This window comes from Coptis chinensis, chromosome 9 (assembly GCF_015680905.1).
Source record: "Coptis chinensis isolate HL-2020 chromosome 9, ASM1568090v1, whole genome shotgun sequence".
In the NCBI taxonomy this organism is placed as follows: domain Eukaryota; kingdom Viridiplantae; phylum Streptophyta; class Magnoliopsida; order Ranunculales; family Ranunculaceae; genus Coptis; species Coptis chinensis.
In genome coordinates this window covers 6,196,356-6,268,444 of record NC_141464.1, presented here as the reverse complement: position 1 = coordinate 6,268,444, position 72,089 = coordinate 6,196,356, and the positions used below count along the sequence as shown (strand labels likewise).

General features: G+C 38.1%; 1 protein-coding gene across 1 annotated transcript; it reads right to left on the bottom strand.

Annotated features, from left to right (window-relative positions):
• Window positions 1-46,536: 46,536 nt before the first annotated feature.
• LOC147474574 (factor of DNA methylation 4-like) lies at window positions 46,537-46,959 on the bottom strand. The gene has a single exon (XM_086585119.1). It carries the CDS (start codon window positions 46,957-46,959, stop codon window positions 46,537-46,539), a length of 423 nt encoding a protein of 140 aa, XP_086441245.1.
• Window positions 46,960-72,089: the final 25,130 nt, after the last annotated feature.

The window sequence follows — 72,089 nt, the reverse complement described above, 5'->3', positions numbered from 1 at the left end:
TAAATTTTCGGTGGTTTTTGGCTTTTTTCTACTTGGTGGAGGTGGTGGTGGAAGGATTTATAGAAGATTTGAAGTTGATTTGAATGTGGGCGTGGGTTTAATTAGGTTTCTTTTAATTTTTTTTTTGGTTTGGAGCTTTGGTGGTCGTTAATGGCGATTTGGAAGGATGAACGCGACTATTGGGGCAAAGGTAAGGGCGCGGGTGCACTGCCGGTGCGCGTGGGTTGGGCCCAAGCCCAATTCCAAATTTTTGAATTTTTCGATTTATCGCGAAACTTCAAACTAAAATTGCCGCTTCGTTACCGGTCCGATTTTTGCGAATGAGATATGGAAATGATCAGGAGAGAATTTCCAATCCAATGATCCATAAAACACTCTATTCCGACCGTGGATGACATATAAGATAGTGGAAAACGCCTCAAAGTGCGTGCATGACGTACGTTATGCGAATGACTGAACTCTAAATTCATAGATTATGTCAACCCGGATCGAAATACAATTAAACGGCCTAAGCAACTCTAATGGGACATAAAACATTCTAGGACGGAAACACGAACACCCCACCCGAACAAATTTTTACAACAAAGCTTAGAAAATTTGTTTTTAGCGATGGGTCTTTTAAAGTCGATTCGAGACTTCCTAGATTACTATGTTTATCCTTTAATATATATATATATATATATATATATATATATATATATATATATTTTTTTTTTTTTTTTTTACTTTTATAATGAAAAATAATAAACAAAAAGACATAATTCACCCCATAGAGAAACATGACTAAAAATCGAGAAAACATACAAGAGTGGAAAACATGAATTATGTTAAACGTGGACTTAGGATCCGGTACTTACAGACCACACACTCCATAGGGGGGCCGGTTACCTTAATGGTGCACTCACCAATATTTGGAAATGAAAGGAATCGCCAAACATAACAAATTGAGGCATTTATATTCGGATACTTTCGAGACTTTATCTAACATATGTATGAACATGCAGTTTATCATATATCAACAACCGAAATAGTTGTGGATCATTCCATAAATAAATATCACAGAAAACATATCCAAACACAATCAAGCACCAAGATTTCCTATGGACGCAACCTAGTGAACTGAAAAGCCAAGTCGGATAACCCTATAACGTAACCTAGCATGCACCTTCTTTTTCATTTTTGAGCGAGAGGGTGTTCTAGTGAATAAGTGTGGAAAAGTGAATGGTTGTGGAGAATATGGTGGATATGGATAAGTTGTAGAAGGAAAGCATGTAAACAATGAGGATGTGGGTTTAGCACAAAACTCATTCATGGTGTAGGTAGGATTTGTTTCAAGTCTGAAAATGAAGGTGTCAAATGCTTGGTTCTTCAAGTATTTGTTTACTAGGTGGATTTAAAAATTATGAATCACGGAAGAAACAAAAGGATCGAGTGGAAACTTCGAGATTCCTTTGAAAGGGTGGAAGGAAGGGGAGTCGAGGTGGTGTTGTGCAAAGTAGTTCTTGATAGGGTGAATCATCATCTGCTCTAAGAAACTCATCGAATTCCTCATCTAGATTGGTCATATCCACGTTACTATGATAGTCCTCTATATCTTTGAGAAAGTCATCTATGTCATCCTCATCCATAATATGTGTATCGACTAGTGTAGGGATGAAAATGTTGGAGTCTGAACTTCCAAAGGAAAGAAATTTGGGCATATGATTATCAAGGAAAGTGTTGTTGAAATAATCTCGAGCAAAGCTCTCGATCATGCTAACCTCTCCATCCATAGACGAATTTGGTAAATGTGTCTTTGTTTTAAAAATATTTACTTCAACAGCAAGATGGCCAAAAGACATGGACATCGAACCATCGCGGCAATTAATGAGCGCATTGGCGGTTGCCGGAAAAAAGGCCTCTAAGATGATGGGGACAGAGTCGTTAGCAACTTTATCGAGGATGACAAAATCAGCCGGATAGTAAAAATCCTGAACTTTTACCAGCACATTTTCGACCACACCCTTAGGATAATTAATAGACCGATTAGCTAATTGCAACATCATTTTAGTGGGTTGCATCTCATCTAGACCTATTTTTTTATACAAATAAAATGGGAGTAAGTTAACACTAGCCCCCAGGTCTAATAACGCGGTCGTCGTATAGGAATCTCCTAAAGTGCATTTCTGATGGGGCCGGCGTGGTCCTTGTACTTAACAATTCCATTATGTTCAGATAGAGTTGGGAATTGTTATGTTAAAAAGGCATCTTTTGGTATATTTATCTTACGCCTAGTAGTACACAACTCCTTAAGAAACTTAGCATGGTGTGGTAGCTTTTTAATAGCTTTGAGGAATGGAAGGTTTATGGTTAGATTCTTGAAAACGTCCCTAATCTCCTCATAATTTGTATCCCTATTTAACATGGCTAATTTTTGTGGAAACGGTGGTTTCTGTCTATATTTAGCAATGGTATCACCTGGATGTTTAACCATGGCTTTCTGTTTCTTAGGTTGTGTTGTAACTGGGGTACCTCTATAGTGGTAGGCTCTTGAGTTTCTATTTGGGTATCTAGTAAAATAGGGTGTAGGGACTCTTGGTGGGTAACTATAGGCATAGTTACTTTGTTATCAACCACTCTGCCGAAGCGGAGAGTGGTGATAGCATTTAGCTCACCTACATTTTCATATTCATTACTAGTATTATCGATTACCTCAAAGGCTATGTTTGTTGTTTTAGGATTAGGTATTGCGTGACCTGGCAACACACCTTTGGGTTGGGCTTTATCTTGGGCCAACTGTTGGCTTAAATTATTAACGGATTGTAGAAGTTGTTGGTTAGATTGAGCCATGGTTTGGAAAAGTTTTTGGCTCACTTGTATGAAGGTGTCAAGGCGATCCGGTTGTGTGGGTGTAGTAGTCACGGTGGTGATTTGGAACTATTTCCGTGAATTATTTATGGGTGGATTTTAATAATTATTATTTACGGAACGATACCTCTATTAGCATTATAATTATTATAACTACCTTGACCTTGTGCTTGACCTTATCGAGGTTGCACTTGGTTGTTATAATTATTAAAAATTACCCGACCCTGTCCTTGTCGTGGTGGAGCTTGGTTTAAAATTGTCGTTGGCCTAACATATTGATTATTGTACCACGGAGGTGTGGCGTGTTGGTTATTTCTCCAACCGAAGTTGGGATTTTGTCTCCAAGAGGCGTTAGGTTCACTATTAATGGAACAAGCATGTTCATAGGCTATAGGGCCCGATGGGAGTCGGGATGCTTTCGGGGCTCAAATGAAACTACATGGATTTGAATTTACATTCATGATGGGGATAGGCTTTTGTTGAACAGAAATGGCCTCTACCTTTTTGTGAGTGATTCGATTAGAGTTTAAGCTTCGGGATCGTGTTTAATTTCTAACATACCGTGCCTTAACTGTATTTGATGAACTAGCGAGCGGTGGATATAAATCACTACCCCCGGTTGTTATTTTGCTTAGTTTGATCCTCTCTAAAAATTTATAAGCCTCCGAGGCTCCTTTACTTAGAAAACTACCCCATTCATTATGTCTAGGACTTCTTTATGGTGGTGTAGAAGTCCTTTGAAAAGGCACGAACTAACGTGTCTTTTCGCTAAGTTATGATGTGGACACTCTATAAGGAGATCGGTGAAACGATTCCAAGCCTCTGAAAATGATTCATGAGGATTTTGTCGAAAGAAATGAATCTTGGAAAGCATCTCATCCGTCTTTAGGGGTGGGTAAAAATGTTCCATAAACAGCTGAACAAGTTTAGCCCACGAGTCCATAGAATTAGGCGTTTGGGCAGTTAACCAAGACGCCGCCTTATCGGCTAAGGTGAAAGGGAATACCCTCAGTTTAATTTGTTCCGCACCAACCGTAGGATGGTGGAATGTTGTTAGGACTTGTTCAATCCTACGCATATGTTGATAAGGTTTTTCATAGTCTAACCCATGAAAAACGGGTAACAAATTAAAAATATTTGGGGGGATTCGGAAATCCCCCACTGGGTCTGCTAGAACGATGCAAGATTTGGGGCTATCGCTCAAAGCTTTATAAAAGTCCGAGAGAGGAGTCTCTCCTTCGTCGGGCATTGTGTCAGTTGGTGTGTGTGAAATAGTAGCTAAAGGTGTAGTGGGTGGTATACTAGATAGAATTGTTTGTTGACGTTGTTGTGTGATTACGTTTGGTGTTTTTGTTTGACCAGACCTTAATCTCATACAAGGCTAAGACCAAATTTAGCTAAACACATCAACACTCCAAACAATTCTGATATACTAATATAAACCTCTAACAGGAGATGTGAGGTGCGGAAGAAAGGAATACTTGATTGCGTCCTTGCTTCGCTTATGAATAGCGTCTTGTTTACGCGTGTTTAGTGTATATAACTAGTTAGAACACTGAAAAACGTGAAAAATCGAAGTTCGAATCAAACCTGTGGAAATTTGGCAAAAGCCCATTTCGGTGGTGCGATGCGCTCGCTTAGAAGCGCTTGATGCGCTCCGTGTAACTGCAAGTTACAGTGTTTTAGGGCGGGTCGCGCTCGAGATGGGGGCGGGTCGCGCTCAAGGTTCCAGGCGTATAGGTGCAGGTGCGCTCACTTAGGGCGCGGTCGCGCTCCGTGTATTTTTTCGCGGAACTTTTCAATGCTGAAACGGACAACCACAGTATGAATCAAACAAGGGTGGGTGGGTGAAATGGGACTTTAAGAAGAGTTGTTATACTACGAAAACAATGCGAAAGTGAAACTAAGATGGCAGCGGCGCCATTTGATAAAACATAAAATTGATAGTTTACCTACGAAATGAACGATGAAACTCAAAACGTAAGTAAACTAAAACTATCTTATGTGTCTATATTTTATCAAAGATTCTACTCTCAATCCTATGAGATATAGTGGAGTAGATGATTCGTTCCATTCCTAGTCCTTCCGCATGCTGTGTTCTCTATGTATACACTACAAAAAGAATGACTTTACCCGACAGACAATAACTGTTGCCAAAGGTATTACCCGACGGCCAAAAACCGCCGCACGACCGTCGAAAAATGCTCGGTCGACATAGGCTTCAAACCGAGTTATTAACGGTCGGAAACATTTGTCGGGGTTGATGATCTATGACGACGGTTATTCCCACTGTTTTGGACCGTCGGGTATTCCTGCTGCTTTGGACCGTCGGGTATTCCCACTGTTTTGGACTGTCGAGTATTCCCACTGCTTTGGACCATCGGATAGGACAAGTGTTATAGGCCGTCGGGTATTCCAACGGTTCGCCATACCGCTATTGTCCGTCGGGTAGTTTATTACTAGGCGGTTGGTATCCGTCGGGTATTAGTTTTTGATTAAAAAAAATTGGTTATAATAATTCTTTTCGGGTATCCCAATCCCAACATTACATTCTTTCCCCCTCCAATTACATTCTTGTAGGTTCCCACTCAAAACTCATAAGAAGTTTCACACACTTGTACTTATCTCCCTTGCGATTGTATAGTGGGACAACACAATTCCTGCCCTTAACTCGACGGCGGCAAACATGTTTGGCCTCCAAAATCATCCTTTTCGGACATGTCATACTCATGAACCTCAATCTGAAGCAAAGCAAGCTCGAACCATCAACGGAAATTCAAACTCCTCATTCCAAATCGGTGTCCGGTTATCCTCAACCTGTCTTTGTCTTCTTCATAACAGAATCAGCAGGAACTCCAAAAATTCCAACCTGCAGGGAGATCAATTCAATATATATATAAGAAAAATTATCTCTACCATCATATCTCTACCATCATCAATTTTTTTTCCTTAAAATACTTGCATGGAATAAAATAAAAAAGTAATCCAAAGACTCAACTATACTCAAGCAAGAAAGTGGTAAGACGCTTGCTGGGTTCCCCAACAACATAGAGCTTGGGAAGCTCGGACTGGTCATCACATCATCCAGGGGCAAACCTACATCATGGCTAACAGGGGGCTATACCCCCAAACTTTCTCTAAAAAAAAAAAAAAATACTCTTGTATATTGCTATATGTACTATATAGTCGTAAGTTTAACTTATTTGTCCCCTTAACTTGAAATCCTCGTTCGCCCTTGACATCATCACATGGGAATGGGATTATTTATGAGAACAAACTAATTTACACATCAATGAAGTCGACAAAAGAGGTAAAAGTATAAGAAGACCGTATATTGTCAAAACCACACAATGATGTTAGGAAATGTGGAAACTACTTGAAGCTTTTCAACAATAACTTTTAGCATCATACCCTTGTATAGAAGTCTGGGGGGAATATCGTCAACGTATGTGTGATGAAAATCCATATGCCAGCCTTCTCTATATATATACTGCACCTAATAAGTGATAAAACCCCAATCGGAATAAGGAATAGAGAAGTTACTCAAACTGAATGCAAGTCTAACCGTGCATTATAAGATGAAATTACCTTCAATATTTGCTTCAGGTAAACTTTCTCTAGGATCAAAGATCTCATTGTGTGGACCAACTTTGTGTAGAAATTCAGGCTTTTTGACATATCCACACCTCCATTGGCCCTAAACATTCCTGCATAGTGATCTCACGCATCCCTGCCATAGTAAATTCACATGTTATCGGTGCAAGAAAATTATGAGTACATTTGTCCAAAGCTGATTGTAAAGTAAGATGCTAAAGAAGAATCAAGAAACCCACTCACTCCAAAACCACGAAATACAAAGAGACAACAACAATTATTCTGAGAACTTTGGGGTTTCCCAAGGGTACCTAAGGTTTTTAGTGAAACAAGTAATCCTATTATTCAATGTATAAACTTTTTTCTTGCTTCCCTACAAGTTTACATCACCGAGATAGCTGCCACTTCCTTCCAAAAGCCCAAGGTGATGGAGATATAGGTACCAAGTAGCGTATCGGGGCCCATGTATGACCAAGGTCTAACCAACACAATCTTAACAATAGAAAATCTTTGGACCCTAAGAATACAGGATATAAGAAAGAGGGCACCAAAAGATAGAGAACCCAAAGCACAAGTTCTCATCTATAGCCATCTTCACCACTTAGTATTGATGAGAATAGAAGGAAATAACTCAAGATTCTTCTCCGAGGGTATATCATGTATGGCAATTTGACTAAGCTTCTAACAAGAAAAGGAACTTGATCCAATTGATTTTAAATGATAACCGAGCTGCAAACAATTAAGCACAAAATTAGAACAACATTCTTTATCTAGAGGCCCACCACAATAACTATTTAACATCACCTCATTGAAAGACAAAATGCATTAGTATCACTTTTAAACAATATAAAATGGAAAGTGAAAGGCAAAAACTAAAACTAGCTAATTTGAAAGACACCGCACCTAGTCACCTACAAGTGTACAAATCTTTGCTATCCGAAAATAGCATGTCAACTATCAACATCATAGATAAAATCAAGGCAAGAGATGAGCGGATGCATACTTCCAAGTCCCCATACTACATCAACACTACTGGGACTCAGCTTAGATACTGCGTGTCCAATTTAAATATGAGGTATCCGAAATAGATGGGTTGTCAATGCAATACAAAAGGTTCGCAAGGTTTGGAAAAAGATTTGCAAGCAGCCTAGTAATATATTATCAAGAAAATCAAATCATTTAGATTTCAAACCTTCGAAGCCTCAATCTCGTAATCAGCATCATCATATAGAGGCCCACCAATAAAGAAACCATCTGGTTCAGTTGTCATTTCCAGCACTAATTCACCTTTCTGCAGAGGAGCATCGCCACTATTATCTGCAGTTACAACTCTTATATCAACACCAGAAATCGGTGGAGAAACTGAACCCTCGATATACAATCCCGATCGACCAAAAGGGCGAGAATCTTTTCTTGACAACCATCAATTGTAACTGAAACCTAGAAAAGAAAAGGTAGTAAATACCATGTTATAGCAACAGCCACGATAAGAACGAGTTCATATTGCTCAAGGAATCATTTTGTACCTGTGGCTTACGTAAAAGATGGCCCTTTCTTCCGGTCTTGTCACCTTTCAACTTCATGCGCAATATGGTTGGCATATTGCCAAGTTAATCAAATAATTTTGCTAAAAATGCTTAATCATATAACTTGTGAAGGCGTCCTTATCAATATACCATATTAAGATGCAGCGTTTTACCTTGTAATTATTCTTGTGCACATTAAAACCAAGAGGTTTGGCGCTTCCTCGATCTATTTTAGACATTATTTCATTTCACGGCGGTACTGAAGTAAAATGTGTTTTCGGCTGTGAGAGACCTATAGTTGGAAGGTGCAAACAAACAATTACAAAGGAGCATTCATTAGTCGAGTCGAAAAATGAAATTTTTAGGAGATAAGTCCTTTCCCACTCACCCTAATTTGCAAGTTTCATAATAAAATAAGAGACCTTCTGATTGCAGGTCACAAAGATACAAATCAAAGGGAAAATATTTGTTTCTCTATTACATTTAGAATAAAGGGGAGGTAGTAAAAGCGGTGACGGACACTGCTACATCAAGTTCCTAGAAGCAAATAATGCTGAATTGAACAACAATTTCAAATCACATGAAGTAATTTAGGGTATCAATGGCTTCTTAGATTAACCACAAGTACTGACAAGTTTGGTCAGCAAAAGGCAAGGTATACTAACTAGAAATCAGGTTCAACACTCCAACGTTGCAACTAGAAATGAATAAATTCACATAACATGGAATCTTTTGTAACCTAATGATAAATACCTCTTGTTTCTCAAATAAGCTTCCAAGATTGAAGCATTGTGATCTAGATATAAACTCAAATGCATTCATTGATACGGGTTTTCTTTCTTTTTACATTTACAAGATATTCACGCAAAATGGAGTGCCACATTAAAATTAAAGATCCCAATAACAAGTTCACTCTTCAATCATTTTTAAAGGTTCCGTCTTGAAAAAGAAAGGGACGAGATACATTATAAGTCTTTCTTTTTCACCAGCTAAAACTCAATAAATTGCAAAGGGAAACTTGTCATCTTTCTTTGGTTGTTTTGACCCGATTGGTGGTGATAAACTTAAAATGAATAGTTTACCTCTGCAATGAATGATGAATTCACAACATAAGTAAACTAAACTTTTTTTCTTTTACGTGCCTATTTTATCAAAGAATTCTACTCTCAATCCTATGAGATATAGTGGAGTAGATAAGTTCGTTCCACTCCTAGTGCTCTAGCATGGATGTTTTCTAATCTAACTAGTGGGTTTTAAGTCTATGAGAGTTTTTCTGAAGGGAATTATACTACGATGCAACTACCCACAAGATGCAACTAGTCGATTATCTAAATAATTATGGGAATGCTACGTTGATTCTATGATAAGGAGTTAGAGGGGATTGATTCCACCTTAACTCAACTTAATCCACTAACGGACGAATCGTCAGTAATCGAATTGAAGCTGCGCCGCTGAGAACAATTGGTTATTCCTAATCCCTAATTATACATGGCATTTCTACCAATTCATAACTAGCATGTGAACAATTAAACCCATTCTCATGGTGAACTAATCATTTCTAGAGTGGAATAGAAAAAATACGGCGACTCTACGATAATCGAATCAAGCTTTCATCAAGGCTTCACAACCCCCTCTAATGGAGGTTTTAGCCTTGAATCATTCATAATCATTTCCATTTAGATTAAGACTAAACATAATATAAAGCATTGAAATTTACTTAATTAAACAATAATGAAATCTAATTTAATGACTAAATTAAAATAAGGACATGAATTGAAATTAGATCTAGAATTGGAATTGACAAAATCGAAATGGATAGAAATACTACTTTATTGATCTAGTCAAAATGAAGAACAAGATTTAAAGGTTTTATCTAATACAATGAATTGAAACTAATTAAACTAAGTTCTAAAACTCATTAATGGATACTAACTAATCTAGGTCTAATTCTCTACCAATTAATCTACCATTCATCAAGAGCTAAGCTTTTGTTTTTATACATCCAGATCCAAAAATCGTGCATGGGCTTGGAGCCATGGTTTGGGCGAGAATCGGGCCCAAAACCCAGTCTTCGATCCAAAAGGCCTCTTCAGCTGCAGTTGGCTTCCACAGACTTTTCGTCCAGTTCTGCTCCTCTGATTGGGTCAAGGGTTGGACCATTGCAAAGCTCTTTCCGAGCCGGTCGTTTTGGCATAAGGTAGGCCCAATTCCGAGGTCTGAGTCCAAAGATATGGCATTCTGAAGTTCTGCTGACTTTTGCTCCTTTATCTCGCTAAAATGGCACATTTCTGCACATAATGGACTTTGAAGCCTGAAATGCATAAAAACACGTAATCGGTATTAACTCTTACTTATTATTCACATAATTGGTCTAACAGTATGATTATTAAGGGGTTAAAACTACAGTTTTGGGCTCTTATCAAACCACCCCCAAACACCGTTTTGCTTGTCCTCAAGCAAATATGAGAAATTAGAATAAGTGACCAAAAATGGAGTTCTAACTATTCTCGTTTCGCTGAGTGCGATTGCATTGACCATATACAACAAGGCCTTAAACCACTAGGAATTCCCTAGTGGACGAGTTATAGCCCTCGTGAGAGTTTTCGATGAAGGTACTCACAAACTTCATCTATACTACAACGACTAAGAAAATAAAACTATTGTTTCCTTATTCATGCTCAACTATCTATACATCTCTCTAGCAATTACATAAGAATAACCGGTCAAAACCCTAAGTTAATATATGCATAATAATCAATCATCTACAATAAACATATATACAATGAGTAGTACTATCAAATGTTTAGCGGGTTTGTTTTAGAGACTTCGGAATAAGCGTCCTTAAGTAGGTTCTCACAATAATAGTCAAGAAACAACACTCTGATTTTTTCCACTCAAGTTTAAGCTACTCGATTAATGCGGTGGGCACACTTTACCTTACAATCTCAATGACAACAAGGAAGCGGGGGTCGATCAAACACATCTCGCCACTTACTATCACACTAACCTATTCCTAATTGAGCTAGAGGTCTTTATTAGGTGTTCACGGGGATTAGGAGATGGTTTAAGAAGGAAGGAAATGGATATTCAAAGGACAAGTCTGAGATAATAGAGTCTTCATTATTATGTAACTTAGAGAAAACCTTGTTATTTTCTTTTTTACTTTTTTTTTTTTTTTTTTTTTTTTTTTTTTTTTTGAATAGAACTTCTTTTCTTTTTCGGAAGCAACTACTAATTTTTGTTTTACGGGTTTTCTCTTCTTCTTTCTTCACTCATTCTATTCTCGGACTTATTCTAAATTGGGTAGGTTGATTTATTCTCTTTTTTTTTTTTTTTAATTTTGTTTTGTTTTTTGTACGAGGGGTAAAGGAATTGTGGTGTATGGAAGGCTAAAGAAAAGGCTCGAGTGGCGACTAGCGGAAAATAATTCATAGGTTTGAATTTACGGCTATATCGATCCAAAGAGCGGCCTAAATTCTCACTTAGGATATGGTTTAGTGATCAAGCAAGTGGGCGTGTGATTTCTCTATCCGGATTTTACTTCTCCCCTTGTGTCATTTCTCAAATGTTTCGGCTCATATAAGGCTTTAGGCTATATTCTCACAGGATTTGTAGAATAAGTACTCTAGCCTAGATTTCAGAAACTTCTTTGCTAACAATCATAGATACTCATGTAATATATTTATAGATAGATGCAAAGATTATTACCTCACATTATTAACCTAAGTTTCTAACAATTATTCGATGCAACGACTATGTGAGACTTCTAGATTGTTAAAAGCATGGAGAAAGAAACAATACCAATATTCCTAAGTGTATAGCATAACTTATTTATTTATATTTTTAAATTTTTGAAATTTTTAACTAGAAAACAAATGCATATTATATATTTATATCCTAGCAGATGTCTTAATTACACGTGTTTCTATGCCCCCAAACAAAAAGCATGCTTTGTCCTCAAAGCATTGTAAATAAAGAGGGTAGGAAAAATACCATTGAAGCGCGTGAAATTCAGAAACATCTGCAAAACAAGGTTAGAACGTACTAATATAGGAAATAAAAAACCGGCCTTAACTCTATAAGAGTTCCACCCATTATGGGGTTAACATAATTAAATTGCTTGGGGACATAGCGGACACTAACGAGAACTAAAACTCCCATTGTTATTCGTCATCTGCCGTCATCCTCTACTTCTATAAAGAAGTGAGGTTCTTCAGCGATCTGCCATGCTATGATAATTTGCGGGCTTCACGCCATTTATCATCTATGGTTGCTAACCTATTAAGTGCCACTTGGTGCGATGGGGTGTAGGGTGCAACTGGTGAGGTTGTATCCGCCACCCATGCCAAGTCATTGCACGGAAAGATCGAATAATACTATTGGTGGGTCGCGACCGTGTCTACCTTAATCCAATCCGTGAAGCGTGTACAAAAAGCAGGAAAAGAAACATAGCATAATCATTGAAATTAGAACAGGCATAAGAAGGTACTTATGCCTCATGGTATGGGCTCGTGCTAAACTAGACATCAAAGTCTGGGAAGGTCATAGAACCGGCGTCCATTGGCTAAAGCAAGGAAAACGCTGCAAAAGTGGCGTCATTCACGTAAGAAAAACGCCATTCCCTAAAATGTTTAGCATAATCCAAAACATAACAGTTCCTATGTTCATGGACGGGCTACCAAGGGCAAGCGTTATAGTCCCCTTGGTCCTCAATACTGGAAAATGCCTGCCTATAAGCCTCGTGCAAAGACTCATAAGTATAGACATGCATATTATCGACCCAATAGCACCATGGGTCTTGTATCTCGGCCGGGCATAGCAAGTCAAGAACAAATGCTAGCAAGAACACGGTAATTTCCATTGGTTCATCGTCAATGGTGATGGAGAACACTTGTTCTCCATCCGGTCTCTCAAAGAAAATGCAGTTATTATAAAAATAAGATGCAAGTCTTTGGAGAATAAAGTTCAGCCGGTCTTACCATAAGAGGTTCCCAGCCAACGTATGTGATCACCTCGCAAAACCAAGCACCGTAGTAGTGCTTTGGAACAAATCTTCGAAAAGACTGTTCGGTATTATTATGGGAGATGTCATCTCAAAACTACGTTCGGAATAGTTGCAAAACCGACCGGGCACCACGCGAAAAACTGGGATTTTTCTGGTCCAGAGCGCTGGCGGTATCAACTAGTAGCGCGCGCTCTCTTTGTATTTTGAATTCCGGTAACTTAGCGGTGGTCGCTTGACTTGAATGCGCCTTCGAGCAAATTTTCCGATGAAGTGTATTTGTAGCGCGCTCAGCCAACTCTGGCGGCGGCCGCTCGAAGTTGCGAGTTTTGTGAAAATGGAGGCTAAACGCGTGGGAATCGCGGGTGTTAAGGGTGAGTGATGGAGTTTAGGTGTAGTGTGAGTTGTGAGGATAGATTGTATCAAGTTTATATAGGTTTAAAGTTGCTAGAATGGATCGGAAAGTTGCCAAAAACTAATTACGGGTTTAGGAAATCCTAAAATTTCCAAACTTCAAAGCGGAAACAACTCATATCCGGATTCGATTCAAACCCGGTATCTCTTATTTGGATTTTATGATTGAATGTACCTATTTAATCTAGATTTCATCCTACAATGATTCTCAATCATAGATATGCCTAAACTCCATATTTTCACCTTACTCCATGATAAATTCTAACACTAGGGTTTTATAAAAATACAACTTGAAATGATAAAACCACCCCAAACAAGTTGGGAAGGTGGGATCAATATGAAACAAGCACACATCTTGAAAATAACCCCTTATATTATAATTTTCATTCGGAGGTCCTTTCACTTACAAAATTCAAATTACGAGAATAAAAATTACATTACAATAAAACAACAAAAATAAATAAAACAACAATTTATAAAACAAAAATAACTACGACTATCACTCCTCATCCTCTCTAAACACCTCGCCCGATTGGTGGTGAGAACACTGATCTCTAGTGGTGGCTCTGGGCTCCGAGAAGGTCCAGCAGCAGTCGTCGTCTTCGGCCGACGACTCATGTCGTAGTGGTGTGTCGAGGCGAGAGATCCGTATGAGGTGGGAAGCGTGCTAGCATATCCACTCTAAACTGGCATTTGGGCTTCCATCTCAGCCCGCTTTGCTCCCATCTCTCATCCTCCCCCACGGGTGCGGGTCGAAGTTGTGATGAATGGTCGCCTGTCGAGTCGGAGGTCTGCTGCCGAGAGTGTTGAGTGAACGCGATGCCCCTATGAAGCATAGCCAGCCACATTTCGGCATCGGACCAACACCTCTGGAAGGCATCCGTATCAAAGCAAGTCCCATCCTCCTCATCCTCCTCCGAATCATCCTCACCGGCCTCCTCTACCTCCTCCTGTTCCCTATCCTCGGGCAATTCCCAGACTTGTTGGACACACTCCCTATAGATACGCGGGTTACGGTGCAGGGTAATGTAAATCCTCTCAGATGCCGGAGTTGCTTTCATCTTCAGCATGATCTTAGTAATAAGCACAGGGAGAGGTGCCAAAGACCTTCCGAACCCCCTAATCATGTTCAGCAAAAACTCCAGGATACAGAAATCATACTTCTGCTCCTGGAGTACCCATAGGACGTGGAGGCAGGTCAGACCGATGTCACTGACCTTGTCCTTGCCCTGGGACATTCGACCAATCCGTAGCCGGTTGGTTGGTCTGAGGATGCTGGCGAAACACAATGGGAGTTTGGATTGTAACTCCCATTGATGGCCGATGCGCCCATCAACGGCTCTACCCGTCAAACCGAGGATCCTGTAAAGTGGCATCGGATGGATTCTAGGCGGAATGCCTAGAATCTCGATAACGATCCGTAGTCAACTCCCTCCTCTTCTTCTTCACCAACACAAAAATCCTACTCCCTTCCAACTCCCTGGTGTTGTAGAACCGTCGGACTAAGTCTTCATGGTAGAAGTCTTCGGTTGAGTACCACAGACTATTCCAGTCTCTACTAGCCATTTCGTCACCGTAAAAGCGGCCGCGAGAAATGGTCGGCAGTGAAAACTTGCTCCGGTATAATTCGGCGTTGTTGAGCCATCTTGTTTTTGGAATGGAGTGGGGGCTTAAATAAGATGTGGTGGTGGTGGTTTAACTGGACCGACTGAAAGAACAGTGGTGGTGGTGGAGTGGTGGTAAAGCACCATTTTTTGATTTTTTCGGTGGTTTTCTTGGGTTAAATTGGTGGAGTTTGTTTTGATTGGTGTTTGAAGTCGATTGGGGTTGGGATTTGATTTTTTGGCGTGGGTTGTTTTAGTTTTCTTTTATTTTGATTTTTGTTTTAGGTTTAAGCTTTAAGCTTGGTGTTAATGGCGGTGGAAGATGAAAAAAAAACGATGAACTGTTCGTGAGAATGTAAGAGCGCGAGCGCGCTCTCCATGGGCGCGGGTTGGGCCCAAGCCCAAAATCGAAATTTTTGATTTTTTTCGATTTTTTAATTTCAAATCAAAATTCCGCCGTTACATGTCCTATTTTTGCGAATGATATATGGAAATGATCAGGAGAGAATTTCCTATCCAATGATCCATAAAACACTCTATTCCGACTTCGGATGACATACGAGATAGTGGAAAACGCCTCTAAGTGCGTGCATGACGTAAGTTATGCGAACGAATGAAATCTAAATTAATAGATTATGTCAATCCGAATCTTAATACAATCAAACGGCCTAAGCAACTCTAATGGGACATAAAACATTTTAGTACAGAAACACGAACACCCCAAACAATTTTTTTTTTTTTTTTTTTTTTTTTTTTTTTTTTTTACCACGAAGCTTAGAAAATTTGTGTTTAGCAGTGGGTCTTTTAAAGTCAGATTCCCGAGACTTCCTAGATTACTATGTTTATTTTTATTTTTATTTTTTTCTATTTTATTTTTAGAAGGAAAAACAATAAGCAATAAAGACATAATTCACACCATAGAGAAACATGACTCAAAAATCCGAGAAAACATGCAAGAGTGGAAAACGTGAACTATGTGAACCGTGGACTTAGGATCCGGTACTTACAGCCACACACTCCATAGGGAGGGCCCGGTTACCTTAATGGTGCACTCACCAATATATTGGAATGAAAGGAAATGCACCAACACAGAAATTTGAGTCGTTTATAGTCAGATACTCAAGACTTTATCTAAAACATATGTATGAACATGCAGTTGATCATATATCAACAACCGAAATAGTTGTGGATCATTCCATAAATAAATATCACAGAAAACATATCCAAACACATTCAAGCACCAAGATTTCCTATGACGCAACCTAGTGAAATGAGAGCGAAGTCGGATAACCCTATTGTGTAACCTATCATGCACCTTCTTTTTAATTTTTGAATGAGTGGGTGTTTTAGTAGATAAGTGTGGAAAAATGAATGGTTGTGGAGAATATGGTGGATATGGATAAGTTGTAGAAAGGGCGACTGTACTCAATGAGGATGTGGTTTTAGCACCGAACTCATTCATTTGTGTGTGTAGGGACCTGTCTCAATTCTGAAAATGAAGGTGTCAAATAGTTTGTCCTTACAAGTATCTATTTTCTAGGAGGATTTAAAAATTATGAAGCACTGGGGAGAAACAAAAGGATTGAGTGCAAACTCGAGATTCCTTTGAAAGGGTGGAAGGAGGGGAATCGAGGTGGATGTTGTGCAAGTTAGTTCTTGATAGGGTGAATTGTCACCTACTCGAAGAAACTCATCAAATTCCTCATCAAGATTGGTCATATCCACATTACTATGGTAGTCCTCTACATCTTTGGGAAAGTCATCTATCCCGTCCTCATCACTAATATGTGTATTGACTAGTGTAGGAATGGAAATGTTGGAGTCTGACTTTCCAAAGGAAAGAATGTTTGGCATATGATTATCAGGGAACGTGTTGTTGAAATAATCTCGAGCGAAGCTCTCGATCATGCTAACCTCTCCATCCATAGGCGAATCGGGTAATGCGTGTCCTTGTTTTAAAAACATTGACTTCAATGACAAGATGGCCAAAAGACATGGACATTGAACCATCACGGCAATTAATGAGCGCATTGGCGGTTTGCCGGGGAAGGGCGCCCTAAAATGATCGGGGACAGAGTCGTTAGCTTACTTACGTGTCGAGGACTACAAAATCAGCCGGATAGTAGAAATCCTGAACTTTTACCAAAGACATTTTCGACTACACCCCTTAGGGTACTTAATAGACCGATCGCTAATTGCAACGCGTCATTTTAGTGGGTTGCATTCTCGTCTAGACCTATTTGTCTATACAAATAAAATGGGAGTAAGTTAACACTAGCCCCGTGTCTAATAACGCCGTCGTCAGTATAGGAATCTCCTAAGGTGCATTATGCGATGGGGCGACCGGGGTCCTTGTACTTAACAATTCCATTATGTTGAGATAAGGTTGGGAATTGTTACGTTAAAAAGGAGTCTTTTGGTATATTTGTCTTACGCCTAGTAGTACACAATTCCTTAAGAAACTTAGCATGGTGTGGTAGCTTTTTATAGCTTCGAGGAAAGGAAGGTTTATAGTTAGATTCTTGAAAACGCGTCCCTAATCTCCTCGTAATTTGTATCTCTAGTTAACATGGCTAATTTTTGTGGAAACGGTGGTTTTGTCGATATTTAGCAATGGTATCACCTGGATGTTTAACCGTGGCTTTTGTTTCTTAAGTTGTGTTGTGGCTGGACCTCTACGGTGGTAGGCTCTTGGTTTCTATTTGGTATCTAGTAATATAGCGGTGTAGGGACTCTTGGTGGGGTAACTATAGGCATAGTTACTTTGTTATCAACCACTCTGCGAGAGTGGTGATGGCATTTATCTCACCTACATTTTCATATTCATTACTAGTATTATCGGTGACCTCAAAGGCTGTGTTTGTTGTTTTAGGATTAGGTATTTGCGTTACTCGAAACACACCTTTGGGTTGGGCTTTATCTTGAGCCAACCTGTTGGGTTAAATTATTTACCGGATTGTAGAAGCCGTTGTTGGTTGGATTGAGCCATGGTTTGGAAAAGTTTTTGGCTCACTTGTATAAAGGTGTCAAGACGATCGGTTGTGTGGGTGTAGTGGTCACGGGTGGTGTTCTTGGAACTATTTCCGTGAATTATTTATTGGTGGATTTTGATAGTTATTATTTACCGAACGATACCTCTATTAGTATTATAATTATTATAATTACCTTGACTTTGTGCTTGACCTTGTCGAGGTTGCACTTGGTTGTTATAATTATTAAAATTACCTCGACCCGTCCTTGTCGTGAGTGGGGCTTGGTTAAAGCTTTTGCGTAGGCCTAACATATTGATGATTGTACCCTTGAGGTGTGGCGTTTTGGTTATTCCGCCAACCGAAGTTGGGATTTTGTCTCCAAAGGGCGTTAGGTTCACTATTAATGGAACAAGCTTTGTTCATAGGCTATAGGACGATGGGAATCGGGATGCTCGGGGACTCAAATGAAACTACATGGATTTGAATTTACATTCATGAGGGGATTGGCTTTTGTTGTACTGAAATGGCATCTACCTTTTAGTGAGGGATTCAATTAGAGTTTTAAGCTCGGGGATCTGATTTAACCTCAAACATACTGGTAGCCTTAACTGTGGAAGAAGAACTAGCGGAGCGGGAGTAATCGTCACTACCCCCCCAATTATTATTTCGCTTAGTTTGGTCCTCTAAAAATTTATAAGCCTCTGAGGCTCCTTTGTTTAAGAAACTACCCCCATTCATTATGTCAAGGACTTCTTTATGGTGATGTTGAAGTCCTTTGAAAAAGGCACGAACTAACGTGTCTTTTGCTAAGTTATGGTGTGGACACTCTATAAGCAGATCGGTGAAACGATTCCAAGCCTCTGAAAATGATTCATGAGGATTTTGTCGAAAGAAATGAATCTTGGAAAGCATCTCATCCGTCTTTAGGGGTGGGTAAAATGTTCCATAAACGGTGAACAACAAGTTTAGCCCACGAGTCCACGTAATTAGGCTTGGGCGGTTAACCAAGGCCGCCTTTATCGGCTAAGGTGAAAGGGAATACCCTTAATTTAATTTGTTCGTGCATCGACCGTAGGATGGTGGAATGTTGTTAGGACTTGTTCAATCCTACGATGTAGCCGATAAGGTTTTTCATGGTCTAAACCATGAAAAGCGGGTAACAAATTAAATATATTTGAGGGATTCTGAAATCTCACTGGGTCCGCTAGAACGATGCAAGATTTGGGGCTATCGCTCAAGGCTTTGTAGAAGTCCGAGAGGAGTCTCTCTTTCTTCCCCATTATATCAGGTGGTGTGTGTGGAATAGTAGCTAGAGGTGTAGTTTGTGGTATACTAGATAGACTTGTTTGTTGATGTTGTTGTGTATTTACGTTAGGTGTTTTGTTCGCCGGACTTTAATCTCATGCAAGACTAAGTCGAGCTTAACTAAACATGCAACACTCCAAACAATTCTGATGTACTAGTATAAAACCTCTAACGGGGAGATGCGAGGTGTGGAAGAAAGGAATACGAAGGCGTCCTTGCTTCGCTTATGAATAGCGTCTTTGTGTAGCGTGTTGTTCGTGTATATAAGAGATTAGAACACTCAAAAAACTTGACAACTCGGGTTCGAATCAAACCGTGGAATTCGAAATTTCAGCTAAAGGGGCTGGCGCTATCTTCTATTTCGAGATTCCGGAGAACTTAGCTGGTCGATTCAATCCTTGCAAAGTATTGATCAAATTCCAAGAACTTAGCTGGTCGCTCTCTTTTTCGCTGGCGTATTATTTCCTCGAATTTTTCCAAAACTGAAACGGCAAACCACGGTATGAATCAAACAAGGGTGGGTGGGTGAAATGGGACTTAAAAATGACTAATTCTATTATGAAAACAATGCTAAAGTGCAACTAAGATGGCAGCGGCACCATTTGATAAACGTAAAATGAATAGTTTACCTACGCAATGAACGATGAATTCACAACGTAAGTAAACTAAACTTTATCTTTTTTACGTGCCTATTTTATCAAAGAATTCTACTCTCAATCCTATGAGATATAGTGGAGTAGATAAGTTCGTTCCACTCCTAGTGCTCTAGCATGGATGTTTTCTAATCTAACTAGTCGGTTTTAAGTCTATGAGAGTTTTACGAAGGGAATTATACTACGATGCAACTACCCACAAGATGCAACTAGTCGATTATCTAAATAATTATGGGAATGCTACGTTGATTCTATGATAAGGAGTTAGAGGGGATTGATTCCACCTTAACTCAACTTAATCCACTAACGATGAATAATCGTAATCGAATTGAATCGCTTCGCAAGAACAATTGGTTATTCCTAATCCCTAATTATACATGGCATTTCTACCAATTCATAACTAGCATGTGAACAATTAAACCCATTCTCATGGTGAACTAATCATTTCTAGAGTGGAATAGAAAATACGACGACTCTACGATAATCGGAATCAAGCTTTCATCAAGGCTTCACAACCCCCCTCTAATGGAGGTTTTAGCCTTGAATCATTCCGCAATCATTTCCATTTAGATTAAGACTAAACATAATATAAAGCATTGAAATTTACTTAATTAAACAATAATGAAATCTAATTTAATGACTAAATTAAAATAAGGACATGAATTGAAATTAGATCTAGAATTGGAATTGACAAAAATCGAAATGGATAGAAATACTACTTTATTGATCTAGTCAAAATGAAGAACAAGATTTAAAGGTTTTATCTAATACAATGAATTGAAACTAATTAAACTAAGTTCTAAAACTCATTAATGGATACTAACTAATCTAGGTCTAATTCTCTACCAATTAATCTACCATTCATCAAGAGCTAAGCTTTTGTTTTTATACATCCAGATCCAAAAATCGTGCATGGGCTTGGAGCCATGGTTTGGGCCAGAGAATCAGGCCCAAAACCCAATTCTTTCAGTCCAAAAAGGCCTCTTCAGCTGTAGTTGGCTTCCACAGACTTTTTGTCCACTTCTGCTCCTCTGATTGGGTCAAGGGTTGGACCATTGCAAAGCTCTTTCCGAGCCGGTCGTTTTGGCATAAGGTAGGCCCAATTCCGAGGTCTGAGTCCAAAGATATGGCATTCTGAAGTTCTGCTGACTTTTGCTCCTTTATCTCGCTAAAATGGCACATTTATTGGTCTAATAATTATGATTATTAAGGGTTAAAACTACAGTTTTGGGCTCTTATCGGTGGTGAACGTAATCATACTTTTACGTTACAATACCACTGAGCACGAGAAATAAAACAAAAAAAACAAAGCATAAGGGCTTAATTCATCAGAAATTAGTGATCATACCTTTGAGTCGTTAAATATAGCAACAACATCATCGAGGCTTATGTCTTCTCCTTGTTCAAAGTCCGGTGGTCTATACCCTTTCTTAAACCATTCATTTTCTAGTATGTCGGGGATTGTAATTCTCTAGGGAACATAAAAGGTGTAACATTATAGAAAAGCCAAGCACATCAAATCTACGATCTTCGATTTCAAGACAAAACGAGCTCAAAGATTGGGCTTCTGCTTCAGAAGTTTAACTATAAAACCACCAGCGTGGAAGAAGCTTTCTCGGAGAGTGGAGACAACTTACGCGAAGAGGATCGGGGTCAAGGATGCTTTTAATTAGGTTCTTTCTTACCGACGAAAACCATGAAGGACACGTAAAATCAGCCTTGTTGATCTCATAGTTTGGTGAACTAGATCATGCATCACTTCTCTGATCAAATATTAATATTGAGATGGGAAGGAAATCATATTTAAGTAGTCACCTTTTAAATATTGAGATATTAGATTTGACTCGTCAAAAGGCAAATGAGCCATAAAAACAAAAGAAATCACTCCATTGTGACTATATATCCGTTGTTGTTCCATCATAACCTTAATCATTAAGAACCTAATATAAGAAAAACACCGGGAAAACTACAAACTGTCATAAGATGCAATAGTGAAAACCAATTCATGATTAAACAAAGATAACCAGAAAAATACCTCTAGAGCAACATAATTTGGTGTCCCACAAGCAAGCAGGAAGAAGTAGCCATCCGCTTTACAGTAAATTAAAGAGGTTTGCTCTTAGTTTATCATTATCTACCAATAAATTGAAAAATTGAAAGGCTTTTTCTAATAGGGCACCTTTGAATGTGATGTGATAATGTGAGCGGACAAGCGTAACATAGAAAACCCAAACCAGATATTGTTATGCTATGGAATATTAGAAATTTTCGATAAGAGAAAAAAATTAAATAAATGAAAAATGGAAACTGATAGTTTGACCAACAAAACATGAAAAACATATTGCAACTTTAATACATTAGTCACCATTCCTTATGACCAAAACCATAAAGCTCCAAGCCTCCCATCTTGAAGCAACTAATAACATATACCTAATCGGACACAAAATCCCTAGAAGTAGTATGATTGATTATTTATATGACCTTTTCTAGGTAATGGAACCATTGGTTGCAGCCTAAATACAAATATAGAATCATTAGTATACTAGACTGCATATACTCGAACTTCCACAAGGCAATGTCAATGGTGATACCATCGTTCACGCTTTAGCCTTAAGCTTGTCAAGAAAATGATGGGACTATATTATGAATCAAGGGCTACTTATTTGAGGAGATGATCTCCCGCCATAAAACAATATAAGGATGGAGTAAAAGATGAGATTCTATGCATGAATAGAAACAAGCAGAAATTGTAGAAGTAAGAAAAATAATTACTTACATCTATAATAGCATCGACTTCAATGAACGAGGTGAATCCAAAGAAACAAAAACATCTACCATCCTTCTCCTCCTCCTTTATTTGGGCTTGGGACCAGCAATCATAAGTTTGCATTAGGTGGAGTTACAAAGGGGGTTGGTAGAACACACAACTCAATTAATGCTTTCCTAAAACCATATTACATAGTAATAAAAATATACATCACAACCACGTAAACCCAAAAGGCAAACAAAAGCCAATAGTTTACTTAGTACTATTGATGATGCATTAGCCAATGCATATGTCATTGAACTTGGCATATGTGATGCAAGATAAAGTTGCCAATGCATATGTCAATGAACTTGGCATATGTCAATGAACTGAAAAAGCGGCAACAAAGTCGGAAAGACATGGACGCCGCCATATTTGGATCGAAACGCCAAAATAAGCATAACCCATTGCTTTGCCGTGGGCACCACCCTCTCGGCCTTAAATCCATCGTTTAGGCATTCAAAATCACGCTTTTGCCGTTTTTAGAAAGTTTTGTTTTTGCTATATCTTTGATAGGAGAGTCCGTTTTATTTGGCCACCGTGTTAGTTATATTTTGATTAATAGTTTCTTAATATGTGGTTATCCCAAAACTTTCCATTTTGAAAATTTTCAAGTTTTGTGGTAATCGGTATTTTCGCGCTATATAAAGGCGGTAGTCTCGTATTAGAGTTTTCAGTTTTGGTTTTGAGTTAATCATATTAAGAGTTACCACAATTGGACTATGAACAGTGATATTAAGAGTTAATCATATTATGAGCTATGAACATTCTTTGTTCATATCACAATTGGACTATGAAACGAAGATTGATCATAGTTCGAGTGACGAAAGTATTACTCTTATTTATAAGCCCATATAAACTACAGACAATTAAGATCTAACAATTAATTATCCTCTTTAATTATCGCCCATTAATTATTTTTACATAATACATTCGCATCGCGTTGGGTATGTATATACTATGTATGTTCTTTATAATCGCATATAACGTTATGAAACATAGTACCTTCCTAAGGTGTTACTTATGACATACTTTCTTGGATGACTATTCGGATGACTTACTATCATGTATGTCAAACAGAATGATATATATACATTTGCATTGTCTATACTAATTTTTAGTGAATTTTAATCACATACTTTACTACGATAATGCTTTGTGAGTTTTGAGATTTTATGCCCCTTGGAGCCTTGGAGGAATGAATGTTGCACGCCCAATGAATGGTACGAAGTTAGGAAAATTTTCTAGTAGGGTGGAGTCCAATACAATAGCTAACACAATAGCATTTTGGATAGTGATGGATAAATATGATGATCTATTTTGGATGATACTTAGGCACCTAGCTTTTCGGATTAGTGTGTAACTTCAGAACTTATAAATAACTATAAATAATTCCAAAATATAGTATTTGGTTGAATATGGATTTTGTTAGTTGGTTCAAATTTTCGTTTCATATGATTCTTAGGAAATTCGAAGAAAAGAGTGGAATCCGAAAAAGAGAAGCAATGAAATCTCATGTAATGGCATCTAATTTAAGAGAGAGAGAGAGAGAAAGAGAAAAAAATGACTTTTCGTAGAGAGAGTTAGATATGACATTTTCTTTCCTTTGTGAGAGAGTTAGAGAAAACTTTAGATGGTTTCTTTGAGGTCTTTTGAGAGAACATAACAAACAAGAAGTACCAAATCCAAAATAAATTCTAACTTCATTAAGTCATGAGTATCTTCCAATAATTACATAGTCATAAAACCAAAGCACCTAATGAGTAATCAAATCCTCATGAAATTATCCTTAACAAAATTGACATTTTCAGCAACATGGACAAAATGGATCATCACTCTTGTCCAAATGTCCCCATCGCTTTGTCAAATCCCAAACGACATGGCCACATCGTTTGGACTCAATCCAGACGGTGTGGCCATGTCGCTTTGGGATTTGAATTTTGAAAAAATATAAAGTTCGGTTTTGGGCTCTTGACCGGTGTGGGCACATCGTTTGGACTAAGTCCCAAATGGTGTGGCCAAGTCGTTTGGGACTTAATCCAAAACGACCTATCCGGTCGTTTAAGTTTGGGGTTTTCGAATTCAACTTTTTGGGACCAATGGCATACTTGTAACAGTTGTTTTTAAAAGATTTTTGAGACCAATGGCACACTTGTAGTAATTGTTTTTTTTTTTTAGAGTCCGCCCAACACAAATTGGGGTCCGTCGAGAACAAGAGCCCAAGAACAAATACCATTTATAGGCAAAAACTAACTAAAGCAATCGAATGACCCCTCGAAAAGATATGCAGTTCCAAAAGAACAAACTAACTAATAAGAGCCAACTAATAATTGTTTTTGGCTTTTACTTAAGATTTGTATGGTTCGATGATGATTCTTCTTCACCCCAAGGGGCAAAATCCGTTGGAGAAGTTTGTGAATGGATGTGGCCTTTAATGCTAGGCGCGGGAGAAGAACAAAGTTGATGGGAAGTGTTTGTGTTGGTACCGATGCAATGCTAACGGTTGCACGATCTAACTTTATTACACCGATCTAAATGAAGGAAAATGTGCCAAAGAACAATCTCATCTAAAGTACTTCCCACATGGTCTTAGCATATGTTTACTAGGTCGATAGATCATTTGGTGCCCTTTGTAGCATATCATTCTATAATTTTGATTGTAATGATTACATCCTATTGTCTGCATATGTCGGGCTTAACTAGAACCACTTACCACGCCCTAACCAAACACGCACCCAAAAATGCCAAACCTTTTGACATACACTCTCTTCCTAGTTGAAATCGCATTACATATGAATGCTCTACTCTTAGCATAGTTTAGTTTGTAATATGTTGGTGATGACAAAATAGATACTCAAGAGACTAGTCAAAATTGAGTGACCATTTCTTTAGATTAAATCGAATTCATAAAGCGACTAAGCAAGAGGACCACAGGCATTATCTCAAGTTAGACACATACATGCATTCCTTCAAAATTATACATACATGACAAAATTCAATTGATAAATTCATTTCCAGAAGTAATCGTGTATAATTTGAGATCCTGCACAAAAAAAATTATATGCTAGGTTTTCGGTTTAGGGCCTATATATAGTCTATAGCCTATAGCCCTATACCAAGGACCAAAATATCGAATTCGGTAAATATCTCGATGTACCAAAAAAACTATATATATCGGAAATATCTGAGATATTCATTTTTGGCTTTTGTTAACCACTCAAAATTTTGTTTTGTATATCGATGTATCGGATATATTGTCTATTATATCGAAATACACCAATATATATCACCAAAGTCAACAATATTCGGTCAAAGTCAACAATATCCGCACAAAGTAAAAATTTATATCGTGATATATCGGTCGATATATATCGTTATATTTGAAATTGCGAAATATATTGGGAAAAAATAGATTCAATATTCGGTTGAGATATATCGGGTATTTCCATCTCGGTGTACCCAAAAATGATATATATATCTCTCGCGATATCTCGGCAATTATTTTGGCCTCGCTCAATTACATACCCTTCTATCAAGTAGACTATGAACGAGGCAATCTAAGAAGGAAAAGATGGAATTGGAGAAAGTATGTCATCGAAATGCAAGTGCAAAACGAGTTGAGTAGGAGCCGTGGTTGAGCTCGAGCTATTAGTTGCATTGACGAAGTCGAGCTTCAAACTTCAATATTAAGCTCGAAGCTAAGTCTAATTCGAAATCAAGCTTCAGCATGTGTGAGTCGAGTCTTCAAGATAGCAAAACTCGACTCGGTACTTTCGGGTAGCTCGATGACCAGCCCTAGAATATTCTTTGTGGCCATTAATTGACTATGAACAATGATTGTTCATAGTCATGAGCTATGAACATTCTTTGTTCATATCATAATTGACTATGAACAATGATTGTTCATAGTTCGGTAGCTATGAACACTCATTGTTCATAGCTATTCATAGTCCAATGAGTGTACTATTAACAATCAATGTTTATAGTCATGAACTATGGCCATACGAGGCAATAATTCGTAAAATATCGATCTCGGTTTGCTAAAAAATAGGCATATATGATATATCATCATATTTCAAGGCGCAGACTATAACATAATATATGTCATATCGCCAAAGTTATGTCACCCCTCGTGACATAATACATTGACTTTTCATATTCGAACTCTCTTGCATCATGACGGAATGCATTAATATTGGTACGTGTATGGCACCAACAAAGGTCATACCCCAAACTCCAATCTCACATTTGGCTCGCTTTCAACTCTTTAGCGCCCGACGTAAGAATTTCAACATATGTGATCCACACCGGCAAATGGTTTGTACGCATAAAGAGTTAAATGGAAGAGTTGAGTAACATGTCCGATGTGTCCGATCAAAACGGTGAGTGGTTCAAACAATTACACCTAGGCTATATGATCCCCCGACAAATAATGCTCGACAAATAAAGATAGAGAGTAAAATCATTGCATCTATAGTCTCTTTTGGGCCCGCCAGCCACCATACATCCTCCGCGCGACCGAATACATGCTCTAAGACGGTATATATACACAGAGTCATATACGTGAGGAAATTAATGATAGAGAGTAAAATCATTGACTTTAGCTCTACTTTTAAGGGGATAGGGATCCATTGAGTATGCCATCCTCTAGGCTTAAAAAAGAGAAGCATCGGTTTTGTGTTGAATAGGTTGTTAGATTCAAATATCAAATGAGAGCTTCTGAACAACACTTTACCGGAAATGGATAGACGATAAGTTTAGGTATTTGTTACCGACGGACCCCAATTTGTGTTAGGCGACTCCCAAAGAAAAACTATTATTACAAGTATGCCATTGGTTTCAAAAAAATCTAAAAAAAAACAATTATTACAAGTATGCCATTAGTCCAAAAAAAGTTGAATTCGAAAACACAAACTTAAACGAATCTCGCTAGGTCATTTGGAATAAGTCCCAAACGGTGTGGCCAAGTCGTTGGGACTTAGTCCAAACGACCTTACAGTCGTTTAGACTAACGGTTGAGTTAGAAGACATGCTCAAATATTAATAAATGCAGAAAACTTCTAGGCATTGAGAGAACATCTTGAGAGAATATAGGTATTTGTTCTTGACGGACCCCAATTTGTGTTGGGGGACTCTCAAAAAAAACTATTATTACAAGTGTGCCATTGGTCCCAAAAATCTAAAAAAACAATTATTACAAGTATGCCATTGGTCCCCAAAAAAATTGAATTCAAAACCCCAAACTTAAGGCTCTAAACTTAAACGACTGCCTAGGTCTTTTGGACTAAGTCCCAAACGACTTGGCCACACCGCTTGGGGACTTAGTCCAAACGACCCGCCACACCGTAACGAGCCCAAAAAAACAAACTTTATATTTTTCAAAGTCCAAATCCCAAACAACATGGCCACATTGTTTTGGACTAAAGTCCGCATTAATGTGGCCATGTCGTTTGGGATTTGACTTTGAAAAAATGGCCACACCGTTTGGACTTAAAATCCCCAACGATATGGCCACACCGTTTGACTAAGTCTAAATCCCAAACCACATGGCCACATCGTTTGAGATTTAGTCCGCACGTGTGGCCATGTCGCTAGGATTTGAACTTTGAAAAAATATAAAGTTATGTTTTTGGGCTCTTAACCGGTGTGGCGGTCGTTTTGACTATGTCCCAAACGGTGTGGACAAGTCGTTTGATTAGTCCAAACGACTGAACACATCGCTTGAGATTTAGTCCGCACGGTGTGGCCATGTCGCTGGTTTAGGGTCCTTTTGGGGACCTTGATTTGAATTGATTGAGCTTAACCACTTGCGTGGTTGTTGTTGTTTAGTCGCTTTCTGAACTCCATCTTTGGTATCCGACTGACATTGTGATGTCTTAAGCCGGGTTATGTGAGTGTGAAATGCAAGGTGCTCATGTAAAGAAAAAAATGATAGCTGCACATAAAAATGTTGATGAGATTTCATTCATATCGACTTATGTACTTTGGAGAAAACTTATTGATAAAAGCGTTTGAGGAGAGTCAGATTCCAAGGTCGGGGAAGCCTATCACCGAGCTGGGTTTTGATCCAATATGCGCCATTTCGACGACTTTGTCAACAATGTAGGGGGTCTCCCATGTTGGAATCGAGCTTGGCTGGTGCTAAAGTGTTTTAAAGGAATAGGTCGCCAGCTTGGAAAGATCTTGGGACGACCCTCTTGTTGTAAGAACATTGGATCGTTTGGTGGGTACCGAGCTAGGGATATTGCGGCAGTTCATACCTATTGTAAAGTATGAGCAATGATTGTTCATACCTACGATACCTACTAGAGTATGAACAAAGCGTGTTCATCCCCATTGGAGCTATGAACAATGGATGTTCATATCTCATGACTACGAACAATCCTTGTTCATAGTCCAATTGTGGTATGAACGAGAATATTCATAGCTCATGACTATGAACATTGATTGTTCATAATACGGTATGGACTATGAATAATCACCGCTTCATAGTCCAATTACGATATGAACAAAGAATGTTCATAGTCGATGACTATGAACAATCATTGTTCGAGAGTCCAATTGTTCTAGAGTTTGGTCGATCGGTTGATTATCATATCAAAGACTAAAAATCTGTTTTGATTATCATAATATCGAAACACGGTAACAAACTAACAAACCTGTTTTTCGAGATTGTTCATAATATCAAAATCTGTTTTGATTATCAAATATTGTTAAGAAAAATAGATTAATATTATGGACAAGATTGAATACAAATCTAGTTATTAGTTACATCACAAACCACACGAAAATGGAGTGTAATCTTTGAGATCATTAGTGTAAAATAAGTGTTGCAGGCTCAAGAGAATTAGAGTGATGAAAAGGAGTCGTGATGTTGCAAGTTGGGTCCTGCAATGAGGGCTTGAAGTACCTAGAGTTTATTGCTCAAGTTTTTCTTTTGGCCATGGATATTGAAACATGTTAATGGACTAGGAAGTAGTAAATACAAAATGAGTAACAGAGTTGGTTGTTCGAAGAATCGAAGGTGGAAGTTGTAGTTGCAGAGAATATTAGAAACAAAATATTCTAACAAAATATCATGGGATACTGTTGTAAACCTCTCTTCACACCCCATTGTAATTCAAACGAGCTCTTCACTGTACTTACTACTCCACGAACACTCCTACCACTCATGCTCTCTAAAATTTCTCCCCCTCCCTCTGTTGTTCTCTTAGGTTAGTCTTGAGTCACCCACAAAATTGTTGTAATTCCCACCAAATTTTCACTTTAAGAATGGACTCATGTGCTGGAAGCAACGTTCAAGATAAATTCTCCCGCCAAAATCAAAATGATAACTTTGATTAGTGTTAAAAGTGACATGGAGTCAACTTTAACACTACTACAATCAAATTATTATTCCGATGATGAACTTTACAACAATGTTGAAATTAGCTATCCCGATATGACCGAATCATTTACAACAATTGAGGTAATAATGTAATTTGAAAACTTGCATTTTTATTTATTTTATCAATAACTTAGCAAAAACAATTTTTAAATCAATAGTATCTAAGATCAAGGGTTTACGCGGGTCTTCAAGATCGTCACTCGTTGATCCGATGGTGTTCGACCGATTGGTATGACTGTTGTAGTTGTGGTTGTGATATCAAGGTCTGATAATTCGACTTGGGCGAAGGCCTAGAGTTTTCTTGAGTTCGCGAAAAGGAGTGGAAAATTTAGACCATCCGTAAAGCCGAAAATATTGAACAAAAACCAAAGAATATAGGCAATCCAGTTCAAGAAATGTGGTCATCCATTTGTGTTGAAAGGGGAATTACTTAAAACGAAGGTGGATGGATACCGAGTGTTATGTGTGGAACTCATAATCATACTATTGGGGAGCATCTTATAGGTCGTGGCATTCGCTCGGGAAGGTTAAAAAGCTGAAGAAAAATTGATTGTTCAGATTTGTCTTTGAGTGGTGTTAAACCGCGTGAAATTTTACCCCACTTGAAACAGAGAGATGTCAATAATTTGTCAAACAAAAGCACTTTATACAATTATCGTCACAAGAATCAGTTGGTTCGGTTGAGTGGAAGAAACCAAATGCAAGAATTTCTAAGAAATTTAGAAGAATTTGGGTACACAGAGTTTCATAGGGACAATCCAGTAACAGGTGAATGTAGAGATTTGTTGTTTGCACATCCCCAATCAATTCATTTGGCAAAGTGTTTTCCCGAGGTCATTGTCACGGATTGCACGTACAAGACGAATGTCTTCAAGATGCCATTGTTTGAAGTTGTTGGGTTCACATCCACGATGAAGACATTCATAGTCCATACTGTACGTACTACGAATAATCAATGTTCATAGTCATGAGCTATGAATATTCTTTGTTCATACCATAATTCGCCTATGAACAATGATTGTTCATAGTTCTGTAGCTATGAACACTCAATGCTATGAACAATGAGTGTTGAGCTATGAACAATGAGTGTTCATACCACAACTGACTATGAACAATCTATGAACAATGATTGTTCATAGTCATAAGCTATGAACATTCTTTGTTCATACCACAATTGGACTATGAACATAACAGAAGGTTGGAGCGCTTGCAGAGGACTATGTCATATGTTAACAAAACATTCTAGTATGACCAATATAGTGTTATATTTATTTGTGATTCTTATGAAATACTACCAAACGAATATATTATAAAAAGTGACATAACATTCGAGTATGACATATATAGTGTCATATCTATCAGCGATTCTAGCGCTAATAATACTACCAAAAGTATAAAACTCTTATTAGCATATATAATAAATAGTGACATAACATTTGAGTATGATATATATAGTGTCATATATATGTGATTCAACTACCGAACGTATAAATCTCTAATTCACATTTATTGTAAAAAGAGACATAACATATCATTGAAATATGTTATAAAAAGTGACATAACATTAGAGTATGACATATATAGTGTCATATATATCATATAAAACTCTTACTAGCATATATTATAATATCATATATTATAGTAACATAATATTCGAGTTATGACATATATAGTGTCATATCTATCTGTGATTATACCCAACATATAAAACTCTTATTGACATATCTTATAAAAAGTGAAATAACATTCGAGTATGACATTTATGAGTATAGTCATATTAGTGATTGTAGCACTTATGACATACTACCAAACGTAAAACTCTTATTGAATTAAACCATTGGACCACCCATAAAGTTTGATATACTTTCTGTTTATAGAACTATTAATTGCATACTATAGCCTATATGACATTTTTTATAACATATATCCATGCTTTTACAATGCAATACCGGTAGTAGGTCACGTGACTGTACTATATGAAATATTAACTTATGAGTAATACTCCACACCCCGATTGTCTCTACACACGGCAAGTTTATTCCAAAAAAATGTGGTTGTCCATTTGTGTTGAAAGGGGAATTACTTAAACAACGGCGTGGATGGATACCGAAAGTGTTATGTGTGGAACTCAAAATCATACTATTGGGAAGCATCTTATAGGTCGTGGCAAAGATATCGGGAACATCGAGACAAAGGCCAAAAAAATATTTGAGAATTTTTTTGAGTATGAACAATTTATGTTTATGTTCAAAAGCGTTGATAACAAAACGTCTTGAAGTTGAGTACTTGGAACACCTACGTTGTTTTAAACTTGAGTACGGAGATCATTATGGTGTTGTGGAATACATAGAAGACCAGTGGCTTTCAATTACAAAGAAAGGTTTGTCTCGGCTTGGATAGATCTCCATATGCATTTTGGTACTTGAAAGCAAGAATCGAATTGAAAGTATGCATTCCTCTTTGAAGAGGCATTTGCGCTCTAGCAATAATGGTAACTTCTCAAAACTTTAATTTGATTAATAATCTCCGACAAACCAAGTGACGTAAAATTGAAAGTTCTTTTAATAGGAGCTTGAATCTCGGGATCATCGTTAAAACAAAACACATATGTGCAACTTAGAGGGTACATTTCTAGAGATGCATTGGATTTGATAGCAAAAGAGCTAATAAGGTCCGTTAGAGTTGGACGATGAAATTCAAGTTGTCGTTGTGTTTTACAAGAGTATGTATGGGCTTCCTTGTGCGCATGAGTAATGTGAAATTGTTCTAATTAGTAGGGGAAGCATCCCCTTATCTTTGATACACCCTAGGTGGAGACAACTTAGTAGCACTCCGATTGATCTTCCTAATGGGTCCTTTGATATTCAGCCCGAGCTTGCACAGATTCAGAAGAAGTTTCACCGCTCTCAGATGAACAAAAGGTTTTGATGCTGAAAAAGTGTGTAGAACTAGGTGATCCAAAGGCAACTTTCAGGCGAAGAGCCTCGGTCAACACCAATGTGAGGGTAGGCCACCGAATAAAAATTGGTGTGAAGACTTGTAAAGATAAAAGGGACACAAAGAGAGAGCCCTTCAGCTTTCGAAGTATGCACAAACAAATGAGGAACAAATTGTAACTCAAGAAAGCAAGAATAGTAAAGTCAAGAAGTTGGTACCATGCAAAAGAAAACCAAGAAGAACTCATATTCAAGTGTTTGTAGATTTACCTGAAATTGGGTCTAAATGGGATGATGGGCTACATGACTTAAATCCATTGATACGAGACTTCATTGTGGATTGGCAAGATGTTGAACCGAATGGACATTGTGGATTTTGCGCGATTGCACGATGCTTAGGGTCTAATGGAGGTGTTGCATGGATTACTGTGAGGGCTCTTATGTTGACAGAGTTGATTTCTCATGAGGCAGATTATACTTCAATGATGGGTGGAGAAGAACGAAAAGAAGCGATGAAGACAAATCTACGATGTACAGTTCCATATACGATGAACCCCAAAGAATGGTTTGAACTTCCTTCAATGGGATTTTTAGCCGCTAATACTTTTCAGTATGTCCTTGTCGTCATTGGAGAGAAAGAATGTATGTCATACTTTCCTTTGTGGACTGCTCCTGATCCAACTCGTGTCTAGATAGCGGCAATAGGCCACATTGGAGGAGGCACACATTTTGTGAAACTCGTGCTTGAAGATGATAGTCCTATTCCGCCACTTGCTCCAGGGTGGGAGTCATTTGCATGGACAGAAGCTTGGGATTGGGCAACTATAATCGAACCAAGGATCGTGAAGTGGTATAAAAGGGTTCCAAAAAATGTTATGGATTTAGACCTTTCGTAACTATCCTTGTACTGACAGGGTTTTTTGGCTTTAATATCTATTTTGTGTATGTGTATATACTGTCATAAATTGCAGAATGTATTAGAATATGTCGAAAATGATATTAACTAGTTTTTGTTAAGTGCTCAGAAATAGCATTAAAATGCAAGAATATGGTAAGTGCTTTGTTGGTTTAAGGTAGGAACCAAAGGCGATCGAGCTTCAAGGCGAGCTTTATCACTTGTGTTGTGACAAAAGAACACCAGCTTTTACCTTTAGACAAAAGTGAACAAGGGACCCGATGGGTTCTAGAACAAGCTATCTTAATTAAGTAATAAGAATTCAGGACTGGCGAACTAGCAAGGATATTCCTGTCATACAGTAAATGCAAAGAGATTTTTTTTTTCTCTTGTAAACACAAGTCAGAGTATGTTTATGATGCTCTGCAGTGTACTATGAATCCTGTTTTTATAGCTAATTTTAGCACTTGTTTGAACTTGCATTAATTTAGTGAATTGGCAATGGAACGAAAGCAACCCGAGTCCAATACACATCTTAATCTCGACAAATGTTTCTTAATCACGCTTTTGCACAAACTTTTGTTTTTCAAACATTCTCTTATAACATTTTTATAAAGTTTGGGATATCATATGTGTAAGCAATGACTTCATGGAGATTACAATTATCATTAAACCCTAACTATCAATGTTCTAAACCGTCATTTTAAACATGCCTCCACCTAACACGGTGAGGATCAAGCACCCAAACCCGAAAAAGAAAATGTAACGGTGCCACCAATTCCCATTGTTGACAACTCCTCCACTAGAAATTTCATTGCCAACCATCATAGGCTTAGAGTAGGTTCATCTCTCTTTCATTTTGCTTTAGTTATGACATTTTTCATGCTTGTCGAGTGAAATGGAGCTTAACGATCTTGGCGTAGGGGGGTCTTGGACAAAACCAAGTTGGTTGGTTTCTGTCTCTCTGTCCTCAACTTCTCTCTTTTTTCTTCGCCCCAATACCCTTTCTCCTTCACCCAACTCTCTCTCTCCCAAGCTCACTCACTCCCCCCCACGCCATCCATTATACTAGTTGAATGTTCTTAGAATTTGTTGTTCTCTGCCAAAATTTTATAACTGGTCAAAATATATTTTATACCCTTATCTTATCTTATCTTCAATGCTACTCTATTGTCCTCCATACTACATAGTGGACTTTAAGTGTTCATACTCCTAGTGGCTCAAACAGGGGGGTATCTCAAATTGACCCATGAACATTCAGTGTTCATACTCCTAGTGGACTATGAACACTTAATGTTCATACTCTTGTTGAACTATGAACATTCAGTGTTCATACCATTGAATTATGAACAATGAATGTTCATACTTTTGTTGGACTATGAACAATGAATGTTCATACTCTTGTCGGACTATGAACAACGAATGTTCATACTCTTGTTGGACAGCTTATACATTGTCGTATATAAACTTTCTTTGTTATATAGTGTTGTGCATAGCTTATTCAGTGTCGTCCATATAATGTCGTATATAAGCTCTGCATGAGTAGATATGACACTATAAACGTCATACTTATATGTTATGTCACTTCTTACAAAATCGATGGTCGGTATGTCACTTACTTTAAGTGACATACTTTCGCAAGGTAAAAACTCCAATCGTTGACATCTCACTGCATATGTCGCATGCTTCCACAATGCCATTTCTAGTTGCATATATTTGGCATAAAGTATGATATACTTTCTGTTTATAAAACTATCATTAATTCTTATGTACCGGGTAGTAGACCACGTACTTTGTACTCTATGAAATTTTGCATAACATACTATACTATGTATGTTAATTAAAAGCAGATTTACAATTATTTTTACATAATACATTCGTACCGCGTTGGGTATGTACTTTGTTATGTATGACGGTATGCAATGATATTTTCCATGACATACTATACTATGTATGTTATTTATAATCACATACATCGTTATTTTTACATAGTACCTTGGTAAGGTGTTACTTATGACATACTTTCTTGGCTATGGACTATTCACATAATGATATAGACAATTATTTGTTTATACTAATTTTTAGTGAAGCGTTTTTAATGACATACTTTACTACGCATGAGCTAGGATTTTTGGTGAACACGGTTTACCCTCGGTAAAGTTGCAACTGTTTTAGTGGGGAAGAAGTTGGGTTAGCATTACAAATAAGGATTGCTGGAACCATCATTATGGTTTGACTAGAAAGATGCCTAAAGAAGGTGATGCAACTGCCGTGCTTAAATATTTTATGCGTAAGAGTGCCGAGAATCCCCGTTTTACTTTACGCTATTGATCTAGATCAAAATGGGACTGCAATAAACTTTTTCTCGGGTTGATGGGAGGTCTCGAAAATGCAGCTAGTATGAGTATTTCGGGATGTTGTCTCTTTTGATACCACATAACGCATTTAATGCATACTCTATGCCTTTTGCCCCTTTTACTGGAGTCAATCAGCATGCAGTCGATTCAGTTATTTGGTTGCGCGCTATTACTTGATGAGACATAAGATACATTCATATGGTTGTTTAAGGCCTGGCTTGCAGCCATGGGTGGTCGTGCGCCAACTGCAATCATCACTTACCAGGATAGAGCGATGACTGCAGCCATTGCAAAAGTGTTCCCCGATACTTTCGCCATCGCATCGTCTTTGGCATATTATGCAGAAATTTCAAGAGAAGCTATCCTTTACTAAAATTGAGACACTGGTAACTGACCTGAATAACACTATTTCTCTCCTCGTATTTTTTTTTGCTAAAGGGTAATTGTATTAGATAGCAAAGAAAAAACAGTATACATTTTGTGAGGGCCCTGGGTAGACCACTCCAACATACATTTCCTAAATTTTTAAGAAATAAATCTGAAATAAGTAGAGTGTTGATTCTCTAACCTATAAACAAAATTGGGTCTATTCTCCCACCATTGCTTCTGGCCTTTTGCTAGGGTCTCTCCTCGTATAAGATTGCTGGTTTTGAAAGAAGATGGTGTACAATAATAGAGAAGAATGAGTTGTCTGCAAATCCTTGGTTGACAGAAATGTATAATATGTGGGAGAAATGGGTTCCTTGTTATCTCAGTGACACATTTTTTGTTGGTATGCATACGACTGGGAGGAGTGAATTGATGAATTCTCGTTACGACCAATTCATAAATTCGAGCACTATGCTGATGGAGTTTGTACATGGTAATGAGAGATCTTTGGCTTTGATTGCTAGGAATGAAAGAGATGCTGATTACCGCACTGAGCATAGTTCACGAATTGTGGCTAAAGATGCTTTCCTCCTTATGCATGCTGCGAAGGTCTATACGATTAATGCATTCAATATATTTAAGGAGCAATTAGAGAAGGCAAAGATGGAGTACAAAATTGATGGGGACGAGATTGTCAACAATGGAACCGGAAGCTACATAGTGAAATTCAGAGACCTGCAGAAGAAGTCCGTTTGGAAAGTGAGTTTCAATAGAGGAACCTTAGAAGGAGACTGTGAATGTAAGTATTTTCAGTTTATGGGGTTACTTTGTGGTCACATGTTAAAGATTTTTCAAATAAGCGAAAATCGAAGAGATTCCAAGGCATTTTCTTTTGAAGCGGTGGATGCAAAAGGCACACACGTATAGAGCGGAGTTTCATACTGGATTAGTGGTCGACCATGAAAACCATGAACTTTTGAGAGTGGCTCATTGTATCAAGGTTGCTTCTCAAGTGGCTTACGATACGGGGAGTAGTGTTGAGGCTTATTCATATTTTATAGAAAAGATGGATGAAATGGCTAAGCATGTCTCAACATTGAATATAACTTCCAACGAAGGAGACGAAGATAATGAAGTTGAAGAGTCTTTCTTTGATATAGGTTATGATTGTGATATTAATGTTTAATTTGATATAGGTTTAGTGTTTAATGTTATTTGATTTATTATAATGTTTAATTTGATAAAAATATATATATATATATAATATATTTTGACTTCCAAATCTTTATTTCAGATATTGATTTTGAATCCCAACATTTCTCAAACAAAAGGGAGGAAGAAGAAAGCAGAGAGATGGAAATCCCCCAGAGAAATAGCCCTAAACAATCCAGGAAGAATGTGTAGAAACTGTGGAAAATAAGACTCGAGAAATTGTCCAAGAGAAAAATAAGACGTAATTTGTGAAATGTAAGTATTTTTGGTTGCTAGGTTGCTTGGTTTGTAGGTTAATACATAATCTATGATATGTGTTAGAAGGGTGCACATGCTTTGTGCATTTTGGTATTTTTCCTGACCCTCTACTTGATATATGAAAGTGATTATGCTGTGGTTGTTCATACCTATTTGGGGTATGAACAATCACTGTTCAAACCCCAATATGAGCTATGAACACTCATTGTTCATATCTTAACATGACCTATGAACACTCATTGTTCATGTGAACAACCATTGATGATGCATTAGCCAATGCATATGTCATTGAACTTGGCATATGTGATGCGCAAGATGTTGCCAATGCATATGTCAATGAACTTGGCATATGTCAATGAACTGGAAAAGCGGGCAACAAAGTCGGAAAGACATGGACGCGGCCATATTTGATCAGAAACGTCAAAATAAGCATAACCCACTGCTTTGCCGTGGGCACCACCCTCTCGGCCTTTAAATCCATCGTTCGTTTAGGCATTCAAAATCACGCTTTTGCCGCTTTAGGAAAGTTTTGTTTTGCTATATCTTTTGATAGGAGAGTCCGTTTTTATTTGGCCACCGCTATGTTAGTTATATTTTGATTAGTAGTTTCTTAATATGTATTATCCCAAAACTTTCCATTTTGAAAATTTTCAAGTTTTGTGGTAATCGGGTATTTCTCGCCTATATAAAGGCTGGTAGTCTGTATTAGAGTTTTCAATTTTGGTTTTGAGTTAATCATATTAAAGTTACCACAATTGGACTATGAACAGTGATATTAAGAGTTAATCATATTATGAGCTATGAACATTCTTTGTTCATATCACAATTGGACTATGAACAAAGTGATTGATCATAGTTCGAGTGTGACGAAGTATTACTCTTATTTATAAGCCCATATAAACTACAGACAATTAAGATCTAACAATTAATTATCCTCTTAATTATCGCCCATTAATTATTTTTACATAATACATTCGCATCAATTGGGTATGTAATACTATGTATGTTCTTTATAATCACATATAACGTTATGAAACATAGTACCTTCTAAAGGTGTTACTTATGACATACTTTCTTGGATGACTATTCGATGACATACTATCATGTATGTCAAACAGAATGATATATATACATTTGCATTGTCTATACTAATTTTTAGTGAATTTTAATCACATACTTTACTACGATAATGCTTTGTGAGTTTTGAGATTTTATGGCTCCCTTGGAGCCTTGGAGGAATGAATGTTGCACACGCCAATGAATGGTACGAAGTTAGGAAAATTTTCTAGTAGGGTGGAGTCCAATACAATAGCTAACACAATAGCATTTTGGATAGTGATGGATAAATATGATGATCTATTTTGGATGATACTTAGGCACCTAGCTTTTTGGGATAAGTGTGTAACTTCAACTTATAAATAACTATAAATAATTCCAAAATATAGTATTTGGTTGAATATGGATTTTGTTAGTTGGTTCAAATTTTCGCTTTCATATGATTCTTAGGAAATTCAAAAAAAAGAGTGGAATCCAAAAAGAAAGCAATGAAATCTCATGTAATGGCATCTAATTTAAGAGAGAGAGAGAGAGTGAAAAAATGACTTTTTCGTTGTGAGAGAGTTAGATATGACATTTTCTTTCCTTTGTGAGAGAGTTAGAGAAAACTTTTAGATGGTTTCTTTGAGGTCTTTTGAGAGAGAACATAACAACAAGAAGTAACAAATCCAAAATAAATTCTAACTTCATTAAGTCATGAGTATCTTCCAATAATTACATAGTCATAAAAACCAAAGCCCCTAATGAGTAATCAAATCTTCATGAAATTATCCTTAACAAAATTGACATTTTCAGCAACATGGACAAAATGGATCATCACTCTTGTCCAGTTGTCCCAACGTTTTCTAAGTCCAAATCCCAAACGACATGGCCACATCGTTTTGATCAATCCAGACGGTGTGGCCATGTCGTTTGGGATTTGAATTTTGAAAAATATAAAGTTCTGTTTTTTGGGCTCTTGACCGGTGTGGGCACATCGTTTGGACTAACTCCCAAATGGTGTGGCCAAGTCGTTTGGGACTTAATCCAAACGACCTATCCGGGTCGTTTAAGTTTGGGGTTTTCGAATTCAACTTTTTTAGGACCAATGGCATACTTGTAATAGTTGTTTTTTTAAAAGATATTTTGAGACCAATGGCACACTTGTAATAATTGTTTTTTTTGGGAGTTTGCCCAACACAAATTGGGGTCCGTCAGTAACAAGAGCCCAGTAACAAATACCATTTATAGGCAAAAAACTAACTAAAGCACCGAATGACCCCTGAAAAGATATGCAGTTCCAGCAACAAACTAACTAATAAGAGCCAACTAATAATTGTTTTTTGGCTTTTTACAAAGATTTGTATGGTTCAGATGATGATTCTTCACCCCAAGGGGCAAATCCGTTGTGAGAAGTTTGTGAATGGATGTGGCCTTTAATGCTAGGCGCGAAGAAGAACAAAGTTGATGGGAAGTGTTTGTGTTGGTACTGATGCAATGCTAACGGTTGCACGATCTAACTTTATTACACTGATCTAAATGAAGGAAAATGTGCCAGCAAACAATCTCATCTAAAGTACTTCCCACATGGTCTTAGCATATGTTTACTAGGTCAGTAGATCATTTGGTGCCCATCAGTAGCATATCATTCTATAATTTTGATTGTAATGATTACATGTCCAATTACATACTCCCTATTGTCTGCATATATGTCAGCTTAACTAGAACCACTTACCACGCCCTAACCAAACATGCACCCAAAATGCCAAACCTTTTGACATACACTCTCTTCCTAGTTGAAATCGTATATATATGAATGCCCTACTCTTAGCATAGTTTAGTTTGTAATATGTTGGTGATGGCAAAATAGATACTCAAGAGACTAGTCAAAATTGAGTGACCATTTCTTTAGATTAAATCAATTCATAAAGCGACTAAGCAAGAGGACCACAGGCATTATCTCAAGTTACGACATACATGCATTCCTTCAAAATTATACATACATGACAAAATTCAATTGATAAATTCATTTCCGTAAGTAATCGTGTGTATAATTCGAGATCCCCGCACAAAAAAATTATATGCTAGGTTTTCGGTTTTAGGGCCTATATACCTATCTATAGCCTATAGCCCTATACCAAGGACCAAAATATCGAATTCGGTGAATATCTCGATGTACCAAAAAACCTATATATATCGGAAATATCCGAGATATTCATTTTTGGCTTTTGTTGACCAGTCAAAATTTTGTTTTGTATGTCGATGTATCGGATATATTGTCTATTATATCGGAAATACAGTCAATATATCAGTCAAAGTCAACAATATTCGGTCAAAGTCAACAATATCTGTCAAAGTCAAAATTTTATATCGTATATATCGGTCGATATATATCGTTATATTTGAAATTGCGAAATATATCGGGAAAAAATAGATTCAATATTCGGTTGAGATATATCGGGTATTTCCATCTCGGTGTACCCAAAAAATGATATATATATCTCGGCGATATCTCGGCAATTATTTTGGCCTGTTCAATTACATACCCTTCTATCAAGTAGACTATGAACGAGGCAATCTAAGAAGGAAAAGATGGAATTGGAGAAAGTATGTCATCGAGCTCCAAGTGCAAAACGAGTCGAGCCGGGAGCCGTGTTGAGCTCGAGCTATTAGTAGCATTGGACGAAATGAAAGCTTCAATATTAAGCTCGAAGTCTAATTCGAAATCAAGCTTCGCATGTGTGAGTCGAGCTTCAAAGATAGCAAAACTCGACTTCGGTTTTCGGTAGCTCGATGACCAGCCCTAGAATATTCTTTGTGGCCTTATTGGACTATGAACAATGATTGTTCATAGTCATGAGCTATGAACATTCTTTGTTCATATCACAATTGGACTATGAACAATGATTGTTTATAGTTCGGTAGCTATGAACACTCATTGTTCATAGCTATTCATAGTCCAATGAGTGTACTATTAACAATCAATGTTCATAGTCATGAACTATGGCCATACGAGGCAATAATTCGTAAAATATCGATCTTGGTTTGCTAAAAAACAGGCATATATGATATATCGTCATATTTCGCGGCAGTGAAGGACTATAACATAATATATGTCATACGTCAAATTTATGTCACTCCCTGTGACATAATACATTGACTTTTTCATATTCGGAACTCTACTGCATGCGGAACAGATACATTGGTACGTGTATGGCACCAACAGTGTCATACCCCAAACTCCAATCTCACATTTGGCTCTGTTCGACTCTTTAGCGCCCGAACGTAAGAATTTCAACATATGTGATCCACACCGCAAATGCTGGTTTATGCGTCTGATGAGTTAAATGGAAGAGCTGAGTAACATGTCTGATGTGTCTGATCAAAACGGTGAGTGGTTCAAACAATTACACCTAGGCTATATGATCCCTGACAAATAATGCTCGACAAATAAAGATAGAGAGTAAAATCATTGCATCTATGGTCTCTTGGGGCCCGCGCACCATACATCCTGCGCACTGAATACATGCTCTAAGACGGTATATATACAGGAGTCATATACAGAGGAAATTAATGATAAAGAGTAAAATCTGTTGACTTTAGCTCTACTTTTAAGGGGATAGGGAGCCATTGAGTATGCCATCCTCTAGGCTTAAAAAAGAAGCATCGGTTTTTGTGTTAAATAGGTTGTTAGATTCAAATATCAAATGAGAGCTTCCTGAACACGCCACGGGAATGGATAGGACAGATAAGTTTAGGTATTTGTTACTGACATACCCCAATTTGTGTTGGGCAGACTCCCAAAGAAAAAACTATTATTACAAGTATGCCATTGGTTTCAAAAAATCTAAAAAAAACAATTATTACAAGTATGCCATTAGTCCAAAAAAAGTTGAATTCGAAAACCAAACTTAAACGACCCGGCTAGGTCATTTGGAATAAGTCCCAAACGGTGTGGCCAAGTCGTTTGGGACTTAGTCCAAACGACCCGGACAGGTCGTTTAGACTAACGGTTGAGTTAGAAGACATGCTCAAATATTAATAAATGCAGAAAACTTCTAGGCATTGAGAGAACATCTTGAGAGAATATAGGTATTTGTTACTGACGGACCCCAATTTGTGTTGGGCAGACTCTCACAAAAAAAACTATTATTACAAGTGTGCCATTGGTCCCAAAAAATCTAAAAAAAACAATTATTAAAAGTATGCCATTGGTCCCCAAAAAATTGAATTCGAAACCCCAAACTTAAGGCTCTAAACTTAAACGACTCGTCTAGGTCATTTGGACTAAGTCCCAAACGACTTGGCCACACCGTTTGGGACTTAGTCAAAACGACCCGGCCACACCGGTAATGAGCCCAAAAAACAGAACTTTATATTTTTTCAAAGTCCAAATCCCAAACGACATGGCCACATTGTTTTGGACTCAGTCCAGATAGTGTGGCCATGTCGTTTGGGATTTGGACTTTGAAAAAAATGGCCACACCGTTTGGACTTAGTAAAATCCCCAATGATATGGCCACACCGTTTGGACTAAGTCTAAATCCCAAACCACATGGCCACATCGTTTGAGATTTAGTCCAGACGGTGTGGCCATGTCGTTTAGGATTTGAACTTTGAAAAAAATATAAAGTTATGTTTTTTGGGCTCTTAACCGGTGTGGTCGGTCGTTTTTGGACTATGTCCCAAACGGTGGGACAAGTCGTTTGGGACTTAGTCCAAACGACCTGGACACATCGTTTGAGATTTAGTCCAGACGGTGTGGCCATGTCGTTTGGTTTAGGGTCCTTTTGGGGGACCTTGATTTGAATTGATTGAGCTTAACCACTGCGTGGTTGTTGTTGTTTAGTCATTTGAACTCCATCTTTGGTATCCGACCGACATTGTGATGTCTTAAGCCGGCTGCGTAGTGTGAAATGCAAGGTGCTCATGTAAAAGAAAAAAAAAAATGATAGCTGCACATAAAATGTTGATGAGATTTCATTCATATCGACTTATGTACTTGGAGAAAAAACTTATTGATAAAAGCGTTTGAGGAGAGAGCTGTATTCCAAGGTCGGGGAAGCCTATCACCGAGCTGGGTTTTGATCCAATATGCGCCATTTCGAACGACTTTGTCAATAATGTAGGGGTCCTCCCATGTTGGGTCGAGCTTGGCTGGTGCTAAAGTGTTTTTAAGGAGTAGGTCGCCAGCTTGGAAAGATCTTGGGACGACCCTCTTGTTGTAAGAACGTTGGATCGTTTGGTGGCACCGAGCTAGGGATATTGCGGCAGTTCATACCTATTGTAAAGTATGAGCAATGATTGTTCATACCAACTGATACCTACTAGGGTATGAACAAAGCGTGTTCATCCCCATTGGAGCTATGAACAATGGATGTTCATATCTCATTGGAGCAGTAACCGAATTGAAAGTATGCATTCCTCTTTGAAGAGGCATTTGCGTTCTAGCAATAATGATAACTTCTGCCAAAACTTTAATTTGATTAATAATCTCCTGACAAACCAAGTGACAGAAATTGAAAGTTCTTTTAATAGGAGCTTGAATCTCTGGGATCATCGTTACAAACAAAACACATATGTGCAACTTAGAGGGTACATTTCTAGAGATGCATTGGATTTGATAGCAAAAGAGCTAATAAGGTCTGTTAGAGTTGGGACAGATGAAATTCGTTGTCGTTGTGTTTACAAGAGTATGTATGGGCTTCCTTGTGCGCATGAGTTATGTGAAATTGTTCTAATTGGTAGGGAAGCATCCCCTTATCTTTGATACACCCTAGGTGGAGACAACTTAGTAGCACTCCGATTGATCTTCCTAATGGGTCCTTTGATATTCAGCCCGAGCTTGCACAGATTCAGAAGAAGTTTCAGTCGCTCTCAGATGAACAAAAGGTTTTGATGCTGAAAAAGTGTGTAGAACTAGGTGATCCAAAGGCAACTTTTAGGCGAGAGCCTCGGGTCAACACCAATGTGAGGGGTAGGCCACCTGGAATAAAAATTGGTGTGAAGACTTGTAAAGATAAAAGGGACACAAAGAGAGAGCCTTCAGCTTTCGAGTATGCACAAACAATTGAGGAACAAATTGTAACTCAAGAAAGCAAGAATAGTAAAGCCAAGAAGTTGGTACCATGTAAAAGAAAACCAAGAAGAACTCATATTCAAGTGTTTGTATATTTACCTGAAATTGGGTCTAATTGGGATGATGGGCTATGTGACTTAAATCCATTGAGACGAGACTTCATTGTGGATTGGCAAGATGTTGAACCGAATGGACATTGTGGATTTAGCGCGATTGCACAATGCTTAGGGTCTAATGGAGGTGATGCATGGATTACTGTGAGGGCTCTTATGTTGACAAAGTTGATTTCCCATGAGGCAAATTATACTTCAATGATGGGTGGAGAAGAACAAAAAGAAGCGATCAAGACAAATCTACGATGTACAGTTCCATATACGATGAACCCTAAAGAATGGTTTGAACTTCCCTCAATGGGATTTTTAGCCGCTAATACTTTTCAGTGTGTCCTTGTCATCATTGGAGAGAAAGAATGTATGTCATACTTTCCTTTGTGGACTGCTCCCTCGATCCAACTCGTGTCCGGATAAGCGGCAATAGGCCACATTGGAGGAGGCACACATTTTGTGAAACTTCGTGCTTGAAGATGATAGTCCTATTCTGCCACTTGCTCCGTGGTGGGAGTCATTTGCATGGACGAAGCTTGGGATTGGGCAACTATAATCGAACCAAGGATCGTGAAGTGGTATAAAAGGGTTCCAAAAATGTTATGGATTTAGACCTTTCAAGAACTATCCTTGTCTTGACGGGTTTTTGGCTTTAATATCTATTTTGTGTATGTGTATATACTGTCATAAATTGCAGAATGTATTAGAATATGTCAGAAATGGTATTAACTAGTTTTTGTTAAGTGCTCTGTAAATAGCATTAGAATGCAAGAATATGGTAAGTGCTTTGTCGGTTTAAGGTAGGAACCAAAGGCGTATCGAGGTTCAGGCGGTGAGCTTTATCACTTGTGTTGTGACAAAAGAACACCAAATGCCTTTTACAAAGACAAAGTGAACGAGGGACCCATGGGTTCTAGAACAAGCTATCTTAATTCGTAATAAGAATTCAGGACTGGCGAACTAGCAAGGATTTTCCTGTCATACAGTAAATGCAAAGAGATTTTTTTTTCTCTTGTAAACATAAGTCAGAGTATGTTTATGATGCTCTGCAGTGTACTCTGAATCCTGTTTTTATAGATAATTTTGGCACTTGTTTGAACTTGCATTAATTTAGTGAATTGGCAATGGAACGAGCAACCCAGAGTCCAATACACATCTTAATCTCTGACAAATGTTTTTAATCACGTTTTGCACAAACTTTTGTTTTTCAAACATTCTCTTATAACATTTTTTATAAAGTTTGGGATATCATATGTAGCAATGACTTCATGGTTTTCCTTGAAGTTCCATAGCTCCTCTACCACATAATGACCACTAGGATTACATTCATTCAGCTCCTTCAGAGAAGTACACCCGATTTCGTAGACCTCAGAGCCAAAATCTTCGTTGAGACCATTCAGCTTCTTATCCTCTTCATCGATTACTAACTCATGTTCCTCTTCCTCATCCGTACCGCAGTGAACAACTTTAAACGGATACCAATTAGAGTCTCCCAAACGAGCTTGCCATAAAGAACAAAGTTGAGCTGCTTTGTCATCAGCAATATTAGAAGGATATTTTCGATAACGTGCTATTCGAAATGGTTTAATGTCTAGATCACCCATATGCTTCACTCCAAACTCAATACATCCCAAAATTCCCAACAATACTCTTCTCAGGCTCCAAACTCAATTATGCCTCAATCTTATACGACACCGAAGGCGGTACCCAATCGCTCACACCGAAAACATAAGCCCCAATTCCGCTTTGACTTGACTTAAACCCACCGTCGGCCACTAACGACCCTTTCACCACCGCTTTTCCGTGATATCTCACTTCCATTTTCTTCATAATCTCAGGTTCACCCCATACATCTAAATAAACTCAACCAGTTTCCACATAAATTGACATAACCGGCTCACTATAAAGACGAACTGGTCCAACACAGTTTAAAACAAATTGCTTGGATTTATTAAAAAGGTTTAAAGTGAAGATGGGTATGAAATGTCTGCTTTGATTATGGAAACGGAAGATGGGGTAGTGGATTTTGCTGATCATCACGCCCAGGTGAGTGTTTGGGCTAGTTTTGATGGGTTTTGATCACTGAATATTGGACATGACGGCTCGAATAGTAGTGAGCTGTTATTAGAACTTGACGGCTAGAAGTTTGAAATCGGGTCCCCACAGACGGCGCCATTTGTTACAACCACATTACCGCCAATCTCGATAATGCTCTAACTTTATTCAAATTCACTCTATATTTTGGATCGGCTGCACCAATTCGGTTGCCTACGTACCCATCTCGGGATCAAGCCGCCGTAGTTCACCTATCTCTCCTCACCCTTCTATGCCTCCATTGATTGCCCCCCTTCTTTCTTCCTCCCTCCTTTTCTTTTTATATCCCTATCTTAGGTTTTACTCATGGGGCATAGTATGGTCCTGGGCCTATTCTCTGGGCCCAATACATACTATGGTATGGGCCTTATCTCTTGGGCCAGTACTTATGTGATGCATCCCTGAATATGGCTACTACAGGTAATGTAGTGAATACAATTTGTCCAACTAATACATCCTCGGTTCACTCCACAACCTGTTGTGGTAATCATGTAGAACCCTAAGTTCTAATTTCTCAGTAGCATTGTTCTCCTCACCCCAGATACTGAACATAATAGCAATAGTACCACTAAACTGAAACAGTTTGTACGACTTTGGTGGGGATTTAGTCTGCGGTAGCCCAATCCTCGTCCAAGATTCAAGGGCAATGTTAAATACCAATATGCCTGCATCAAAAAGAGACTAGCCGTTCATATTCCTACATGTGCCACGCACGCACGAAACATACTAACGTCCCTCAGCTCTAAAATAGAGGACACTTCATACGTTTTAAAATAGAGGACCCTTCAGCTTATAGACGCTCACTCAGGCTTACATATTACTTAGCCTCACCCACTCTTATCAAGGGTCGCATACAAGGCCAGACAATTACAGCAAGATAAGGAATGTCACATTCAAAGCATCAGGAAACCAAGCAAAAAGAAGAAACATACATTTAGCAAAACAAAGGAACGAACTCGACGGCCAAGCTCAAAGCTCAAGCCCCAGTTTGTCTATTAACCGAGCTGCTGAGTCTACTCAGGAAATCCAACCTATATGAAGTGTATAAATACACACTATAGTATTAGTGTATAAATATACTATAGTATTAGTATTATTAATATCCAAAAACAGTTATGAACAAATATTGTTCATACCACTAAACTGGTTATGAACAATCATTGTTCATACCCCCAAATAGGAATGAACACTGAATGTTCATAGTCCAATAAGAGTATGAACATTGATTGTTCATGGTCCAAATTTCAAACACTAATTGTTGATGCTGAACTTTATCAGGTAATTGTTGATGTCGAAGGTATAACAGATGATGAAATAGCATTGCCGCAGAACATATCCAGTGGCGTTGTACCCTCTGATCAAGAAATGATTGTCCAGCCTATGACTGAAGATGATGAGGCCATGTCAATAAAGACTCGAGAACCAAATTTGAGGGAGAAGGTCAACGCACTCGAACAAGACCTTCTGTTGTGCAAAGAAGAAAATGAACAATTGAAGAAAGAGTTGAGGGAGAAGGTCAACACACTTGAACAAGAACTTCTTTTGTGCAAAGAAGAAAATGAAAAGTTGAAGGAAGAGTTGGAAAAGAAGGTCAACACACTCGAACAAGACCTTCTGTTGTGCAAAGAAGAAAATGAAAAGTTGAAGGAAGAGTTGAGGGAGAAGGTCAACACACTCGAACAAGACCTTCTGTTGTGCAAAGAAGAAAATGAAAAGTTCAAGGAAGAGTTGAGGGAGAAGGTCAACACACTCGAACAAGAACTTCTGTTGTGCAAAGAAGAAAATGAAAAGTTCAAGGAAGAGTTAAAAAAGAAGGACCAGCAAGAGTGGGAAAAGCAAACCATTGACATCAAGAATGTAAGTCCTCCTCACATTGCTCCTACTATATAAGTTTTAATTAATACATTTAATTATAAAGCCCTAATTATATAGCTTAATTATATACCTATCTTTTTCACCTAATATTAACAGGGCCAACAAGCTGATATTGTAACGGTTAAGGGAATGGATGTGGATGAAAAGGGTGATGATGCTGACAAGCGTGAGGCTGATTGTGGAATTACCGAGAGACAATTTCTCACCAAAAAGAAAGAGCTCGAATCGGAGAATATGGAAGGCTTGCTCATTGAAAGACCACTGATCAGTAAAACTTCTCATTCTTGATGTCAATGGTTTGCTTCTTCACATAGGTAACAAGTTTGACCTTCCTTCAAATTGTATTGCTGACAAGTTCATTTATGGAAAGGCAATATGTAAGAGGCCATCCCCGTGTTGATTTCCTGAAGTTTTGTTTTCAAAGGTTCAATGTTGGTGTTTGGTCATCAAGGACAAAACGAAATTTGATGGTGTGCTCAATATTGCCATGGGCTTATATGAAGTCCCAATTGTTGTTTTGTTGGGACCAATCCCATTGCTCTACTACTTGGGTTTTACACTTTGTTGAGAACAATGAGAAGCCTTTGATGTTGAAAGAACTTGTCAAACTTTGGGATAAGGATGACCCAAATCTTCCTTGGGAGAAGAGAGAGTACAATGAATCGAATGTCTCCTCGTCGATGATTCTCCTTATAAAGCATTGCTTAATCCCCGCACACACCGCCATCTTCCCTACTTCATACGACATCCGTGATAAGAACGACAATTAAGTTAGGACATGGGGTGATATTAGGATGTATTTGGATGGAGTAGCGACATCGAGAAATGTTCAAAAGTATATTCAAAGAACACCCTTTTGGGCAGCCTGCAATTAAAAGAGCCATCCATGTTGGCAACATTATTATTTGCAGGTCATCAATTCTTGTTCGCAGGCTCCTTCAGTACGTGGATTGTGAAAATTGTTCTTGATTTCGAGGAATGCTTAAACTTCAGAATACTTCTATGAGCAGTTTGTTTTCTAGTTTGATTACGGAATGTTTTGTAGTTTGTGTTGTACTCTTTGAAACATACCCCCCAAACATTGTACTTTTCTGTATGTCTATGAATTAAAATGAATAATTTGGTACATAAGGTGGACGATATTGAATTGAAACCTAAACCAACATATTGACCAGAAATTGATTGGGTCAAGAGCATAAAAAACGTACTTCATTGATTAGGCTATTTCATTTAGGACTACTAAAAACAAAGAAATTGATTATGTTCTCGTTTCATTGCAGTATAACGACACTACATTGTCGTATGATCCGATTTAAAGAACATGCATAAGAAACCGAATCCATAATAAATTGTTATTTGAAAAACCTTTTCTATCACTCAACTTTTACATTAACAAAGGATGACAAGTTCTTAAGCTTCTCCAACCGCCCAACCATCTCACTCTGCCCACAGTTCACATTTAAGCATGGTGAGCCCTTTTCCAGCCAAGTTTGGCAACATCTCGGTAAATTCCCTCTCCCCTTGACAACCACTTGGATAGGGGATGTCTTTGTAAGGACATACGCCTATCCAGTGATCTGTTTCACCACAATAACAAGCATCCAATTCACCGGGTAGTTGTTGGAATACATTGCAGCGAGGGTTGGAGCATACCCAAAACTTGTGCACTCCACCATATTCATAAACTCCATAACGTGGTATCATAAAACAATTGCAATGTTGTTTGTGGCAACGGGTATTAAGGCATTTGCAATCAAGTGCGATATGTTTCCTTTGATTCACGATCTGACATGTGATCTGTTAGTCGAATGTAATCAACGGTTATTTGAAAATTAAAAGGAGCAGAAAATAAAATGTGCTCTAAAGAATATTGTATTTGGCCATCACAAGTAAATAGAAGGTAATAGAGGAATTAAATGAGGTTTTAGACCCTCTTACCACACCAAATGAAGAATCGATTGGGGGAATTGCATGATCTTGAGCTTCACCATCTTCGGTAGCTTTGAACGTCCAAGCAGAAGCCATCGTAAAATATATGATGTTGTTGCTAATCGAGTGAGCGGAGCGAACGATTTTGGCGGGGGCTATGCGAGACAAAACCAACTTTTCTCTGGTTCCCTTGGTTTTGCATCATCCTCATCCTCATCTCTTCCCTTCTTTTTTTTTTCTCTCAAATCCCTTTTCCTCTCCCTCCACACTCTAAATCTCCACTCCTCCTTCTCCATCTCCACTCCTCCATCTTCCTCTCCCACTCCGCCACCCCCACCGCTTAGCAAAGATACTAGTCCATGAGTAAACATTTTGTTATTTTGTCGTGACCAATGGCACAAAACCAACTTGTAATAAAACCAACCTTTCTCCTTTCTCTCTCTCCCCCCCCCGTCACCCAATCTCTCTCTCTCTCTCCGGCTCCAGAATCCCCCCCCGCCACGATATGATGATAGTAATTGTTTTTTTTAGGGACCAATGGCACACTTGTAATAATTGTTTTTTTGGGGTCTGCCCAACACAATATGGGGTCCGTCAGTAACAGGACCCGAATGCATTACAACCTGCGTTCTCAAACTCAGAATTCCCTCGCCGACTCAACTTTCCAGTAACTCCTCCCTCAACTACTCTATCCCTAAACTATTCCAAGGTAACCCACAATTCTTTCTCGTTCTCCTCAATAATGATCCGCACACACAGTTGAAGTGCATTTTGACAGCACAACTACCTTATCTCCACACTTCACTCACTCTCTTCTTTTCAGTCTCACTAGATAAAGGCGTCTCTGTTGAAGAAGAGCCTGAGGTTCCTCCTCAAATGGTTGAATACCCCAGGATTGAAACTCCCCAAGGTATATATGCAATTTTAAAGTGAAAGTTTTAGTTTTTAGATTTTTTTGGTGATTTGAGATGATGGGTACAGATAATTTTGATTGTTAGCATTTCTGACGTGTCATTTGTCTAGGATCAGTAATTAGTAATCCGTTGGTCATCAAATGTGAAAGGTAAAGAAAACTTGAATGGATTAATTTTCCGAGCATGTCTTCAGTGCGCAGGTCGTATGGTGCGCAGGTCATATGGGCCGTTGGATCAGTACTTTTGCCATTAAATACACATGCACCCTTTTGTATGAGTGGTCGAGATGTCGTATGCACTACCATACATCTCACAACCATAGATTTAGCCTAATTTTCCAACATATGGAAACAAGCATGTTTTTGAATTTACTGGACAAAACCAACTTGAGCGAGCTTAACGCTCGGGCGGCGACAGGTTATGTGGCCCAAAAAGTAATTTGGTTTCTTTCTCTCATCGTCCTCATTCACGAGCAATTTCTCCTCTCCCTCTCCCTCTTTCCTTCCTTCTCAACCAAACCCAACTCTCTCTCTCTTTCTCCACCTCCGCCACTCCCATCGCTTGCGCTTATCTAGTCTTGATTTAGTTTTTCATATAGTGTTTTACCAATTTTGTTCTCGCTTTAGCGCGTGAGAGTTCTACTTAAGAATACTCTTTATGAATTGTTCTCCTTACTACCAATTTTGTCGTATTTTTGTTTGCTAATGAGGTTTAACTCAGATACATATGGTGGACTAAATCTCCGGTTTATTGTATATTGCCTAAATTTTTTATTCGTTGTTTATATTTGCTCTCTTCTAGGATGAAGAAAAAAAGAGGCTAAAAAGTACATTAGCCCTAAGAAGAAGGGCCGACAAGGAGGATAAAAATACAGGGGAAGACGCAGGAAAACTCATTATTATGGGCACGCGTTGCAATTTGTCAAAGTTGCAAAGGGATTTCTTTGATACATTAGAACCGCAAAGAAGCGGTGAATTGAGTTCGCCTCCTTTTAGGTTTTTGTGAATGCGTTATCCATTTGCGGTTCCTTGTCGTTGGTTCTGGATGATGAGGAACCAAGGATGTCCGAACTTGTTACCCATGAGAGACCGATTTTGGAAGTGTTGAAGAAGAGGGTTTCAAGTCGACTTATAGAATTAAGGATGAATATTTGACTTTTAAGAAGTCCGATGTTGCGCTTTTTTACGGGTTGTTTACCGATTAGCCTGGCCGACATATACTACGAGGATGTGTAAGAAGAAACCGACGGTTTAGGGAAAAGTATTTTGATGTTGCTCCCGTAAAGTAAGCGTAAAAGTGCGATTTCTCTAGTTGAAATTTTAGAAGCTAGGGCGATGGCAAAGAAAAAAAATGCATCAATGATGCAGAGTGTTGGAATGATGTCTATAGACTAAACAGTTTGTATGTTCTAGGCTCTTTTCTCGATACCCATGAGCCATCGTGGGGTCGCTCAAAATGTGGATGTTCTTGATGATTTGGTAGCCTTTGATAGGTTTCCTTGGGGCTATTTTGTATTTGAAGTTATTAAGGATAGTTTGGAGGCTCTTAACAAGAAAATGGAACTTCGGACCCCCAATTTTAGTTAGTTCCTCCATGGCTGTTTAATAATTTTAGTCTTTGGATTTTCCTCCGTGTCACTTCTTTGGGTCCACATCGTTTGGATGAAAATGTTTTCCCTTGGTTGTTAGGGTGGGTGGATATTCCAGGGAAAACAACAAGGGGGTAGTACCAGGAAGGGAAATTGAAGAATCATAAGACTCTAGTGGTGAGGGAAGAGCTACGCCTTCCGTGATTGTGTGAAAGAAAAAAGTCGGGTCTGTGAAAAATGCACTTGAGAGGTGGTCAATCCTCTCTGTCGTCCCCGAAATAGTTAGATTTTTATTTTGTTTATTTTGTCATATTTAAGTAATAAGCGTTAATTTTGTTGCAGCTTGAAAGGAGTGTTAATACGCACTATGTTAATCTTGACATACTCGCGGAAGTCGGGGGTAAGTTAATTATTGTTATTCCCCGACTATGTTGACTTTCCAAGTTGTTGTTTGGTCAAATATTAAATATTAAACAAGATTTTGAATATGTACTTGATCATTTTGCAGTGTCGATGATAGGGTAATAAGAATTCATCGCGAACCGAAAACAAGTACGATTGGAAGTCGAAAATCAGCATTGACCAAACTCCGGGGTAGAGACAGTTGAAACGCCTCTTGTGGATCTTAATGGTCCACATGTGGGCTTCGTATCAAGACTTCGATTATCTTCACCAGAAACCGAGGGGGGAAAAATGCACCGGTTATGAGAAGAATGGGTTATCGCGGAAAATATTGTGGAATCACCGGCAAAGTTTGCTTCACTCGAGGAAGCTTTTATCATTTTAAAAAAATTGTGTTTCTCAAGAGTATGTTTGTGTTGATGTTATTGAACAAGGTGCTTTGACTACAGATTGAAGAAGTGGTAGGTACTTTCGGGTTAATGTCGCTGAAAAGGTTGGTTCGATCTTCGACAATGTATTTTTAGTGCATCTACCAAAAGTCTCATGTTTGCTTTACAAGGCTTTAAAAGTTAGTTTTATATAGGTGCCATAGATACCGATTTTAGTGACAATTATGTGGTTATGCAGAATGAAGGTATTGCAAATAGAAGCGGTTTGTGTGGAAATACACGACCGGCTATCCTGAGGGACCGTAAAATCTTGGGACAAGTGAAGAGTCATGAGAGTGGTAAAGATATTGATGATTTAGTGCAAGTGAAATGTAGTGATGATGTTCTAAAAGAGGCATTGTGAAGACAAAGGAATTAGGGATTGGTAGTGGAACCAAGCGAGTGGCTATCCGGACGGACCGCATAGAGAAGTCAAAAGTGATAATGCACCAACAAAGATCCGAAAAGGTAGGTTTTCTGATAAATGTCAATATATAGTTAGTTTGCGACAATGTAAAGGGGCAAGCAACTCCCGTATTTAAAACTTAGGTTTATATAGGTTCCATAGATACCTATTTTAGTGACAATTATGTGGTTATGCGTAATGAAGGTATTGCAAATAGAAGCGGTTTGTGTGGAAAGACACGCTTAAAGCTAGCATGAGGGCCCGTAATATGTCGGGACAAGTGAGGAAAAATGAGGGTGGTCAAGATACTGATGATTTAGTTCAAGTGAAATGTAGTGATGATGTTCTAAAAGGAGCTGCAGTGAAGACAAAGGAATTAGGGATTGGTAGTGGAACCAAACGAGTGGCTATCCGGACGGACTGCATAGAGAAGTCAAAAATGATACTCACCAACAAAGATCAGGAAAAGGTAGGTTTTCTAATAAAATTCAGTATATTGTTGGTTTGCGACAATGTAAAGGGGCAAGCACCTCCTGGATTTAAAAGTTAGGTTTGTATAGGTGCCAATGTGCCATAGATACCTATTTTAGTGACAATTATGTGGTTATGCAGAATGAAGGTATTGCAAATAGAAGTGGTTTGTGTGGAAAGACAAGAGCGGCTAGCCTGAGGGCCCGTAATATTTTGGGACAAGTGAGGAAAAATGAGGGTGGTCAAGATACTGATGATTTAGCTCAAGTGAAACGTAGTGATGATGTTCTAAAAGGAGCTGCTGTGAAGACAAAGGAATTAGGGATTGGTAGTGGAACCAAGCGAGTGGCTATCCGGACGAACCGCATAGAGAAGTCAAAAGTGATATGTACCAACAAAGATCGAAAAAAGGTAGGTTTTCTAATAAAAGTCAATATATTGTGTGTTTTGCGACAATGTAAAGGGCAAAGCACCTCCCTCGGATTTAAAAGTTAGGTTTATATAGGTGCCATAGATACCTATTTTAGTGACAATTATGTTTTATGCAGAATGAAGGTATTGCAAATAGAAGCGGTTTGTGTGGAAAGACACGTTCGGCTAGCATGAGGGCCCGTAATATGTCGGGACAAGTGAGGAAAAATGAGGGTGGTAGAGATACAGATGAATTAAAAGATCCTGATGATGTTCTCAAAGAAACTGCTGTGAGGACAAAAGAATTAGGGACTGGTAGTGGAACGAAGCAAGTGGCTATGAGCACGGACCGTAAAGCGAAGTCAAAAGTGAGATGTACCAACAACGATGCAGGAAAGGTCTGAAAACCTAAGTTCTGAAAAACTCAATGTATTCCGGTATTTTATTTATAAGGGGCTAGCAAGTACTGGTTGTTTAGAACTTAGGTTTATATATTTACTAATAATAGTGAAAATATTAATTGTGCAAAGTTTGTTGTGTTCGATTCGAAAATGATGATGTTCGCTTATTGGAAAATGAAAGTTTTGAAGGGAACAATAGTAATGAAAGGGATCCTGACAAGGTTTATCATTTATGTTATTTAATTTTATTTGAATTTTATTAATTTTTTGTATGAGAAATGTATTTATTCCCTTGTCATTCTTGTTTACTTATTTAGACAGTGCATTTAACCTGGCCATTGTTTTGAACAGTGAAAGAAAATCCTAGGAAGGAAGGTCGCCAGAGGAACAAATTTTCGGAAGCTTTAAACCTGAAAATGGCTCATATATGCATTCCAAAGATTGTTAAAGTTATGGGTGAAGGACCCTTCATAAATAAGAGCTCTAAAATAATCTAGCGCCCAGCTAAGCTATGGGATAAAAGTGTGAACTGCGCAGCTCGTAAGATTATGCCACCTCGAGTATTGGTTGGAGAGGGAATCGCTGAAAGGCAGGATATTGGTTACCGATATAATACACTATGGTAATGATTTAAAATTAGATTTAGCAACCTTCTACCTTCTCAAGGGCAGACAATGGTTGAATGATAAGGTTTATAGTATTCCTAACTACTAAGTAATTATTTCTAGCGATATGTTAGGCTAACCTGTATCTAAATAACACCTTTATTGTGTTTGAAGTTGATTTCTACCTACCTGGAGTTGCATAGGCGGTGGATTACTTACGGAAGGAAGTCTGTGCCACATACAACACCCGGTTTTGATACTTACACTATTTTGCCTGAGACATTTTTCCCGGTATTTGTTAAAATGAACACATCCTTTGTTTTTTTGGTTTGACAGGCGTTAGAAGTGCTAAATATATGTTTGTTACTTTGTTTTAATTCGAAAACAGGTACGTTTGCTGGACTTGTATGAACAAGTGGTTGGCATACTGCATGAGACAGGTCTTAATATTGAAGAGAAGATTTCAAAATGTGGGTTGTTGTTCTCATTCGATCTGATGATGACATTCAGAGATTTAGTTCAAGAAAACGGAGATGTGCCACATGTTTTGAAATCAAATGGGTTAATGATGGCGTTAAACGTAGGGAAGAGCACACATTGGGTCCTTGTTGTCTTCAACTTCTTGACATGGACATGTTATGTGTACGATTCTTCGAAAGCACCAGCAAGCGGCCTAAATTCCAAGTTGAAGGCACTTGGTGTGCTGCTGCCTGTTGGCATATTGTTGCACGATACAAAGTGTATGCTGGATATGCAGTTTGGAAAGGACTGGGAAATTGTGTTTGTAGAGTGTGCTAAACAAAATGATACATGGAATTGCGGGGTGTATGTACTGGCATTTGCCGATTGTGTTATCAGGCATATGCCTGTTGTGTTTAGAAAAGAACCGTATTGCCTCCGAAAAGCCCTAGCGAAAGACTTAATAGACTGTGGGATTAATGAAGAGGAATTCAACAAGGTCCGATTCAAGAAAGTGCGAGTTTGAAGGATACGTGACAGAGGAACTGATTGGGGATGGGGATGGGGAGTGGTAGTGAATGTCATGAAAAAGTCCCCTACAACACTGGGCAATTTGCCATCATATCGGCCTTGTCTTCACACGGTAGTGGCTATATATTGGATACTCAGCTTCATTGATCTCCTGGTTCAACTGAAATGGTGAGTGCTTAGCATGAGTCGTCAAATTACATATACATTGATACCTTGATGGTCTAGTTCACGACTTCATACTTTATGACACCTTCATGCACTCGGCAATGTGATTTGTTGCTAACCTTTTGTAGTCCGGCGGTCTTATTTGCCTTTGACAAATTGTTTATGTCAAGGTATTTTTTATGATTACACTAAGCGTCAATTGCGTAGGCACCCTTTTTGACCTTCGATGCAATAGCCTTTGTAACTTTGCATGGGCAGTGAGATCAAAGGAAACATGCAATGAGTTTCCATTAACATGTCCAACTTTGTTACCTACACCAATACATATATACCTTGGTCTATTCATTGTAGGTTCTTATATATTTCACATCCATTTATCATATTATTGCCGCACTTTCTCAAAAGTCATAAGAAATTTCTTATGTATAATAATATGTCCATGCCTATTACCTGATTACCGTGTAAAGGTGTACATCTACTCTCTATATCATATCTAGTTATAAGAATCTCACTACATTTTTTCAATTGCAGAATTTTGGGTTTTCTTGAAGTGCAAATGCTACAAGTTGGTGAAAATGTCTCCAAGCAAGATATTTTATGTACGAGATCTTTTGTATGATATGACTATGTATTTTGGACAAGTTTTTTGTACTCAAATTTGGACAAGTTTTTTTGTTGGATTCGATATGTTTTGATGGTTTAACCTCTTGTGTTGTTAGCTATTACCAAATTTGAAGCAGGAAGCAGGTGGAATTTAAAACAGTACAAAATTATAAAAGTTTTTCTTTAGCTAAAGAGTGTGGCCCATAACAAAAGCAATAACTAGCATACCACTTTTAGCCATGTTTGAAAGCGTTACCAAAGCTTGAATGCTTGATATTGAATTGAAACCTAAATAAACATTGACCTTTTGTTTCATAGGGAAATTGATTATCAGGTAAATTCTGATACCCCTTTCTAGACAATGAACAATGAATGTTCATACCATTGAACTATGAACATTGAATGTTCATACCTGACATTACATAACAGAATAATGTTTATACATAAAACTGGGTATAGGTACACAGCCGCAAATTTCTCAAGTTAAGAGGAAATAGCATAAAATAAAAAGGGCTCGAGATCTTTACAACGAGGTACAGAGAGCCCGAAGATATTGACAGTTACAAATGAAAGGTCAAAAGGAGTAATAAGAAGTTTTAAAAACGGACTCGAGATCTCTACAACCGGGTACAGAGATCATCTCTGTAACCGTGTTATCTCGCCGTTGATTCAAATCCGAGATGTGTGTGTGTGCCTCGATATCTGTGTGTGTGCTCCGAGATGTGTGTGTGCGTCGAGATACGAGATGTGTGTGTGTGTGTGGTACAGAGATTGATCTTTGTACCCGGTTATAGAGGAACCGGACTCAAAATGGTAATACACCCAAAAAGTGACGCGTTGCTAAAATTGGAGTAGAATCAAAAGATAATCGAGTGGCCGGAGCTTAATGATTTTGGTAGAAGGGGTATCGCGAGACAAAACAAACTTGGTTGGTTTTACGTGCATGCGTCCTCATCTTCTCTCTTGTTTTTCCGCCCAAAATACCTTTCTCCAACACCCATCTCTCTCTCCCCGCCCCCCATCTCTCCAACTCTCTCTCTCCACCACTCCCCACGCCAATGCTATATACTAGTATTGGTATTTCACTAGAAAAAAAGCACGCTAAAGAAAGTGTCTGGAGCCCAATTTCTAGAATGCATTTATACCATTGGACTACGAACATTCAGTGTTCATAGTCTAGTGGACTATGAACAATGAATGTTAATACTCTTGATGGGCTACGAACATTCAGTGTTCATACACCTAGTGGAGTATGAACAATGAATGTTCATACCTATTTGGACTATGAAATTCATTGTTCATACCCCACCATCAACCTAATAATGTTTATACTTTGCTATTTTTTAATTTCTATATTTGACCTTCATTTATACTTTGTTTTCAATCTTAAAATGCTCAATTCAACAAAATCGACCGGTGGTCTCTCCAACTTTGCAAAAAGTTCCCAACCAAAAAAATTAACATGTCTACTATCCGCCAACTCAAAGGTGAATTATTTATTTCAAATTATTGTTTCATATCTATTTTGTGGTTGGTCTCACATTCTTATTATTTCACGCACTCAATGTCACAACATATACTGGAAGGAGGCATTGCAAAAATAGTGGACACAATCGACTTGAATTGCACAAATTTGGACAAGTTTTTTTTTGTTGGATTTTGATAAGAGCCCAAAACTGTAGTTTTAACCCCTTAATAATCATACTTTTAGACCAATTATGTGAGTAATAATTAAGAGTTAACACCGACATTGTTTTTATGCATTTCGGCTTAAAAGTCCATTATGTGCGAAAATGTGCCACTTTAGCGAGATAAAGGAGCAAAGGTCGGTTACTAAGGAGTTCCGTGATTAAAGGCCAAGATTCAAGAAGATAAAGCCTTTCTAAAGCCCGTCAAAAGCTGAAAAGTCGACGGGGGTAAAAAGCAAGACACAAGTCACAGAACTTTCGAAGGTCGTATCTTTGGACTCGGACCTCAGAATGGGGCCTACGTTATGTCAAAACGACCGGCTCGGAAAGAGCTTTCCAATGGTCTAAGCCTTGATCCAATCAGAGGAGCAGAAGTGGACGAAAAGTCTGTTGAAGCCAACTGCAGCTGAAGAGGCCTTTTTGGACTGAAAGAATTGGGTTTTGGGCCTGATTCTCTGGCCCAAAACATGGCTCCAAGCCTATGCACGATTTTTGGATCTGAATGTATAAAAACCAAAGCTTCACTCTTTGTTAATGGTAGCTAGTTAGACCTAAAACAATATAGATAATTCTAGATCTAGTTTAATTAATAAAATTAAGTTTAGTTCCATTTTCAATTCTTGTTTAGATTAAGTCTTTGAATCATTGTTCTTGATTGATTAGATAAATAAAATAGTTATTTTATCAATTTCAAATTATGTTATTTCAATCTATTAGATCTAGTTTTAATTATTGTTGGTTACCATTTATTAGTTGTTAATTAGAATTTAATCATTGTTTAATTAGATTAGTAAATTTCGAATCTTGATAATATGTTTAGTTTAGATTCATATGGGAATGATTGCGGAATGATTCAAGGCTAAAACCTCCATTAAAGGGGTTGATGAAGCCTTGATGAAAACTTAGTGGTATAGTGTAGAAGCATTGTAGAGTCTATTCCAATCTAGAAGGTCGTGATTCACCATGAGAATGGGTGGACGACCTCATATGCTAGTTAGTACTCGGTAGAAATGCCATGAACACTAGGGATTAGAACTCGAATTTCTTGCCGTAAGAACGTAAGAATCGAGATACAAGAATCTATGCTAGGCTATTAAGTTGGATTCGAGGTGGATTCAACTTCCCTCTAATTCTTTATCTAGATTGAAAACAATCATATTGCCATAGCATTCGTAGTTAGATTCAACATAATCAATTTTCATATTGCATCGTAGTATAATTCCCTTTCGTAAAGCTCTCATTAGACTTAAGACCGATTAATTAGATTAGAAAACATCACATGCTAGAGAACTAGGAGTGGAACAAACTTGTTACTCCACGCTATTTCGATAGATTTGAGAGTAGAAACTTTGATAAAATATAGGCACGCAAACTATCGTTTAGTTTTACTTACGTTTTGAGTTTCATCGTTCATTTCGTAGGTAGACTAATCATTTTAACTTTTATCAAATGGCGCCGCTGCCATCTTAGTTGCACTTTAGCATTGTTTTCATAGTATAATTAGTCATTTTTAAGTCCCATTTCACCCACCTACCCTTGTTTGATTCATACTATGGTTGTTCGTTTCAGCATTGAAAAGTTTCGCGAAAAATTACACGGAGCGCGACCGCGCCCATACCGAGCGCGACCCGCGCTAAGTTACTAGAACACGGAGCGCGACCGCGCCCATACCGAGCTCGACCCGCGCTAAGTTACTGGAACACGAGTGCGACCCGCCCTCATACCGAAGCGACCAGCTTAAGTTATGGAACACGGAGCGACCGTGCCACTATCTTGGCGCCACCTGCACCTTAAGCAAAATTTTCCGGATTTCTACAGGTTTGTTTCGAACTTTAATTTTTTAAGTTTTTCAGTATTCTAACTTGTTAATTACATCAACACGCCAGTAAACCGTGGGGCTTATTTCATAAAGCGAAGCAAGGACGCAATCGGTATTCCTTTCTTCCACACCACGCATCTCCGTTAGAGGTTTCTACTAGTATATCGTAATTGTTTGGAGTGTTGCATGTTTAGTTAAGTTCGACTTAGTCTTGCATGAGATTAAGGTCCGGTCAAGAAAACAACTAATGTAATTACACGCAACGCCAACAAACAAGTCTATCTAGTTTACCACCCACTACACCTCTAGCTACTATTTCACATACACCACCTGATATTATGGATGAAGAAAGAGAGACTCCTCTCTCTGACTTTTATAAAGCCTTGAGCGATAGCCCTAAATCTTGCATCGTTCTAGCGGACCGATGGGGATTTCCGCATCCCCCCAAATATTTTTAATTTGTTACCCGTTTTTCATGGTTTAGACCATGAAAAACCTTATCAGCACATGCGTAGGATTGAACAATTCCTTACAACATTCCACCATCCTACGGTTGGTGCGGAACAAATTAAATTGAGGGTATTCCCTTTCACTTTAGCGATAAAGGCGTCTTGGTTAACTGCCCAAAGCGCCTAATTCTGTGGACTCGTGGGCCAAACTTGTTCATTTGTTTATGGAACATTTTACCCACCCCTAAAGACGGATGAAATGCTTTCCAAGATTCACTTCTTTTCGGCGTAATCCTCATGAATCATTTTCAGAGGCTTGGAATCGTTTCACCGATCTCCTTATAGAGTGTCCACACCATCACCTAGCAAAAGACACGTTAGTTCGCGTGCCTTTTTCAAAGGACTTCTACACCACCATAAAGAAGTCCTAGACATAATGAATGGGGGTAGTTTCCTACGTAAAGGAGCCTCAGAGGCATATAAATTTTTGGAAGATCAGACTAAGCGTAATAATAATTGGGGGGGGGGGGGTAGTGAAGATTACTCCCGCTCCGCTTGTTCTTCTTCAACAGTTAAGGCTACCAGTATGTTTGAGGTTAAATCAGATCCTGAGCTTAAAACTCTAATTGAATCCCTCACAAAAAAGGTAGAGACCATTTCTGTACAACAAAAGCCCATCCCCGTTATGAATGTAAATTCAAATCCATGTAGTTTCTGTTGGAGTCCTGAGCATCCCGACTCCCACTATCCTATAGCCTATGAACATTCTTGTTCCATTAATAGTGAACCTAACGCCCCTTGGAGACAAAATCCCAACTTCGGTTGGAGAAATAACCAACAAGTCACACCTACAGGGTACAATAATCAATATATTAGGCCAACGCACAGTTATAACCAAGCTCCACCACAACAAGGACAAGATCAGGGTAATTATAATAATTATAACAACCAAGTGCAACCTCGACAAGGTCAAGTACAAGGTCAATGTAGTTATAATAATTATGATGCTAATAGAGGTATCGTTCCGGTAAATAATAACTATCACAATCCGCCCATAAATAATCAACGCGAGATAGTTCCAGTCACACCACCCGTGACTACTGCACCCAAACAACTGGATCGTCTTGACACCTTCATACAAGTGAGCCAACAACTTTTCCAAACCATGGCTCAATCTAACCAACACATTCTACAATCCGTTAATAATTTAAACCAACAGTTAGCCCAGAAAGAAAGCCCAACCAAAAGGCGTTTCCGGCCAAGCGATACCCAACCCTAGAACAAACAACACGCAGCCTTTTGAGGTAAACGGTAATACTAGTACGAAAACTACAACCGTAGGTGAGCTAAATGCCATCACCACTCTCCGTTCTAGAAGAGTGGTTGATAACAAAGTAACTATGCCTATAGTTACCCCATCAAGACTCCTACACCGGATATCGAACTAGATACCGAAATTGAACTGAAGAACCTACCAATCGTGTAGAGGTACCCGGTTAAACCACAACCTAAGAAACGAGAAAGCCAAGGTTACACATCAAGTCGAGCCATACGCTAAATATAGAAACGAAACCACCGCTCCCTCGAAATTAGCCATGCTAACCAGGGATACTAACTTTGAGGAGATTAGGAATGTTTTCAAAAATCTAACGATAAACCTTCCTTTTCTTGAAGCTATAAAAAAAAGCTACCTAACCACGCTAAGTTTCTTAAGGAGTTGTGCACTACTAGGCGTAAAACCAACATACCTAAAGACGCTTTTCTAACTGAATAGTTCTCAACTTTATCCTAAAATAATGGAATTATTAAGTACAAAGACCCCCGGTCGCCCCATCAGATAATGCACCTTAGGAGATTCTCACACGACGATCGCGCTTACTAGACACGGGGCTAGTGTTAACTTACTCCCGTTTTATTTGTATAAACAAATAGGTCTAGAGGAGATGCAACCTACTAAAATGACATTGCAATTAGCTGATCGGTCTATTAAGTATTCTAAGGGTGTGGTTGAAAACGTGCTGGTTAAAGTCTAAAATTTTTACTACCCAGCCGACTTCGTTATCCTCGACATAGAAGTCACTAACGACTCTGTACCTATCATTTTAGGGCGTCCCTTCTTGGCTACTACCAACGCGCCAATAAACTGCCGCGATGGTTCAATGTCCTTGTCCTTTGGCCATCTTTTTGTTGAGGTAAATGTTTTCAAAACGAGGACACACTATCCCGATTCATCTACAAATGGCGAGGTTAGCATGATCGAGAGCTTAGATCAAGATTACTTCAGAAACAGATTAACAAATTCCTTTCCTTCGGAAATTCCGACTTAAACAATGACTCCCTGGTAGTAGACGAAATCGAAGAAAAATTCCTGCAACTCTTTTGCACCGCTTCTTTACCACTTTGCGAGTCCCCCCTTGCCAACAACCATTCATCCCTTGATGCTATGACGGAAGATGAATTTTTCAATCTCTATCCCAGTGATCCTTTTGACCCACCTATTGAGGAATGTCTTGCATATATCAAGATTTCTGATGATATGGACTTGAGAGCTCTAGCTGAGAATCATTCACCTTCCATCACCAATATTCTCCACCCTCCACCTTTTCAAAGGAACCTCGAGTTTGCACTCGATCCTTTAGTTTCTCCTGTGCTTCATGATTTTTTTAAATCCACCTAGTAAACAAATACTTCCCAAGGATAAACCACTTGACACCTTCATTTTCAGACTTGAGACAAATTCCCCTAACTACACCATGAATGAGTTTTGTGCTAAACCCACATCCTCATTTTTCCATGCTTTCCCTTTAAAACTTATCCCAATCCACCATATCTTCCACAACCATTCACTTTTCCACACTTATTCACTAGGACACCCTCTCGTTCAAAGATGAAACATAAGGTGCATGCTCGGTTATGTTATAGGTCTATCCGACTTCGCTTTCATTCCACTAGGCTGCTGCGTCGTAGGAAATCTTGGTGCTTGATTGTGTTTGGATATGTTTTCTGTGATATTTATTTATGGAACGATCCACAACTATTTCGGTTGTTGATATATGATAAACTGCATATTCATACATATGTTTAGATAAGTCTCGGGTATCTGACTATAAACGACTCAATTTTTGAGTTTGGTGCAATTCCTTTCATTTCCATATATTGGTGAATGCACCATTCAGGTAACCGGGCCCTCCCTATGGAGTGTGTGGTTGTAAGTACCGGATCCTAAGTCCACGGTTCACATAATTCACGTTTTCCACTCTTGCATGTTTTCTTGGTTTTTGAGTCATGTTTATCTATGGTGTGAATTATGTCTTTACTTGCTTATTGTTTTCCTTTATATTAAACCTAATTCATAAAAAGTAAAAAAAGTTTAAAGCTATAAAAATAGTAATCTAGCAAGTCTCGAATCGACCTTAAAAGACCCAAGTTTTCGTACAATACCAACTTTTTTGAGTATAGGCCAAACAAAAATTTCAAACTTAAAAAAGAGTTTTCCAATTTTGTTTGGGGGTGGCGATTTTGGTATTTATTTCAAATCTTGTTGCCACCCTAAGCCCTGTCATGTTTACTCCAAGTAGAGTTTGTGTTAGTTAGTACGCAATGTTTTTAATTGTGCTTCATATTATCATATCATCTTTACAATATTTACATTCATGTGTACTTGCCAATTTTTGCCACGCTTCTATGGTAAATTCTTTTCCTTATCTCTTTACACTTTGAGGACAAAAGCGTTCGATTGTTTGGGGGTGGGATAGAAACATTTGCAAAAATTAGACACTTTTAGGATGTAAATTACGACTTTTATTTATAAAATGTTAAAAATTATAAAAATTAGTTAGTTACATAATTTAATTGTGCTATTAAATTGTTTCATGAACCCCTTCTCCCAAATTGTTTGGGGGTGGTATAGAAACACGATGTAAATGTTAAGCACATATTAGGTTGTATATTACGTGATTATTTGTCTTAAAAATAATAAAAAATAAAAATAAAAATAAAAATAAAAAAAGTTTATGCTATACACTTAGGAATATTTGTATTGTTTCTTTATCTATGCTCTTAATAATCTAGAAGTCTCAATGTAGCTTTTTTGTATTAGAATAGTTTTTTAGAAACTTAGGTTAATATGTAGGTAATAATCTTTGCATCTATCTATAAATATATTACATGAGTATCTATGATTGTTGGGCAGAAGTTTCAAAAATCTAGGCTAGAGTACTTATTCTACAAATCCTGTGAGAATATAGCCTAAAGCCTTATATGAGTGAAACATTTGAGAAATGACACAAGGGAGAACTATATTCGATAGAGAAATCACACGTCCACTTGCTTGACCACTATACCATGTCCTAAGAGAGAATTTAGGCCATTTTTGGATCGATATAGCTAGAAATTCCGACCTAAGTATATTTTCCACTAGTCGCCCCACTGAGCCTTTTATTAGCCCTTTCATAAACCACAAATCCTTTACCCTGTTACAAAACAAAACAAAATAAAAAAAAAAAAAAATTCAACCTACCCAATTTAGATAAGTCTGAGAATAGAATAAGGAAGAAAGAAGAAGAGAAAAACCTGTGTAAACAAAAGTTAGTTAATTGCTTCAGAAAATAAAGAAAAGAAGTTTCCATCCAAAGAAAAGAAAAAATAAAAATAGAAATAAAATAAAAACTCCAAAAAAAAATAGAATAAAAGGAGTCAAAAGCCAAAGAAAAAGAAAAAAAAAATATGGCTAAGGATGGAAACAAAGTGTAGAAGCAAAAGTAAATAACAAGGTTTTCTCTAGTTACATAATATGAAGACTCTATTATCTCAGTTGTCCCTTTTGAATATCCATTTCCTTCCTTCTTAAACCATCTCCTAATCCCCAACACCTAATAAAGACCTCTAGCTCAATTAGGAATATGTTAGTGGGATAGTAAGTGGCAGATGTGTTTGATCAACTTCGCTTCCTTGTGTGTCATTGAGATTGTAAAGTAAAGTATGCCCACTGCACCGGGAGTAGCAAAACTTGAGTGGAAAAATCGAGTGATTTTTGTCTTGACTTTTATGTGAGAACCTACTTAAGGACGCTTATTCCAAAGTTTCAAACGGACTGTTCTTGCATTTCATAGCATTACTCATTGTATATATGTTTATTCAAGAGATGATTGATTATTATGCATATATTAGCTTAGGTTTCACTTGATTACTCTATATGCATTGCTAGTGAGAGGTATAGTTAATTTAGAGCATGAATAAGGAAACAATAGTTTTATTTCTTAGTCGCTGTAGTAGTATAGATGAAGTTTGTGAGTACCTTCATCGAAAACTCTCACGAGACTATAACTTCGTCCACTAGGGAATTCCTAGTGGTTTAAAGCCTTGTGTTGCATGGTCAATGCAATCGCGACTCAAATAAACGAGAGTAGATAGAACTCCATTTTTTGGTCACTTATTCTAATTTCTCATCTTTGCTTGAGGACAAGCAAAATGCTGTTTGGGGGTGGTTTGATAAGAGCCCAAAACTGTAGTTTTAACCCCTTAATAATCATACTTTTAGACCAATTATGTGAGTAATAAATAAGAGTTAACACTAATTACGTGTTTTTATGCATTTCAGGCTTCAAAGTCCATTATGTGCAGAAATGTGCCACTTTAGCGAGATAAAGGAGCAAAGGTCGGTTACTAAGGAGTTCCGTGATTAAAGGCCAAGATTCAAGAAGATAAAGCCTTTCTAAAGCCCGGTCAAAAGCTGAAAAGTCGACGCGGGCAGAAATAGCACACAAGTCAGCAGAATTTTCGAAGGCCGTATCTTTGGACTCAGACCTCGGAATGGGGCCTACCTTATGTCAAAACGACCGGCTCGGAAAGAGCTTCCCAATGGCCTAAGCCTTGACCCAATCAGAGGAGCAAAAGTGGACGAAAAGTCTGTTGAAGACAACTGCTGCTGAAGAGGCCTTTTTGGACTGAAAGAGTTGGGTTTTGGGCCTGATTCTCTGGCCCAAAACATGGCTCCAAGCCTATGCACAATTTTTGGATCTGAATGTATAAAAACCAAAGCTTCACTCTTTGTTAATGGTAGCTAGTTAGACCTAAAACAATATAGATAATTCTAGATCTAGTTTAATTAATAAAATTAAGTTTAGTTCCATTTTCAATTCTTGTTTAGATTAAGTCTTTGAATCATTGTTCTTGATTGATTAGATAAATAAAATAGTTATTTTATCAATTTCGAATTGTGTTATTTCAATCTATTAGATCTAGTTTTAATTATTGTTGGTTACCATTTATTAGTTGTTAATTAGAATTTAATCATTGTTTAATTAGATTAGTAAATTTCAAATCTTGATAATATGTTTAGTTTAAATTCATATGGGAATGATTGCGGAATGATTCAAGGCTAAAACCTCCATTAGAGGGGTTGATGAAGCCTTGATTAAAACTTAGTGGTATAGTGTAGAAGCATTGTAGAGTCTATTCCAATCTAGAAGGTCGTGATTCGCCATGAGAATGGATGGACGACCTCATATGCTAGTTAGTACTCGGTAGAAATGCTATGAACACTAGGGATTAGAACTCGAATTTCTTGCCGTAAGAACGTAAGAATCGAGATACAAGAATCTATGCTAGGCTATTAAGTTGGATTCGAGGTGGATTCAATTCCCTTCTAATTCTTTATCTAGATTGAAAACAATCATATTGCCATAGCATTCGTAGTTAGATTCAACATAATCAATTTTCATATTGCATCGTAGTATAATTCCCCTTCATAAAGCTCTCATTAGACTTAAGACCGATTAATTAGATTAGAAAACATCACATGCTAAAAACTAGGAGTGGAACGAACTTGTTACTCCACGCTATTTCGATAGATTTGAGAGTAGAAACTTTGATAAAATATAGGCACGCAAACTATCGTTTAGTTTTACTTACGTTTTGAGTTTCATCGTTCATTTCATAGGTAGACTATTCATTTTAACTTTTATCAGATTTGATATGTTTTGATGGTTTATTTTCTGAGCATACACCCTCACCTCTGTGTGTGTGGCCCAGATGTATCTAGTTATTGATTTTGCTTTCAAACATGGCTAAAAGTGGTATGCTAGTTATATTGACCAGATTGATTGGGTCAAGAGCATAAAAAACATACTTCACTGATTAGGCTATTTCATTTCGACTGCTATTTGATTAGGACTGCTAAAAAAAAAAAAATTGATTATGTTCTCGTTTAATTGCAGTATAACCATACTACATTAGCGTATAACTAAACTACATTGTCTATTTAAAGAACATGCATAAGAAACCGGAATCGATAATAGACTAGATAATAAACAAGAAAGATTGATGTCACCCTAAATATAAGTAGTACATTACAAGATACAACTACGGGTTAAACTGAGTTCCAGTGAAGTCTGACATGAATGGGAGAATGGAGTGATTGCCCCAGGTTGGGATTCTTTTGACAAATAGCAACTTCTCACCACTGAAATCGTAAAAAGGATCTCGTTTTGCATTCAAAAACTGCAATATTTTCTCGTGAGTAGGTCAATGAAATGATGGGGTGACGGTAAGAGAGAGAATACAATTTGTCCAATGAATACGCCCTTGGTTCACTCCACAACCTGTTGTCGTTCTTCTTGTAAAACCCTAAGTTCTAATTTCTCAAGAGCATTGTACTCCTCACCCCAAGATTTGAACATAATAGCAATAGTACCATTAAACCGAAAAGCGGTTTGTATGAACTGGGGGGGATTTAGTCTGCGGTAGCCCAATCCTCGTCCAACATTCGAGGGCAATGTTAAATACCAATATGCCTGCATCATAAAGAGACCAGTGAATAGATCCTTTTGCAGCCACTGCGGGCTGGTTCCTGATGTGTTAATTATTAAACGACAACTCCAAGTCGTTCAACTTTCTCCATTTCAAACTTCGGGAATCAAACAATTCAACATACATGATGATGACAAGTTGCTTAGTTTTACTTGCTCGGGTAGGCTTTACAGTGTTGAAGTTGGGCTTTGACAATCGAACTATAGTGAAATCCAATGGTTCCATTGAATTCACCAACATTCCATGGGATTTTGTAAAGAATCTAACCCGAGGAGTATTGAGTTGATAGACCTCTCCGCATGCGTTGGTTTGCAAACGTAATAATTTTGGTTTTCTCGTAAAGGTGTTGTCAAGAGAACAATACCTTGCATTGAAGACACAACTATTGTAGTAACGCGGCCCGATCGCCGTGTGGTGTGTGCTTCCCGTTGTTGGGGTTGGAATTGGTGGGTTGTTGTTAATCTTTGGATGCTAAAGATATAGTGGATTCCCATTTTTGCACGATATTTATAACGTAACCAAGAAATGATCCCGTGAGTAACGCGTTGTCCATTACAAAGGAATTTGGACTTGTAAGGCTTCCCCCATTCTCTGGACACAAATTTTGACTTCTGGACAAATGGGAGTGGAGCACGTTTAAGAACCTCTGCCCACATATCTGTATGCAACTCCTTTATGTTGTTGTTGTTGTGTGCAGTAGAAGAAGAGGCCGCCATTGTATGTTTGATATGTTGACTGTTTCTGCTTTGTATTGCATAAACTGTTTCCACGACTCTGTTTAAGGATTTTATATTGAATTGGATGGAGGTTACTGTAACCGTTTTCTCAAGTCTCGGTTCCCTTTTTGCAAACTAATAACCATGTATAGTATGTTTGCAAACCTTAGAAAGTAGATTTGGTGTGGCAAAAGTAGAAGGGAGAAAAAGAAGGGAAAGGTCTAGTAGTGAATAATATCTCTCAAAGCTTTGGGTGTTGGGTTTATAGGAAGAGTCTATAGGAAGAAACTGAAGGGGTGAATTGGGGTCTGTGTTATGTTATGGGGACCTGCGTTTCCCACTTCCCAAAGAGATAGAATAAATATGAGTGTAATGCTACGGGAACAGCCTGGACTCCATCTAAGTGACAAACCAAACAAAATACGCCACGTTGCTTCTCATTTAAAAGAAAAAAGGGTGGTAGAGTTCCTTGATTAACTGTTTTTTTGCCCATTTTCTCTATTTTCTAATCAACCAGTATCCAGTTTCGTAGTTACCACGTGGCATATTGTGTTTGGTCTGTCACGTAGATAGAGGCCAGTAGCTGTCTCTTTAGCATTTTCGAATAAATATGGGAGAACAAACCAACCCAATAAGTCAGCCTATGTTTAGGGTGATCTTGGACATACCCATAAAAACACTCCCGTACCCCAACTTTGAAATAAATAAATAAAATTGTTTAAGACACATTTAGGTTCCTAAATTACCCTTTCTTTTATTAAGTATATCAAAGACAAAACAAAACAAGTGTTTATCCTTCCAGCAAACACAAACCCTTCGCACTTATTTTCCTTTTTTTTTGTCATTTTTTGTCTCCTTTACGAAAGGAATTAGAAAGAGATAAAATTGTCGAATTTAGTCTTCCTCCTCCTCTCACTCATCAGCCATTAATGTATTTTTTCCTCATTGCAGCTCCTTGCTGTCTTTCTCAT

Excerpts from the sequence above, each read along its gene's own strand:
- LOC147474574 (XM_086585119.1), bottom strand. The coding sequence starts at position 46,959 with ATGGGTGATCTAGACATTAAACCATTTCGAATAGCACGTTATCGAAAA.